This window comes from Epinephelus fuscoguttatus, linkage group LG14 (genome assembly GCF_011397635.1).
Source record: "Epinephelus fuscoguttatus linkage group LG14, E.fuscoguttatus.final_Chr_v1".
NCBI classification, from domain to species: Eukaryota; Metazoa; Chordata; class Actinopteri; order Perciformes; family Serranidae; genus Epinephelus; species Epinephelus fuscoguttatus.
The window spans coordinates 31,142,875-31,212,987 of NC_064765.1; the positions used below are offsets into that span (position 1 = coordinate 31,142,875).

The 70,113-nt window shown below is 40.4% G+C and overlaps 7 protein-coding genes across 9 annotated transcripts in view; 5 read left to right on the top strand and 2 right to left on the bottom strand.

Annotated features, from left to right (window-relative positions):
• The first annotated feature begins 8,829 nt into the window (after positions 1–8,829).
• Positions 8,830–16,478, top strand: syf2 (SYF2 pre-mRNA-splicing factor). Its single transcript, XM_049595566.1, has 7 exons — positions 8,830–8,881; positions 9,211–9,309; positions 9,585–9,710; positions 10,607–10,724; positions 12,966–13,056; positions 13,640–13,738; positions 16,025–16,478. The coding sequence occupies exons 1-7, from the start codon at positions 8,864–8,866 to the stop codon at positions 16,188–16,190; spliced, it is 717 nt and encodes a 238-aa protein (XP_049451523.1). The 5' UTR covers positions 8,830–8,863; the 3' UTR covers positions 16,191–16,478.
• A 2,606-nt stretch (positions 16,479–19,084) lies between these two features.
• On the bottom strand, positions 19,085–22,600 carry rsrp1 (arginine/serine-rich protein 1). The gene is made up of 5 exons (XM_049595567.1): positions 22,388–22,600; positions 21,240–21,858; positions 20,930–21,096; positions 19,549–19,626; positions 19,085–19,421 (listed from the first exon to the last, which is right to left on the bottom strand). Exons 2-5 carry the CDS (start codon positions 21,835–21,837, stop codon positions 19,266–19,268), a joined length of 999 nt encoding a protein of 332 aa, XP_049451524.1. The 5' UTR covers positions 21,838–21,858; positions 22,388–22,600; the 3' UTR covers positions 19,085–19,265.
• A 1,162-nt stretch (positions 22,601–23,762) lies between these two features.
• Positions 23,763–25,645, top strand: mgst3b (microsomal glutathione S-transferase 3b). The gene is made up of 4 exons (XM_049597069.1): positions 23,763–24,014; positions 24,159–24,281; positions 24,545–24,617; positions 25,323–25,645. The coding sequence occupies exons 1-4, from the start codon at positions 23,889–23,891 to the stop codon at positions 25,421–25,423; spliced, it is 423 nt and encodes a 140-aa protein (XP_049453026.1). The 5' UTR covers positions 23,763–23,888; the 3' UTR covers positions 25,424–25,645.
• A 1,046-nt stretch (positions 25,646–26,691) lies between these two features.
• On the top strand, positions 26,692–31,329 carry tmem50a (transmembrane protein 50A). Its single transcript, XM_049596201.1, has 7 exons — positions 26,692–26,771; positions 27,317–27,422; positions 27,685–27,797; positions 28,487–28,554; positions 30,042–30,134; positions 30,386–30,446; positions 30,554–31,329. Exons 2-7 carry the CDS (start codon positions 27,321–27,323, stop codon positions 30,597–30,599), a joined length of 483 nt encoding a protein of 160 aa, XP_049452158.1. The 5' UTR covers positions 26,692–26,771; positions 27,317–27,320; the 3' UTR covers positions 30,600–31,329.
• rhd (Rh blood group, D antigen) lies at positions 31,145–35,178 on the bottom strand. 2 transcript variants are annotated; one of them, XM_049596198.1, is made up of 10 exons: positions 34,958–35,178; positions 34,440–34,626; positions 34,077–34,227; positions 33,843–33,990; positions 33,499–33,671; positions 33,195–33,332; positions 32,993–33,120; positions 32,834–32,913; positions 32,453–32,526; positions 31,145–31,488 (listed from the first exon to the last, which is right to left on the bottom strand). In XM_049596198.1, the coding sequence occupies exons 1-10, from the start codon at positions 35,106–35,108 to the stop codon at positions 31,462–31,464; spliced, it is 1,257 nt and encodes a 418-aa protein (XP_049452155.1). In that variant the 5' UTR covers positions 35,109–35,178; the 3' UTR covers positions 31,145–31,461. The 2 variants fall into 2 exon arrangements, with proteins under 2 accessions (XP_049452155.1, XP_049452156.1); XM_049596199.1 differs by lacking the exon at positions 34,958–35,178 and adding an exon at positions 34,706–34,750.
• Positions 35,179–36,096: 918 nt separating this feature from the next.
• maco1b (macoilin 1b) lies at positions 36,097–49,032 on the top strand. Its single transcript, XM_049595309.1, has 11 exons — positions 36,097–36,541; positions 37,940–38,081; positions 39,612–39,738; positions 42,011–42,134; positions 42,997–43,175; positions 44,739–45,303; positions 46,788–46,946; positions 47,340–47,522; positions 47,645–47,765; positions 48,384–48,558; positions 48,687–49,032. Exons 1-11 carry the CDS (start codon positions 36,462–36,464, stop codon positions 48,887–48,889), a joined length of 2,058 nt encoding a protein of 685 aa, XP_049451266.1. The 5' UTR covers positions 36,097–36,461; the 3' UTR covers positions 48,890–49,032.
• Positions 49,033–55,480: 6,448 nt separating this feature from the next.
• Positions 55,481–70,113, top strand: part of ldlrap1b (low density lipoprotein receptor adaptor protein 1b) — a 44,908-nt gene continuing 30,275 nt past the window's right edge. The window contains exon 1 of one of the 2 annotated variants that reach the window (XM_049595311.1): positions 55,481–55,834. In XM_049595311.1, coding sequence (XP_049451268.1) covers positions 55,750–55,834 — 85 coding nt within the window. In that variant the 5' untranslated portion in view covers positions 55,481–55,749. The remainder of the gene's footprint in view (positions 55,835–70,113) is intronic. The other variant, XM_049595310.1, reaches the window with a different exon arrangement.

Here is a 70,113-nt window from a genome sequence, read left to right on the forward strand (position 1 = left end):
TGAAACCATGCAGATTGTGATTATAGACATTATAATAACATTGTAATAGAGCAAAACATCAACAGTAAAGTAAATCTTTGAAGAACAAATAAAAGAACATACAGTATAAATCTTGCCACATTAAAGTAGCTAATAGACATAAACTAAGGCTGTTTAACATGAAGTGTCTATAGGGTGTCCCAAAGGCCTCATGGTTAAGATACATACAGCATAGCCCAAATGTCCTCGGGGACCTTTATTGCATGTCTCACCCTTTCTCTCTCCCCATATTTCATATCTAAAAAAAGCATATTTAAAAATAAAAAACACAACAACAATACAAAACACAATGACGTTGCATTTTCAAAGCAAAAATAGCAGAAATATTCTTAGTTATATAAATTAATGAATTTCCAAATTTCCCCACTGTGGGACTAATAAAGGATTATCTTAACTTATTTCTTGTATATTCTTCTGATAATTTTCAATCCTTGCAATAAGTGATTCAGTGATTCGAAAGAGGAAATTAATTTTAACCTTTAAGAAGAAATTGGACATTTTTCAAGTTTAAAGAATTTATAATATTATCCTATGTATGATTTTATAGTGTTCACCAAAGCTGAGCTCTACATGTAAACACTGAACAGATTAACTAATCCATTCATATCGATGATATCTATTAGAGTGAATTATTTTGGTTCAAACCATAGCTGTTGCCGATGTAACCTTGATCATCTGAGTTTGTTGCCCACTCTTGTTGGAGGATGTTAGTCTGGCTTTTAAAGGAATACTTCACCCCTCAAATGACCCTTTGTATACCAGTTGCTCACTCTGTATTACACTGAATCTGTGAAGAAAACTTTGTGTTCCTTGCTTGCTTCCACGGTGAACAAAGAATCCAAAAATGGAGAAAATTCTTGATGAATTTAAGTAAAAGGGGTCCACATTAAAAACAGCAAAACCATATCAACATGTCTGTTTGCAAACTCTCACACAACTTGTGCAGTATAATCCAAGTCTTGTTTATCCAGTTCCACTAAAAGCTTACTATTTAAAACTAAACTGATAGTGAAACTTAACTATGCTCTCTTCATAGCCAGACAAAAGATGTTCAAAGTTTTTAACAATAGACTCAACTAAGCTGTTAATTCAAGCATTTATACTCTCTCATGTGGATTATCGCCCAGCAGTTTGGTCAAGTGTGACAATGGATAAAATAAATAAATTGCAATTGGTACAGAACAGAGCAACATGTCTTGCACTTGGTTGTGGATACAGGTCAAATGTGGTTGCAATGAATAATAATTTGGCTTGGTTACATGTCATGAACAGATTACTGTACTCATTTCTCGTATTCATAAGAAATGTCTCAGTTACAAATCCGTTCGTTTTATTTTAAAAATTATCTTTTAGTTCCCTACAAGACATGCTAAAAGAGGAAAATTTACATTACCAACAGTAAGGAAAAACCCAATCAAACATACAGTAATGTACAAAGGTATTATAAGAAAAGGTAACCTATATAATATGATTCATACACTGTAATGAACTTTATGCATGGTAAAAAATATTGTTTTCCTGTAATGTGTGTATGGAAACATACAAATGTGAATGTATAGTATTATGTAAATACTTGGTCTAATATTACAATAATAGAGCATCATCAGGTAATTGGAGCAAAATTTTAGCAAACTGGCAGTTACTTGACAAATGTAATCATGAAAAAGTATATCTTATTTATTGTATTACCAGGAGCTGTCTTGTTTGTCTGTGTCAGTGTTTTGTTTAGTCCTGTCATTTTATTCAGTGTTATATGTGAGTTGATTTTGTGCACTGTCACAGATGTAAAGTTGTTGTGGACCTCAGGAAGAATAGCTGCTACAATGCAGTAGCTAATGAGGATCCTAATAAATTAAACTAAACCCCATGAACAAAAACAGTTTTTTTTACCTGCTTCAATCAGTTAGTTTGTTTCTGTTAATGTGTGACTTTGGTTTAAAAAAATAATTAGTTATGATTCACCAAAGTCACACAATAACACAAACAAACTACTGATTGGGGCAGCCACAGAACTGCAGCTCCTGTGTTTAGTGAGTCTGGCTCTGAAGAGAGCAAAGATAAGTTTCACTTTCAGCTGAGTTAGGGTATTATAGTTAGGTTTTAGCAAAAGTGCATGCGTTTGGGAAGTACCGAGCATGAGACTTGGATTATACTGTATGAATTGTGTGAGAGCTTGTAAACAGATATTTTGATAAAGTTTTTCTGTTGTTAAATGCGGTTGCGTATGACTTCAATTCATCAAGCATTTTTTCCGCGTTTGTAATTTTTGCTCACTGGAGGCATTCAAGACAAAGTTTTTTTTCTTCCACAGACTCAGTGTAACATGGGGTGTGTAGTTAATATACAAATGGTCATTTGGGGTGAAATGTTCCTCTAACCATAAACATTTAACATTATAAAACATAGTTTATCTCCTGAATCACCCTTGATGTGGACCAGTGCTCAGTATATATATATATATATCAAGAGATTTATTTAGTAACTATTCAGGAGCTTTGATGTGATTTTCATCTTGTTCATAGTGTTTGCCCAGTTTTCAGGGAATTTCCATTTTTCCACAGCACTCTGTATGAATTATATTTATAAACTGTCTTTGTGTATAAATTAAAGCTCTAGAACAGCAACTAAATGTAGCCTTTGATGAGTTTTTTTGTTTCGACTGCTGTTTGTAATGCCAAGAATTAACTTTGAACATTAATTTAAGATTTAGTTATGTTTTCAAAATTTGTTCAAAAAAGGCTGTAAAATAAAAATCTGCATCAGTGTATTTCATTATCTCATACTGCAAATTCTACATTGACATTATTCCCAGGGGAAAATACTCTCCACCTTGAAAATGACTAAATTAAAATGTTCTGCCTCACAAAATAACTTGAGTTTGTTCATGAATATAAAAGCCCTCTTTAAGCCCTAAAGAGTTCAGAGAATAAACCATGCTGACCACGAAGAAAGGGCTCATTTATCACTCAGCGGTTCACAGTGGTGTTGTTGTTGACACTTGTTTTTAGATATTTGGCACTGGTTCGTTCATCATCAGATTTGGAATTAGATCCATTGCCTTGAACTCGAGATGAAAGGAGCCACTGCAGTTTGTGCACTAAACAGATTATTGGTTCTCAGAGCACAAAATTGTGTGGGAATGGGATTTGTGTGTGTGTGTGTGTGTGTGTGTGTGAGAGAGAGAGAGAGAGAGAGAGAGAGAGAGAGACTGTGCGTCCCCACATGCATTTTGACACGTGTGTGTCTGTGTGAGGTTATTTGATCTGGCAACTGATTTTGCGTGTCAGGCCGGGGACAGATAGAGAAGACTGTTCGCCTACACAGCTGCATGTCCAGAGGCTGTTTGACTGGCCACCTCTTATCGCAGCTCTCTACAACAGCGTATTGTTTGGCCAAGTGAGAACTTAACTCTCTCATTAAGGTCACTGGGTAAGATGATGGGAACTCAGAAGCGGAAACCCATGATGCTTTTGGGCCCCGCTCAAGGGAAGACACTTGTGTTGAACTTGTGTGTGGGTATGGTGGTGAAGGGACGCTTCACAGCAGATATGGAGCTCGGTGCTTTCATCTGTGGTGAGAACTCAAATCTATTGGTGATTGTGGCTGTTGGATTCAGACACAATTGCATAAGTGAGACTAAACATGAAAATGTGGCCTTTTTATTTAATATTCTCTCTTTGATTTAATAGGACTGTCTTTTTTAGTAAAATATCAGGGAAATGCCTCCCTCTTGTGGTAAATGGGAGTTTAATGGGCTGCAGGAGAGAGTGGCTTCAGTCACTGCTCATCATCACTTCAGTATACTACACTTCAAGCTGAATGTCTCACAAACACTTCCCTCTGATAGTCCCACTTGGCCCGTTTTACCGGAATCATTCAAACTTTTTTTATTGCATCCTCTGAGTTTATATTGTTGTTGCACTTTAATTTTGATCAGTAATTATGATCATAAAGTTTGCGGATCGGTCTGAGTTCCTTTGGATGACAACACAGGAGACATCTGTGTGCCCGCAATGTACGGCCCGTGGAGCTGCTCTCCCTGTGGTTGCTGCTAGTGGAAAACCCATAATGGCCTTTAATTGGGACTTTAATTGTGTGTGGTGGAGCAAAAGCATTGACTACAAAACTGGTGGTATTTGAGTGCATACATGCGTCTTTTGTGTAAGTATATGTGTCGCTCACCAAATCCTCTTCCTCTTTTGGCCTGTGAATAGCTTCAGAGCAGCTAGTATCGCGTCAAATCATATACTTCATGATGTACATTATATCAGCATTGCTTTGCCTACAGGAGGAGATGGTATTCAAGATCTACAAGGACACACACACACTGGCAGTTGTGTTGACACAAAGATGCTTTTGGCATCAGCCATTTTACAAGGAATCCATCCAAATAGCTCTATGTTGACTCCATTCATTCATGCCCTTTGGATATGTCTAACAGCATCAGCAAATCAATGGGAAGCATTTTGACAAGGGGCGACTGCTAATGACGAACTGCAAGGAATTTTGCAGATGAAAATTATCCTCATGACAGAATGACCATTGGAGAGATTGCAATTTATCACTCAGAACATGAACAGCTGCAGTAAATATTCTGGCATCATTACATAGGCTCTCTTAATATGTCTTGTCATCACCCTGTATGTGTCATCAACACGCCTGCTATCCAACATAGACTATTTATTTTATTTGTTTATTTGGATCCCCATTAGTTGATGCCAAGGCAGCAACTACTCTTCCTGGGGTCCATGTACAAAAATGTCCAGACTACAAAATTAAAAACATGCAATGCAATACAACAACAAAAAACTACACAAGATCACATCACCATCCCCACCCCACCCCCATACATATACACATTTATATACATATAATTTATATAGATACACACACACGCCTACACATAAGCATTAAAACCATTAATAGCCAGTTATACAATATTCACTCGAAGCAACCCATTTTTTGAGACATTTTTTGAACCTTACTTTGTTAGGGATGTTTTTTTAGTGAATCGGGTAGTGAGTTCCACTGAGTGGAGGCTCTGTAAAAAACAGTTTTCTAGATTGCACTGGTTTTGGGTGTTGGAACTACTACATGACGTTGTGTTGCTTGTCTTGTGGTATAAGTGTGTCTGTCATTGATATACAAAATCTTAGCATGAAATTCCTTAGGCCTTAGACTAGATAGCATGTCAGATAGAAACACCGAGTTAGAGAATGGATGTCGGGGAACAGTAGTATAAATGGGATGGAGAAAAGGGTGGCGGGTCATGTGTTGGAACACACATAGATGTAGCAAAAGAACAAGAGCAGGAGTGCAGAGGGGGGGAGGAAGACGAGGGATGAAACAGGACGGGTTGTGCTAGTCATGGTTATACTGGCACCAGCGGAAACACTTGGATGAGATGGAAAACAAGACGCCATCTTGTGTTCCATTCATGTCTGCAGCGCCTTGGCCTGTGCTCCCTATACATACACACACTCACGTTTATACACTTCACACAAATACACACTGGCAGAACGAGGCAGGAGCTTGTGGTTCCAGTCCAGTGACAGCGGCCTGTAGTCAGAGTGGCGACGCTTCAGGAGTAGCTCCTCGCACTGGAGAAGCATGTTTGTGTTGGCGCTGAATTAATAACTTTTCATTTAGTGCGGAAATGACAGGAATAGTAATTAAGGAAATGGAATGATTTTATTGGCCATGATGTTTATATTAAGTTCCAGATGTGAAGCAGCTGCTCGCACAGCAAGAGGCCCTGCCCCCCATGTGCTATCTAGAGGAACTCTTATTAAGAGCAAGATAACAGTGGCAGTTAAATGAATGTCTGTGTGTACAAAAACATAGTATCTCATTCACAGCATGTAGCAAACTGAACTAATATCATGTCCAGTTTGATTAATGGTTATGAAGGACCACGAGGTCTGCTGTGTATTTATAAATGTGCCCCTAAAGTGCAATTTATTTGCAGATATAATGTTACTCTATTTCAGGCCTGATTTGCCTGACTGGAAAAGTTAATATTGAGGAGTGGCTGTTCAGCATTTTTGGGTGGCCTCAGCGCATGTGAGATCCACGTCGTACTGCACTTAAGTTTGGTATCCCTTAAATGGCAATGACAGCATTGCATATCCTTACAATGTCTGTCACAAAGCCAGTCTACATTTCAGATGTAGATCAAACCAATCTCTACTGTAACATATGAAGTTGTTGTCAGGCCCATGACAAGCACTGGCACAGGACTGACGACTCCTTTTCCTTTGCCTTAACCACACCGAAACTGTTGTCATAATATGAACCAAAACCTACAGTAATTCACACATACTGTAAATACTGATGTTCCTGTATTGTGCAAATATTTTATATGCTAATGATTAATATCAACAATAATATAAATTCCCTGCAGCAGCTCCCCAAACACTGTTTAATTATTTGAATCCTCATTAAATGTTGTTAAAGTGGAAGCTACTTTACTGTCCCTTTTGGTTTATACATGATATGAACTTTAAAATGAAGCTACAATTGTAACTTCACAAGTTCTTGCCAAACACTTCCTCGTCCAAGCCAAACATGTTGGAGCCTCCAGCACAGTGAGTGAATGCACCCTGAGGAGAGTTTGGTTAACATATGAGAACACTTGAGAACTGTAAAGGATGTGTGGACGACATTAACAAAGAGATTAACAGCTATTGAAGACAAAGAACACACCCGTACGGCATAATGTAAACTCTCACGCTCATTTTGTCTTGATGTCTGAAAATTTAAAAGTCATACACGCAACTTTATTCCTGTTGTTTCGCAACTATTCTGCACACCGTCATAGAAGTGAATTCAGCACAGAGGAAATGCTCATTTTGCTTCATTCTTTTTTTCCCCCTGTTACTTTACTGTTTCTCTCTCTGTTCATTTGAGAGTCATTTATTATGAAGATGTTTTCTTTTTTTTGCATGGCAATAGTAAAACCCTGCCCATTACTGTAGCCGATGATGTTTTGTTCTGTTGTGATGTGCTCCCATCTGGTTTCCAGTGAAAATGCATCACTCCATTAACATTGCCTGTGATCTAGAGGATGCTTTAATCTAAGACTATAAACTCCACTTAATTACATCCTCCAAAAGGGTTCTATTAGTATAATGCAATCAAACAGGGAGCACATCCATTTTGGCAAGTCAAACATGTTCAAATGACTCCTGAAAGTGTTTACTTTTGTCTTCGGTTCAGAATCATATTTTGGAGGTCCCAGGTTATGTTCCAAGGCCCTGATTGATACTCACTTCTTTTTGTGGGTAAAAATAATATGCTAATGCATATGAGAATCCATCTCTCTGCAGCAAAAACAACCATAACAATTGAGTTTAGGGGAGTTTGAACAGACTCTCTGTGTGGCACACTGATGACTTTATGCTTGACCTTTCATGCCTGTCACTGTATAACCTCCAGTCATATTCATAATTGCTGTCTGTGTGCATCGTTCTAGTTTCCATTAGTCTAGCAGTATTTTTGCTAAGAATTTAAACTTCAAAAGGAAGCAGCATGGTCTAGTTTAAATTATACACAAAGACATTACTGTAAAATACAAGATGCCTGGCGGTCACGTTTGCCACGGTGCCATGATAAACAGATCTTACATTACAGCAAATTATTAAAGTTAGCATTTTTTATGGTGACGTAACAGGTTTGACATTGAATTTATGTCTAATATCTTGACTCCGATAAATATAAACTACTGCAGGGTTTCCAATTTTCAGATAGCTCCAGACAAGACTTTCTAAACATCAGCTGCTGTTCTGTGTCTAATTCTGGAAAGTCTGATTAAAATAAGATCAATTTTATGTGGTAAATTACAAAATACCATCTGTTCAACAGGGAAAAGCCTCCAGCTCTTTTAGAGAGGGATGATGTAAAAACCTCCTTCACATGACAGAATTTGCAGAAAGGTTCATCATGACTGGGGAGGCCATGGGTATGCTTAGTTAAACCAGTAAATTTCATGTTTGTGATAGACTAATGTAGATAAACCACTGTTGCCTCTTTGGTACTATTATGGGAGGTTCTCCATTTTAATTTGTAAATCTTAAATGGATTATGTTCATCTTCTGAAAAAGCTGAAACATTCAAATTGTTGTCTTACTTCACATAAGTTAAAAGTGTAGCTTGCTATGTATGTATGTATGTATGTATGTATGTAGTGATACTTCTACTTTATCCACTAAATCAGTTTTCCTCTAAATTTTCTAAAGGAGGTTATGTAAAAGCTCAACTTGTTTATCTGGTACAAAATAAAATGATTTTACATGTAGGTTTTGTCTTTATCTGGTAAAAATAAAACATTTGTATATAATTTTTATTGGACAAAAAAAATGAAATATTTATATATTTAGGGTTGTTTTTTTTAAGTAAAAATATCTATCTATCTATCTAGATAAATTAAGATTTTGTCTATTTTGTTATATTTCGCTTATGTCTTATATCAGGAAGAATATGATGCAAATAAATGAAAATGATAGGGATGTATTTTTAAAAGTAAAAGAGGAAAAATATTGGAGCAAAAACGTTAGGTGATCTTACTGTGTTTAAAACAGTCTGTATTTAAAAAAAATCCACAGAGGTTGTACAAATAAGTTTTTGTTGTTGTGTATATCAGTTTGCTTTGCGGAAAACTGTTTCAAATGAATCTATTCAGTCGAGTTTTGAGAAAGATATTGACCTCTCTCCTACACCATCTTACTATGAGAAAAAAAAACAGCAAAATCTTTATGTTTTTCGTAATATCCGGGATTAACGTCACACTTCCTGTCTTCTTCCTCCGTGTAACAGTAGCGCAGCAATGGCATCCTGTAGTGAGGTTAGTGGTTTCTCCTTTTAAATGTCAAATTACCCACTTCTTTTCATGTTGTGGCAGATTATAGTTTATTAATATACTTACATGGATATCGATGTATAATATTGCAGGGAGAGACTCTGTTTCTGTTCGAAACTAGTTGTTTACTATCTCGTGTTGTTGTGCTAAGCTAACCGATGTTAGCGAGTGCTAACGCTAGCTTTTCTCTTCCATTCGCTGTCGACTTCTGCGTGGTATTTATATTGTCTGGAACAGACTACACTTCCCCACAGAACAGTCTCGTTTTATTTTGTACTATCCAAAGATAGTGGTGACGTTGTCGTTATTTTCAGGAGTCTGCTACAGCCCCTGAAGAGGAGCAGACTGAAACTCTTGCATCCCAGAAAAGAGAAGCGAGACTTCGGAAATTTAGAGAGTTGCATTTCAAACGGGTGAGTTGTTTACCTTTACCTGGTTAAAGCACATTATCGTTATAGAGACAAGATTTTCTCTCCGAGAGTTCCTCTAAGCTGTTTGCTCTGCGGCAGTACCAAACTGAACTGACTGTCAGTTTTTAAAAACACCTCTACCAATAAGAAATAAACATGTTTAGGTAACGTTACACATTGTCCTAAGTCTTGAGCTGCTTGGATGGGCATTTCAAATGGATCCCACTTGCATATAGCTGCTTGTAAAACATTTCTTCGTGTGTTATTTCCAACTGCAGAATGAAGCCCGTAAGCTTAATCACCAGGAGGTCGTGGAGGAGGACAAGAGACTGAAACTCCCTGCTAACTGGGAGGCTAAGAAAGCCAGACTGGAGTGGGAGCTTGCTGAAGATGAAAAGAAAAAGGTATTCAAGTCTCATATTTACAAACCCCATAGTATTCTGCTCACTCAGTAATGTCACTGACCAGAATGTCAAAATGTATGGTGAAATGAAGCACAGATAAGACAGGGTTGCAGTGTTAGCATCTAATGGACAGCTCTTAAAGTCATCTGTTTATATATGTGTCAGATGGCATATCTCTCTCCACATTGACATACTTGTGCTGAAGCCAAAGTAAAATTACTGTTTTTGCCAACAGAGTCTAGTGGCTTTGATAAAAACATAGATGGGGAACTGAGGCCCTTAATGGCCCTCCCATCGGAAATCAATGTCTGCAGCAAAACAAAGTGGTGAAAATATTCTCTATAGCATACACTGAAACTGCAAGTGATTTTCTTTAGGTGACTAAAATGGGGTTTGCTGCTGCCCCACACTCAAAGCAGTACATTGCTTAGCTTGTGTTGTAGTACTCCCATTTGCTTTTCCAAACTGGGGGCGCACTGACTGACATGTGCTGTACAAGATTCACTGACTGTGGATAACTGCCTTTTACAGTCCCACTTTTAAAGATCCAAATTATCCCCTCAATCTCTGTGCAAAATATTTTGTTCACATTTTGTTTACTTTAATCCACAGGTGGAGGACCACTACTTGTTTGACTTCTCCTTAAATGCCTGATTTCCCAGTACATGGCTCTCTGGTTTCTGCATCGCCATTTACATGCATACATTAAGAACATAGACTTTATACTGGTGCTTCCTCTAAGAGAATAATAATGGTTCACCTGGTGCCTCATGGACAACCAAAAAACCTCCACCAGTAAAATTTGAAATATTGCCACAAACTCAAGCTAGGGGCTCTTTGCTCATGGAATGTCAAAAATCAAAGATTCATGTTATATATTAATACTTGGCTTTCAGGAATGTGCAGCCAGAGGGGAGGACTATCACAGAGTCAAACTGCTTGAAATCACTGCTGATGATGCAGAGCGGTGGGAGAGGAAGAAGAAGAAGAAGAATCCAGACACAGGATTTGCAGGTTGGTGGCAGGATTTCCAGTTAAGACAGACAGTTTGCAGTGAACTCTGTTGTTGCACTTGTTTCCTAGACCATGAGACATGTCAAAGTTTGAATGAATTCACTGGTAAATAACTCTTGTCAGAGTTGTCAGTCTGGTCAGTGTTAGTTTTTCTTTGTTCATTTGTTTTTTAAATTTATCTTCTAAATATAAAATCACAGGTGTGCTGTTGTCAGATGAACCTGACCAAGGCTGCATTTAGGCTGACTTGAGCCCTTATGTGAAAAAAATGTAGTTTATTTATTCATTTAAATGGATCCAGTCTACAGACGTAGCAGGGATGCCGACGCACAGGGCTCCAGCAAAAAAAAGTTGAACCTTGCTTATCTTCTAGCAAAGCGCTGTGTTAGCCAATCAAATACACACAAGTGCACTTTCCTGGCGGATTGCTCTGTAATATGAACGGTGTGTTTTACTGTTAACTTTTTGATCGTCATGATGAATGATGAAAAAGTTAGCACTCTGATTAAGTTGTACAATCCTGTGTGAGTTTGGGCGTCTGATGTGCTTAAAATGGACTTCCTGGATAGGCCTGTCACGATTCCTACTTTTGTTGAACAATATTTTTTTCCAGAAATAATTGCGTTAAATGAAATTGTTGTCATTTTAAGACCATTTAATGCCACTGATATAATGATAATGTGACAATCCTATAGTAATCCATGCACACCCTTTCAGAGAGCAACTTTCAACTTTTAATTCTTGAGAAAATTCAGACACACTTCTGATGTAAAGAGCACGCGAGCTCTACCAAAAACGACAGCTAAAACTTGTCCCGGCATGGTTTTTCTGTTTATTCAGCTTCAACACTGCGAAAAATTCTTAGGTGATGCGCCCCAGTCTTACAGTGGTCAGGAAAACTCCCCTCTCACGTAACCAACCATACATGCAAACACAGGAGCGATATCGTCAGAATTTTTCTGACCTTGGTAAGTTGATAACAATTATTGTGACAGGTCTATTCCTGAATCATATTTCATGTCTCCCTGGTAACTTAAACACCACATGTTTGGAGTATAATGACACAGTCTTCTGCATTTAAAGGCCAGGTGTTAAGGATTTAGGGACATCTGTTAGCAGTAATTGTATGCAATATTAATTTTGTTTTAATTAGTTTATAAATCTGAAACTAGGAATCACTGTGTTTTCGTTGCCTTAGAATGAGCTGTTTATATCTACATACAGAGTCCACTGTTGTTCTACGGTAGCCCAGAACAGACAAATCAAACATAGGCTCTACGTAGGTCCGTTCACGTTTTTGCATTGGCTGCCGTAGTTTTCTTACACGTTTGGCACATGGGAGAAGTTTCCTTTAAAATTATTTTGTGTTTTGGCTTTTCAGCCGACTTGTGTCAGTGTGAGGAACCAAAAGGATGCCATCTTTTGATGACTCAACAGATGCTTGATGCCAGCCTCATGTTTACCTTGCAAGCTAAAAGCTCAAAGCACAGACTAAAGATTGCTGTCTTACTTAGCTTTACTTTTGAAAAGAAATCGAAACTAATCATACCTTTCTCCATCAGTTAAAAGGACATGTCTGTCTCCTTGATAATATGATCAAGGTTGGCATTTATGGTCACTCACTTATTGTATTGATTCTCCACTTTTAAAGTTGCGTCATGAAGTACCATGGAAGCAACTTGCCATTGGATCAAACTGCTATATTTTTGGCATGTGTGACGTGTCACACCACAGAACCTCAGTCTGTTAATTTAGTGATTTGTAATTTTACACAGTTCACGCTTGAGGAAACAAGTGGTACAATGTGCTTCTGGTCTACTGTTCTGTTCTGCTGTATCTGGCATGTGACCTTCTTCTTCTTCACCACACAGGGAAATGTTGCTGCCTAAATTTTACATAGCAGCAGTGTATCGACCAATACTGGTTGCATGTAAGGTCCCCTTGGGATGTTAATCATCTCAAACTGCTCCCAATTTAATGTCCTGAAAAAAAAAGAGTTGCCGTGTCTCCTAAATATGGCTACCATCTGTTGCATCAAAACCTCCTCTGAATTAAAACCTCTGGGGAGAAAATTATCACCAGAGCGGCTTCAAGAGAGGAGAGAGAGGAGAGTTGTCTCTTCACCCCCCCCTTAACCAGCCGCAGGTTGTGTTGCTGAGCCTCGTGCCTGCTTGCTGTTTGTTCCGGTAATTATAACTCAGTCAATTTTTATTTCTCTCCGTCTCACACAATGAACTGCAGGTTATGCCGAGGCCCAATTTCGACAGTACCAGAGGCTCACCAAGCAAATCAGACCAGACATGGAAAGCTATGAGAAGCAGAGGGAAGAATGGTGAGTTAAGCTTTCTTTTGCTGTGACAGTGCTGTATCTGTGTCTATTAATACGTTATCCATATAGACAGACAGCTCACCATGGGAACAAATATGGCATTACTAGATTTTTGTGCAAACAGGGCCATAAAAATGATGACATGAGGACGTCTCTGCTATTAAGACCGTAACTGTGAAATTTCTAGTCAAGTAAAATGAATTGTAACATTTTGCTTTGCGTAATCATCTAAGAATCCACCCGTCACATGTGCACAAAGCATTTTCTATATGTTAAGTTATGCGCCCCCCCATTTGCCTTGGGGTTAGTGTTGACATTACCCCTGAAGTAATTCTAAGATTTAAAAGTGCATTTCATGCACGCAAAGATTGAAGAAGAACTGGTGCCTGCAGGTTTTTCCCCCTTATAGGCTGATCTTCATGCAGAACTGTGAAGGATGCACACACACTTGTATTCCCTTATTATATCCTCTCATTAGGATGACCATGATCACAGTGATGGAATAGAAAGGTTCAGTTTTTATATATGTTAAAACTGTGATTATCTATAGTTATGCTTTTCTAATTCCTTTGCTGGTGCTCCACAGTGGTGAGGACTTCCACCCCACCTCCAATAGCCTGATCCACGGCACCCATGTCCCCTCTAAGGAGGGCATCGACCGCATGGTGGAAGACGTTGAAAAACAGTAAGTCACACTCAAAAGCAGATGCTAAAAGGGAGATGCCATATCCTCTCCTGACCTGCCATTAATTCCATCAAACTCTTAGCTTGCCCATTTAGTATCAACCTGACTCAGTGGGCAGCCAACTCAGATGAACCATCGTACTTACCAACTGTTGTTTGATTTCTGCTTTCTGTGGTTTCTGCCAGTGAGAAATAACTAGAAGTGCTCGACAGGACCAACAAACTGAACAATAATGATGGAAAATATGACAAAATAACGAACAGTACAAAAGGCAGGTCATTAGTCATATGTAAAATATTTCTCAATAGAATTCCCCCTGTGATGTTATTTAAAAACAGGTTTGGGTCTGACCTTGCTAAGTATGATCGGCTTAAGCAATTCTTACAACCCTAGAGGGTTATTTTTTTCATGTATCTCAGAAAGACAGTGAGTTCATTCAGACCTTTTTCCGGCCCTGGTATACCACAAACGTAGTGTGGAGTCTGGAAATATGAGACTATCTCAGTTGCAATAAATTTGCGGATGGATTAAGTTTGTGACCTTTGTGCCAGTTTGAAAGAGGGGGATGTTTTGTGTGAACTGGGGCCTGTCTGATAATCAGAAATCAGCCCTGGAGTGGAAATCCTGGTGCGAGCAGCTGATGGGAGGCAGTTTATTATTAGCTGTCTGCACAAGGTAATGAGGGGTGGCAACTTTCCTAAGTGGTCTACATTAAAGGGACCTATTAGGAGTTTTCCTGTTGTCTGTCATGTATTTAATGTTACAATGTCAGATGTTCATAATAAACATGCCCAAAGTTGCAAAACAATGACGTTAACATATGAAAAAGTAATCTCTGTGAGCCATAACTCAAGCTGCAGACCATTCTAAATACTCTAACATTTTCCCTACTTTGGCTACAAGCTGATGTAAGATCATGAAGGATATATTTATGTGGTCAATTGCTCCAGGTACACTACTGCAACTGCTTACATTACGTAGCCTACATTGCTACATGATGCTACATGCTAATGTCAGGGAAACATGTAAACTTTGTCGACGTTGTTAATTTTTCACGATTTCGGATCGGCTGTCTGCTGGAACATGTCTGGTTGTGTGTAGAAGCTTTTATCAGATTTTTGATCATATAAGTTGCTGCTATATTCAGGTAGACTCATTCTGCGCCTGCAATAAAGGTGCACAAACACTGAAATGCGTAAGACATGGAAATGCTGACGACTTGGAGCAGACAAGAGGGTGAATACAAGTGTTTGAGCATACAGTATGAGGATAATAAAGTGTTGTTTAAACTTTAAAGCATGTAAACATGTTTTAGTACAGGGGTCAGGAACATGTGGAACAGGGGTCAGTGTGGAGTTAGTCTTGAGTTTAACCAGGCTAGCTGCAGATTCCAAATCCAAAAAAATAAGTCTTGGAGGAAAATAGAGAATTTTACAGTTCGTGGACAGATTTGTTTGCTTTCAACATCAACCCTGCAAAGTTTAAGTACCAAACAATCATAAAAAGCCCACTCGAGAGTAGCTACCTGGTGGTAAAACATGTTCATGAATTTTCATTTCGACCTATAAGTAGTGTTCATAGTTTTATTTAGTGGCTCTTTTGATAGTAAAGGCTGCTTACCCCAGTTCTAGTAGAAACCCAAAATACAAGTATAGGTCTGAAAATGAGCGTAATAGATCATCTTAAAACAGAATATAGTCAGGACACAGCTTCTGGTCAGAGCATGCCAGACTATATACATGACCTTATGTCAAACAAGTGGGTGTGGGTAGATGGTTTGGTAAACCTTTATAAAAGCTACAATTAAGTCAGAACACAGGGATCACAGTACCATCGGCACCCCTCAAATTTAACTAAGTGCTGCTTCAAAGACTTTAGCTTCTCCACTGGGTCTTTTAAGTTTTTGTTTTTGCTGCAGAAGTCCCTTTCACCTTTGATTACCCTGGTCTCTCCCTGAGCTGTTCTATATTTGAGACAGTCTAGGGCTTGTGTTAGGGATGCGACTGTGGGGCATTAGACAAGGATTCAGTTGCCAGCGTGTGACGCACAACAATGCTTTGAAGACACAGTGAATCAAGACTGGGAGCTCACAAATTGACAGTATTTTCCTCTGAGTATGTATGCAATGTGTGTGTTAGGTTTTCCATTGCCACTCTCCTTGCCAAATTTAAATGCACACCCCCAGATTATTGCCTGTAGCCAATTATTGTTATTGGATACGCCATGGATAGTGGCCATGCTGGTTTATGAAATCCTCTCTAAGCTGCTTTTATTTGTCATCCTCAGGATAGAGAAGCGGGCCAAGTACAGCCGACGCAGAGCCTACAACGACGATGCAGACATCGACTACATCAACGAGAGGAACGCCAAGTTCAACAAGAAGGCAGAGCGTTTCTACGGCAAATACACAGCAGAGATCAAACAGAACTTAGAGAGAGGCACAGCTGTCTAGTAGGTCCGGTCACAGTTTTGTCTTCATTAAGGAGACTTTGGTGCATCTTGTTCTTGTCAAGACTTGCTGCATACATAGAATACAAATGCTAAAATGGACTCTGTAATTTGAGGGTGTTGTGTAACATTTTTATATCATGCTGAGGTTATTTTGAGCTGAAAGATGATTCAGTTATCTGTAAAATACATGATCTGTGGTGTTCCTTTGTACAGTATTAGAAGTTAAAACAACTGTTATGATTATCGCGTCCTTTATTTTTAAATAAACCACTTCCAGTTATCTTACACACTTGTTTGTTTTTCTGTGGCTTTTCTGTGTGCGGTCTCATGATTTAGTCATTTTGAGCGTGAGAATGAACTACCATCAAACCTCGGGGCATATTTAGCCCAAGATGCCAGCCAAAAGAATGTTTCAGTGGAGGTACACATAGAGATAAGGGCCAACAACTGAGCAATTCAATTTAGTCATTATCATCTACATCTCAGTCTAACTAACTCGCCCCAAGCTGCGACATGAGCAGGAAAACCTTGTGACCGGAGAGGAGATAAAAGACAACAGGTTCTCATGCAAGTCTCTCACTCCTCAACTCCTGTCTGTGAGCAGGGCATTGCACCCTCTTCAGGCAGTCTGTGTCATCATACCAGCACTGAATTGAATCAAACTTGTGTATATAAATTACTACAGTTAGATTTAATCTGGATGAATCAATCCTCCTCAGACAAAAAATGATGGGATGCCCCCAAATGATCACTTTCAAAGATGCCATGACGCAAGTTGTTTATGTCTTACTGGTGAAGAGTAGGTGAGGGCTTCAAATAATGTCTTTGATATCTGACTCTGCTGTAGAGCTGTTAGGGAGTGGATTAAGTGTTGAGGTTCACGTTTGTGATATTTTTGTAGTCTTATCTGATTAGCCCGAGGATGTTGGCCAGGAATCTTATGAGGAACAACAGTGCATAAATTCACTGTTGTGTCTCACAAATAATTTGACACCTTTGATTCTTTCAAGGCCAACTGCCACTTAAAGTGTTCCCTGTAAAGCAAAATGGGTTTGATTTAAGCCTCGTAAACATGGGGAAATTACTGGATAAATAACAGTGAGTGTTGATGACTGAGTTTTTCCATAGACACAAAAGCCTGGAAGTGATTAAATTGCACCAGTTTTTATTTTTTTAAAAACAATAAGCAACACATAAGTCATATGAGGATAATAACATTACAAGACTAACCTGTCTGTCTTCTCTACTTTGTCTGGTAAAACTTCAAACTACTATGACCTGTTTGTGTGCTAATCAGTGATCTTGCTGTATATCAAGTAAACTGCCTGCTCCCTGCTCCAGTATCCCCTTTGTCCCACTAAGTCTTACTGTGTTATGTATTTGCACGTCTTATCTTCTACTACAGTAATTAATCACAACTACAGGTCTGTTTACAGCAGGAGACACGCAGTCTGGCTGTCAGACATAATCAAAACTGTGTGATTTTACCTTTTTATTACAACAGATTGTGACATGTATCTTAATATCACCCTTGAAATCTTCGGAGCATTAAATTTATTACTCACTTAATAGATATTTTACCCAATAGATAGGTTACCTCCTGGCAGTGATACACTAGTATCTTTAACATGTGCCAATGCTTTAGGGTAAGTAGCAGCCGCAACAGCAGGATATATCGAGTCACTCAAGAAGGAACATGTCCAGATCACGTGGGGGCATAAAGATGATCTGTTCTGAGTGTGTAGCGGTGATTTTTGGATAGTGACTGGTACATTTCAACAGGTGTTACTCACAGTAGAGGTAGTAGGAAAAGCACAGGTGTTACTGACTATGGCTTTCTGTTCATGTGTCTCAGTGAGCACACATTATAGACTATAGCAGGACTCTAAATCTTAACAGAATTCAGCCATCATCAAGTTTGTTATTTAAAAGCTTTGCTTTTCCTACTTTGCATAAATGTCTTCCATGAAAAAAGCTGCTGTACAGTTTGATGCAGAGCAGAGTTGACTGCAGATTACAAGGATCCTTGTTGCACTACTGTGGAATTGTTTGAATCTTTTTTTTTTTAAAACAAATCAGTACTGAAAGAGTACTTGATTAACTTGGAATCATTTTTATGTACCTTCAGAGCCACTGCACCAACTAACCTGATATGCAGAGTGCATTGGCGTTTCGTATTCATTCACATTTTCTAATCAAACAAGTCAGAGATTGTGGCGGTGATTCAGCGGTCTGGAATCAGGGTACTCCATCAGCCACAGTCTTTTAAAAATCTCACAATAAAAACATCACCCATAACAAAAACAAAGTCACAGACAAAACATCTGAAAATAAGATAATACTGACACCATGTGGTCATCATATAAATTGCAGCTAACTTTAATCTACTGATTAGCTCTCTGGCTGCAACCTTGACAAGGCAAAGTGGCTTCAGAAAACTAGGACACAAATCCTGTGTATCATCTGGTTGTCTTTTCGTAACTCTACCTGTTTGTATATACACTCACTATTTTGACTATTCATTCCCAGGCTATTGTGATAAAGTCCTTCTTGAATATTGAATACTTTTTTTCTAATTAACTGCATCATAAAGATACTGGCACAACGCTGGCATATCCCACCGTATTCTAGCATAAATATGTCATACATTCAGCAGCACAGCATGGCTTATGTACCCAGTATTATTTTATCCCACTGGAATATCTAACTGCACCATAACTTACTCTAGTAACTGAGAAGTAAAGAACATTCCTGTATGGCTTTATGAAGCTGGTGACAACTGGTCAACCTAATTCCTCTACATGCATGACTTTAGTCAGTGTTGAAACCTCGCTCCTAATTCAAGCTTTTTTTCTCAACAATTCATTGTTTTGTGACTTATTACAAAAAACACAGTTTTTATCAAATAAATATCTTTATTGAATCACAATATACAACAACTGCAAAAAAATAATCCCACCTGAGCGGATTCTTCACTTCTTCCAACTTAACTCTTTTACATCTGAAAGAAAACGCCAGCCGAAAAATTATGAAACATATGTACAAAATATTTAAAGTGTCCATGCACTCTGCCACACTACTGTGAAGTGGCAAGTGTGTGTTTGCGTGCGTTGGATTGGCCTGATTTGACTCGAACCCAGTGGCCATAGGGCTTCCTGCTTTCATAGCTGTCCATTCTAGATGTTACCTTAGCAGAAGATGGAGCTGCCACTGATGGTTTGACCACAGAATTCTAATGGGACAGGGTGAGAAGAGAAAAGATATAAGCACACATTAATTTATGCTCAGGGTAATGTCAAGCAGTGTTTCGTTTTAATCATTTGGAAAAACAGAGAGCTGCTGCAATTTCAGCCACTTACATTAATGCTGAAAGAGATAATTTTCCTTTTTGGAGACATCTTTGGACTGGACATGTCGTCAGGCTCCACCTCACTGCTCTGTTTCAAAAAGACAAGAAAGACATGCTTAGTTAGATGTGTGTACGCTGATGGTAGAGTGAGCTTTGACAGGTTAAGTTTCCATTGCTAATATTGTAAAGCACTTCTACTGTATATTTAATTATTTAAGTGTTAGCTTCAACACTTAACACCCTCCCCCCCATCCCCATGCTGTCAAAGGCTTGGCTCAACCATTAAATGAATCCTACAAGCACAGACCTTTAAACACAATAAATCAATAAAATGCAAACAACAAATCTCAGAGTAAAAAGGATGTCTTCTCTGTCTACAGTGGCGATGATGGTGACGTAGGTTTCCCAGCCCTCAGCACACAGCTGGTGAACCAACTTATCTTTGGCATATGGAGAGGAGTTCTTCATCTGTTTTTAGCTCTCTTGACAGGGATAGTCACTATTATTCGGTCCACACGCCTGTGCTCCATCAGCGAGTGGAGGATTCTGCTAAATAACAACGACCCATTTCAACTGCAAGCATAAATACATTTGAAGTGTAAAAATTGTACTGCCTATCTATCCATGTGAAGTAGAGTTAGTGCAATAGAATATCTGAATTGCTTGTGCATCATCTATGAATCTATGTGTATCATTAGCATTTGTATGGTGTGTATCCATGTGTTTGTGAGGTAATCTTTTGTGTTTGTTAAACTGCAAACCTCTAGTTGATAAACTTACACATTGTGAACTTTATAAGAGTTAACAGATAACCTTTCACGCAAACACATATTGTTGTCACCCAAGTCACATGACAGCCCTTTAATCCCAGGTGCCGATGAGTGAAGGAGACCACTGTCATGTTATCTATGAAGACAGGAATAAATACAGAGAGCATGTGTATTCCCTCAGGGGTCCAAAGGTTAACACAAGACACAGGAAATTCAACACAACATAGACCTCAAGATAATCAGTTAATATCTGTGGACATTGCACTCTGCTTTATATACTTTATCCTTGTTGACAGTTTGATAAAATGGTGACACCTAGGATCAGATTACATTGTACAGTTATAAAAAAAATTAATAATTCATCCTGTGCCGCCATTGACCCGTGAGTGCATTATCCTTCTGGTAAAATGTTATTAATGATCGGTGCACTATTATGCACAAGTGCAAAGAAAAACTTTTGGCTATCCATAACATTCTCAACATTCTTACCTCGTATTTATATGTAGTCCAAGCTGGGAGAAAAAAAACGTCTATACCTTTAATAAGAATCTGTGACAAGGCCTTATTTTTACTGTGGTATTTTGTTCAATGTGAAGCTGACATTTACTCTCAGACACCCACCTGTGATGGAGTCTTTTCAGGGTCTTCTTGTCTCACCCATGTCTCTGGCAAAACCTGTTTGGACTCCTCTGACAGGATTGGTTTCACACTCTCAGGAAGTTTCAACTTCTCCACTCCTAGAATCGTCGCAGCATTGGCCACTGCTACTTTAAGGAGTTCTCTTTTGTCTAGGGAATACAGATAAAAAGTTTTAATTAAACATTTTTTGTGCAAGGTAATATTTTTGCCAACTTCAAAATCTGCCTCTCTGGGAAGTAGATACAAACACCCAGAATAATGACTATTCCCTCATATTATCTGAACAACTTACCATCCAAAGTCAAGCTGATGGAATGCCCTGAAGGTCCGGACCTTGAGTCACTTCTATATGTTTTAGGTGGGGAAACCCGACTTGAAGCCCTCCTGTACCGGCTCCAACGGCTGGAAGACCTGGAGCGGGACCTGTAGCGTCTGTTGCGGGAGTACCTGTCTGGTGAGGGCGTGCGGCTGAAAGAACGAGAGCGGGCCCTGTAGCGTCGTGGTGGGGATCTGCGGCCACGGCCATATCTGTGATGGTTCTCACAGCGACAGCGTGAGAAAGGTCTGTGGCAACGAGGGTGAGAGCGGGACCTGCCGCGAGAGGAGGACCTGCTGCGAGAAGAGGACCTGCTGCTGGATGAAGATGATGATGACCTGTAACGTCCCCTGTTGTAACCACGTCCCCTGTAGTGGTCTGAGCCATGGGAGCGACCTGATCCATGGGAGCGACCTGAGCCATGGGAGCGTCTGCTGTCACAGCTGCTGCTGCTGGATCTGGATCTGGATCTGGAGCGAGTTGAAGCGGGGCTTTTCTCGTCAAAGATGACGTTAATGCCATCACTTTGGCGAGCATGGGCCATGTCAGAGTGGGAGTCTTCTCTCTTGGCCATTGTTTTGTTTTCTGCCACAAGCTGTAATAAGACGTACAGAGATATGTATAAACACTTGGAAAGAGATAACATTTAATGGTGATGAATCAGTAAACCTTGAATGACCTGGCCCCTTTGTAGTCAATGTAGCAAAAGACTGCGTCAGATCTTAATGTGATAAGGTACCTTGATAATATCAGCTTCAGTCTGTGTACGAGTCTATGACTACTGTTACACAACACTTGTTCTCTCAGTGCTGCCTATAGCGGCAGAGCAGCGTAGTTGCAATGGCCGCCTGGAGAGGACTGGAAATTTCGGGAGTGACGCAAGCTAAAGCTAGTTTGGGCTAACAGCTAGCTTGAACTGCTAGCTTGAGCTAACAGCTGTTGGCCCTCCGAAAGACATCAAATCCAACTTCTTCCATTTTAATTAAAAAACATTTAACATAAACCTTAAATTACATGGACAACATATATACAGTTACAAAAGCCGACTGTTTGCAACCGTTTGCACGTAACTTTAGTGTGGCGAAAACAACGTTAGCTATGCTAGCCGCCATTGTATGTCTTACCTTGGCGAGTGTAGCTTGAAACCTTTTGTTCCGATAACGTTGATATAATCGATGGATGTCGCCTTCAAATATGGTATAACGAGATGATAATTTTGCAATATAACTCAACAGGGCTTAAATATGTTAGTTTGAAGCCAAACGTGCGACTTTGTCTTCCCTAAGAAGTTGATCCGTCTGCCGTCGTCACGCGAATGAGGGCGAAGCTGGTTGAGTAACAGTACAAGGCAGAAGCCTCTGGAAATTTCCAGTCACGTGTTCATCCAAATTACGTGATCCCTTTGATCGACTCACTGTGTCAACGGCTCTGTGTAGTACTAACGAAAGGAGTCGATTCACTTTGGGCGAAAGAAAAGATGTTGTTTTTAACTTCTACAATATGCTTTCACCAAAAGTGACAATGCCGCATGTGCCCTTTTTTATTTGACAATATTTCAACTTGACAGACAAATCTTTATATCCACTGAGCACATGCTGAATTTGCGCAACAGCGTGTTTGCTTGAGCATAAATTTTTCGACATTGTCTATGAATATCCTTATCATCGGAGAGATCATTTGTCACGTAGTGACCGAGATATTTCACCTCATCACACTCTGTGAGGGCTGAGTCTCACAGAAAAAAATCAGGAAAGATTGATTGTCTGTCTTCCCTACTACGGACAATCATCACATTGCTTTTCTTTGCATTATACTTAATGTCAAATTCAGTACCATACTGTGAATATATCTTCAGCAGATGCTGGAGACCAGCACTATATGGACAAAAGATAACAAGATCATCAGCATACATTATGTGATTGATGAGAGTATCTCCTACCATGCATCCTGTGCCACAATTATTTAACTGGACAGAAAAGTCCTCCATATAGATGTTAAACAGGACTGGTGATAAAATCGCCCCTGCCGAACACCATTGGTTACATGGAATGGGGCAGATATAGAGTTTCCCCACTTTACTCTCATAGTCTGTTTCGCATACCAGCACACCAGGATTCTACCTAGGTATCCAGGAACACCTCTCTGACACAGTTTATTAAATAACTTTTCATGGTTTATGGTTTATGCGATCAAATGCTTTTGATGCATCAAATAATAACCAGTAACCAATAATTTGCAGAAGTGTTTGGATCCACAGTCAAAAGTGGGAAGTGAAAATAGGGTAAAGTGCAGAATGCAGTGATTGCAAAAAAATAAAATAAATAAATAAAAGCTAAAAAACAAACCATAAGCAAGTTATTATTATTATTGTTATTATCATTATTATTATCAGTAGTAGTAGTAGTAACGTTAGTATAAAGGGGAAAGATTTTAATGGTACACCGTTGAAATATAACCTCGTCAGACACGAGATCTCGCGGTATTTTATGTAACCTCGACTCTGTTTACTTTGTTACTTCCTGCGTCTTCTCTTGGCTCCCGCTACATATTCGCTTGCCGTGTGGTTTGATTTGCACGCCTCCGTGTTCTGAAAACTTGAAACGCAGGCTGACACACCGAGCAAAGATGGACATCCTGACTGTACTGCCGTCCAGCTTTGGATATGCCATATTTACCTATCTCTATAGCTGGATCATGCTGGGGTATTTAGCAGTCAAGGTTGGGGCTGCCAGGAAGAAATACGACGTGAAGGTATTTAAAATTTGACTTTTAGTGGAACATAATGGCAACAAATTAAAGAAAAGTCAATGCTGGATATGTGTAATTGCATTGGATCGTTTTTAATGTGTGTTTCTAGGTATTTATATTATGTTTAATCTTCATTTTTCTTTGCAGTACCCCACTATGTACAGTGACAAGGAGCAGGTGTTCAACTGTATCCAGAGGGCACATCAGAACACTCTAGAAGTGTACCCTCAGTGGCTTGTTTTCCAGACCATTGCAGCTCTTGTCTACCCGGTATGTATCATTTTTACACATCTAAACATACATAGCCACAAATTACTTTGTGTGTGTGTTTTCTATATTCTTTTGTCATACTAGTAGGGCAACTACATCAGGTGTGTGGGAAGGGCAAGCAACTGTCATGATCTTTGGCATGGATTCTCCAGATAACAGAGTAGTCAAGCAGAAAGACAGTGTCATAGTGACAAAGCATTTTTTCATCACCCCTGTAGTTTCCAGATGTTTGTAATTCTTTTTTTCTTTGTTTCCAATCATAGTTATCAGCATCTGTGCTGGGGGCAATCTGGGTGACCAGCAGGTTTTCTTATGCCTGGGGCTACTATACAGGAGGTAAGACTTTGTGTTAATGTAATGTGTAAGGATTTATTTAAGAGCAAAAGCACCTAAACTCAGTCTGCCCACTCTTTCTTGACATAATGCATTTAAAATACAGATGTCAATGTTATTTTTATCTATGTGTTGATTGCAATATAGCACATAGTCCAAAGTTTTATAGAGGCCCTTAAGAAATAAAACACAATCTACCACTGCACTGCTAATAAGGTAGGCAATAAAATTACTCCAATACAGAGCGGTGTAATTTCATCCTGTCATTCTTGTAAGAGATTTAACTGGCCATAAGTCATTTTTAATTTCCTGAAAATAATACTCATAATATTATAGGATTAGCAGTGTAAAGGTTGCAGTCCAGGTGTTGCAGAGGTTACAGTACAGTGATTGGTAGACCACTTTTGTCACTCTTCATCTAGTTTTGTTCAATCATTTACAGAAGATAGCATTGAGCAAATGGTAGTAAAAAAAATAAAACATGCATCAGTGGGGTCTAACTCATTGTAACTGCTTAAATTAAATGGTTTCAAACAAGAAATTAAATGTGTAATTTGCAAAATAGTAGGTGTGAATTCTAAAATCAGACCAAAAGGGTGAATCCCTATGAACAATGTTAGCATTTCTTTTAGTGTATTGTGTGAATTGTATTAGTTGATACCTCATATAGTTCTGTTTTGGTGAAATCTGTTTCATGTTTTATTCCAGATCCAGCCAAGAGGATGAATGGGGCCTATGGCTACATTGGATACTTTGGCGTCATCATTCTGTCCATATCTGTAGCCTTGCAATTGCTTGGAGTCTTTTAAGACAATTGTCATCGTGTTTACTCATTAGCCTGGCTTTGCATGGCATTTTTGAAATTTGTAAACTATAAAGTAGCTGTACAGTTCTTTATATACTAATTTCAAATCATGATGATCAACATATTTTTAGGGACCACTAACTTTATATCTTTCAATTACAGTTTTTGTTGTGAATGTCTTCTCAATGTGATCACTGAAAATAAAGTAGATGCTGACTGAGCCCCAGATATGTTGTCTGAAGTAATCTTTTCACAGTTGCAGGAATAACGGTCTGTGAATAATGAAAGGCCCCCATGTGACTCACACATGATGTGTGAGGCACAAATCTCCCCCTAGAGTGTAAAGCAAATGGCTTCAGGAACATTTACAGGTCATTTTCACAAATAATAATAAATCTTAGAAAATGTTATGTTTGGTTATTTGAGAAGAAACAACTTTCTAACATGAAGGTTAGATTTTACCTCTTTTGTGTCAATAAATAGCAGGTTTTAAACAATTTTTAGCTGCTCTGCACCCACATATTAAACCACAAATTAAGCAGTCAAACACAAATTGGCCTATATACAAGTAACTAAAATACACATAAATCCCTTGTTTATCATTGTCTCTTTCATATATATGTATTTTTTCATTAGTCAGTTCTTATTGTAATCGTATTTAAGTATTTATTGTTTGTATTATTGCTTATATGTTAAATTAGTTACAAAGGAACTCGTGTATTATTTTCAGGATGGAGGCCAGCATGTGTTGCAGTCTGCAAGAGGTTCACAAATAAATGTGAAAAGTCACTACAAAAGGCTCATCCACGGCGTTACGTTCACGAACTAGTACTAAGCTCGTACTTCCAGCATAAAAACCATAAGTAACGTGTGTGCAGCAATTTTCTTTGGAAATGACCAAGAAAATTGCTACGGTGTCGGCTTTGTATAGTTTGGTGATTGTCTGTAACATAGGTAGCACATATTTTCAGTGTTTGTTTTACTGCGCTGTTGTATTACACTGAAGAAAGTGCGCATGTAGTACGTTGTTCAATATTTCACCATTGCTAGTAAAAAATAGTTATACGGTGATCCTATCCACTACCATGCGCTCATTTATTGGTCACATCTTTTCCCTAATCCAAGTCATTTAACGTAGATTATAAGATTTTTGGTTGGTTCATTTCATATGTTTTTAATATGGCACAAATTCCCATTTTCTCCACTAACCCTGAAGGCACCAATAGCAACAGCGTCTTAGAGGCTTCCTCATCAAATGGGTGTGTAGGAACTGCGCATGTGCACGACCGAGCTCTATCGGAAGCAAAGTCGGGCTTATCCGGGGGGTTCACATCAAAAACCGAAAATAAAAGGTAAGAATCCCTTTGAAAATGTCACAAGAACCCAGTATTGCTGTTGGGGTGTGTGTTTTAGCTCGACACTACCGCTGTCGTTATGCTCTTATTTCTACCAACTTCGTAGCTAGGAGAAACCTTCAAGGAAATGTTTGCTCGTGCCAAAGCGATGAACAAAAGGAACCGACGACACAGCCCTGTTTTTAGCTAACGTTACTGCATGAACACACACACGTTATGGATTTACAACTATAAAGTAGCTACCTCGACAGCCTTGTTGTCGAACAGATGTAACCGAGCTTTATTGTAAAAATAGTTGGTGATCGTTGGTGCTTGGTATATAAGCTAGGGAGTTAAGCATCATCCCTACTGAACAGCGATTGCGCACAAACATATACAAAACAATTATAGTTGATCTCAGTTATGGTATTAGTTTTGGGTGAGATTGAATGTGATACTTAAATGTGGTGTATATTTGTGAAGTCGACATGGCTGGTTATTCCTATTACGTTATTTAATGTTGTTTTCACTTCTGCATTGTTGGACACAACGCCTTCTCCCAGAGTCATGTCAGGTTTTCTGGACGGTATCCGGTGCGGAGACTGCGAGTGCAATGTGGACTGGGGAGAAAGAAGAAACACCATCGCATCTGTAGCTGCTGGAGTTCTGGTATTTCGTTGTTTTCCTAATTAATAGCAGGTAGACTGTAGCTACAGAGTCCCCCACTGTAGCTACAGTCTACCTGCCCTATAGATGCTACTCTGACTTGTTCCCCTGATCTATGTCTGCCTTTAGGTACTCATGATAAGTGTAAGCAAAGCTGTGGATTCCTTTGTTAAAAGACTGGGATACATATTAATTACACATTTGCTGACTTTCATGTTCAGTCTTGTTATTGAAGTCCTCGGGACAACTGTGGATCTCGTTTCAGTTCTTCACTGGTTGGTGGATCATCATCGACGCAGCAGTGAAATATCCTGATGAAGGGGAGTTTCATCATGCGTATCACACTTGTGGAGTCATTGCTACTGTGGCCTTTCTCATGTAAGACATATTCTGCTAGTTTCTTCAGTTTGACAAAACATTTTCATCACAAGGTTCAATAATTTGGTGTTTCTTAAGCTTAAAGCCCCATTGTCAGGCCTCCCTCCACACATGGATTTGCTCATTTGTCATGGTGATTATGTAGTTGTCACCCTGTCTCTATTTAAAAATAGTCTGTGGTGTCAAATGTGGATGGCCTCCTTAATTTTTCACCAACTAAACCATCAACTGAGCAACTCCAGAGCCATGGCAAGGCAGAAGAAGAAGAATTACTGTATTAATACCTGGAGGGGAAATTACATTTTTAGGCACAAGCAAAGGCCTGAAACACATACACACAGGACCCATAGACGTGGAGTTTGAAAGAGATCCAAGAGTGATGGGGCTGCTCCCAAGCAGTTGTGGCTTGTTGCCTTGCTCTAGGGCGCCTTGGCAGTGCTCAGGGGGGTAATCGGCACCTCTCAAGCCACCCACACTCTGTACTTCCCAAGCCAGGTCCCTGACAGAGCTACAGAGACTTAGATGCTTCAGTTTGGGAGTTTCATACTGCCTATACATCTCACAATCTAAGGGACAGACATATCCAATAATTACCATGGGGTCTGTCAAGATAAGCAATCAGGTAAAAATAACTTACTAAATGGATTCTAATATATTTGTAATTTTTTTGTCTCATTTGACCCATCTAGGATAAATGCTGTTTCAAACGGCCAAGTGAGAGGAGACAGCTACAGTGAGGGCTGCATTGGACAGACAGGTGTGTATGATGGGATGCAATGAACTTCTCTATAATCTTAGTACATTTCCCCACAAACACTTAAAGGGGACCTATTGTGCTAATTTTCAGGTTCATACTTGTATTTTGGGTTTACATGCTGAAACGTTTAAAGAATAATCTATTTTCCTCATACTGTCTGTGGTAGAACACCTGTATTCATCCTCATTCTGAGACACTATGTTTTTAGTGCCTTTAGTGTCTCTGTAATGCCAAAAAGGCCCAGTCTGCTCTGATTGTTCAGTGTTTTCAGGTCTTCTGCATCTGCACTCTTGGTGTCATGCACCAGAGAGCCGGGGAATGACGGTAATGAGGAACAGCGGCACTTTCTACACTGAAAAATCACAAATAAAAGCTTCTAAACACAACCGGAGCAGGAATATAATCAGAAATCAGGGAGAAATTAACAACACTGGCGACCAAGATCACATATTTCTCTGATGTTAGCATGTAGCTTTATGTAGCAGTGTAGGCTACATAATGTAAACACTTGCAACAACATACCTGTTGCAGATGATCATATAAAGAATTCTGTCAAGATCTGATGTCAGCTTGTCTTGAAAGTAGAAAGAACATTGGAAACATAGTATTCAGAATGTTCTGAAGCTTGACATACGTTTACCTTATTATTTGAAAGTTTGGCCATGTTTAAGGGAACAGTTTATCCATAAAATTATCATTTGTATATCGGCTAGTCATGCTATGTTACCTTGACTTTGTGAATAAAACTTTGTTTTTCTCACATGCCTCCACATAAAACAGCAAACATATTGATTTATTGATTGATTGGGGACCATGCTTAAAAACATAACTATATCAAAACATCCACTTACAAGCTTTCACACAATTTATTAAGTATAATCCAAGTGTCATTTATCCAGTCATATGCTCAGGACTTCCTAAACACATGGATTTCCAATAGAAGGGTACTAATTAAAACTGAATTGAAAATGAAAGTTATCTTTGCTCTCTTCAAAGCCAGACTTCACTTAATTTTGTGAAAATGTGTGTGTTTGGGAAGTACTGAGCATACAACTTGATAAATGAGTAATTGCTGTTTCAGTATAGTTTTTGTTGTTGTTAAACATGTTCCCCAATCAACCAATAAATCAATATGTTCACTGTTTTCCATGGAGACATGCAAAATATACAAAGTTCTTTCATGAATTCAAGGTAGCACGGCATGACTTACTGATATACAAATTGCAATTTTGTAGAAGTATAGCTTTAAAATGCACACCCCACATTGTAACATTCTATATGACCAAAAATAAGGAGAAGCATAGGTTCCCTTTAATTCACTGGATATTTTAATACTGTCACATCTGGTTTCTACAGTAGTCGTGCCCTAATTTAAGACTATCTCCTCGTATTACTATTACAGCATACATGCAGTAAAACACAAACCCATAACGACGCGTTGTTGTGGCATCACCCAGTAACGTACCCTTTCTTATCTCTGTTTGCAGGCGCCAGAGTCTGGCTCTTCATTGGCTTCATGCTAGCCTTTGGCTCCCTCATCGCCTCAATGTGGATTCTGTTTGGAGGATTTGTAGTGCCTCGTAAGGCCTGTTTTTTGACTTACTGTTCAGTAATAAGTTTTTGGGTGAGAAAGTGAGACACTTTTTACAGTATTAAGCAACTTTGCAGTTCTTTGAAATTGGATTGCAGAGATGAAAGGGAAGCCAGTGTGATTTAGTAACTAATTATACACATGCTGTATGAAGTGAGCAAAATGTTGTACAGTACAATCATGAGCAACTCTTTATTGCAGCCTTATTTTGTAATCCCTTAAATCTGTTGTCTCTTGCAGAAAAGCCCATCGTGTACCCTGGTATCGCCATTTTCTTCCAAAATGCGTTCATCTTCTTTGGGTAAGTAAATGTCCCTCAGCAGTGTCTTACTTCAAACCCATGCTCACACTTCAACAGTTACTTTGTGGAAATCTTTTTCTTACATTATCTTCCTATCTCCTATTCAGGGGTTTGGTCTTCAAGTTCGGACGTACAGAGGATCTGTGGCAGTAGTGGAGTCTGTGTGTCTTCATGTTCACTGTTTATACACTCTGCTTTCAATATTGTACAACACAATATGCTTTAGTGGTTATTTACTTTATATATAATACTTTTTTTAGCTTTCAAATTAACATGTTTAATTTATATTGTGTGCTGTATAATGGCTAAATCATAACTAAGCACAAGTTTTCCTTTAAAGTTTTGACTATTTTCAAATGTGGCACATCTCTAAATGTGTCTATTTGCACTCAGACAGTGTAGCCATGTTGTTGTAATGGATTACAACTTGTGTTTAACGAAATGTGTATTTTGGGAGCTTTACTTCTCCAAACTGTCCACATTTACTTATTTTTATGACACCCTTTAATTTGAACAGTCTGTTAAGTGGGAACAACATAAATTATTGTGGTACAAAATATCATTGAGGGCAATATATCATATTACTGTACACATTAACTGAATGTATCCATATGGGGTTGTTTGTATTTTAATGAAAGAACTCTATGTCAGCTCTGAAACTTTGCAGTCAATCACATTTATTGGTAAAGGTTAAAAAGCTCACACTGCTCACATGATGTCAACAAAGGTTTCACAACTATATGGTATTATATGTGTACTGGAGGTTTGTATTTGACTGCAACGCTTATCAACCATGGCAGCATTAAACAGAAACATACTGGGCACTAAATGAGTCTGTATTCATGCTTTCACAGTTCAATGTTGATTTTTTTTTTTTTTTTTTAATCCTAGTCTTGCACACATAAAAAACATCTAATAACTTGTATGAAATTATATACATTGATATGAATGCACACACAAAAAAAATAGTTTGTACTTCCAGGATCAGACTTGATCTATTTCTTTTCCTGTCTTCTTATTTGTGCACAGCAAGATTGGGAAACTGCAAAACATGAAAACATTTTGTTCAGTTTTATGAAGTTACCTTTCTTCACATAATAGCACAACACAACATAATAAGTCAATTTCTGTGCAGTATCATTATAGATAAGTAGATGAAGGCCCAATCCCAATGTCCCCCTTGTAAGGCCTTAAACCCTGAACCCTCAGGGACCTAACGCACATCATCTGGTAAATGTTTGAGTGCGAAAGGCTGCAAGGGTGTGAAATGTTACGGATAGGAATCGGACAGCTCTATGGCATGACATATCATGTTACCTTGGTAATACCAAAACATGTTATAATTGGTTTAACTGTGGATTTGGGACTTTTTATTTTATGGTTTTTACCTTCTTTACAGCTAAGGCACCTCATTGGTCAGTACCTGATTTGAATGTCTCCCAGGCTCTTGCCTTACAGAGTGGACAGGAGCCAATTGTCAGATAATCAAATTAGTCATTTTTGTCAAAACAGCATCATTAGGCGAAATCAAAAGAAATGCTTGATGAATAAACTAGGTATGTAACACAGCATTCCTCTGATTTCATGTGTTTTTTATGGGCCATCTGAAATCTCAATGTAGTGTTTCTGTGTAAATTTAATATGCCAGGCTTAACACCTATGTGCCAGTCTGCCTTCTTTACCATATATATATATATATATATATATATATAAATATTGTTCCTTTTTTTTTTTTTTTTTTTTTTAATACTTCTTGGCTTTCCCTGGTAACCCTGTGTTATACTGTCGTAACGCAATGAATTGTGGGTTATTCTCTCAAGCAAAGCCTGCAGAAATGTGGGCTTTCGTAAAGTGCCTACAGGCCTCAACATGACGATGGGAGTGTCCTCACGCACTTCAAGATTTATCAGTGGGACAGCCCTAAACCCTCACACACTCTTGCAGGAATGTGCATCGATGTCTTTAAGTGTGGAGATTGGAACTGGGCCAAAGTCTTGACTGCCTACCTCCCAGAAAGCCTGATCATCAAAACATTTCTTGTTTTGGGGCGTTCTCCAAAAGTTCCACTTCAGTAGGAGTCCTTGAAACAACGACATAAAAGTCATTTGGAAAGCTTATAAATGGTGAGCATACTTCATAATATGGTGACGATATAAATCTGTGGTTGTCAACCTCTATATTGTTGCACACTACAAAATGAGGTGACACGAGGTGCCCTCTGGATTTCAGTAAAATACTAAAAAACCTAAAGTAAGATATGTGTAGGGTCAAATTTCACTGATGATGGCATCCTGTTCCAACTAAATAATTCAAACTGGACCTTCTGTCTTCTAGTATGATTGTGCCAGACTGTTGATAATAGAAACATTACTGAAGAGACAATTTACCTGTAACGATTCCCATGGACAGACTCAGAGTGATGGTGATGAGGAGAGTACAAATGTGAAATACAGCAAACCGGATTGCCCTACGAAACAAAGGACAAATTACACAGACCGTCGCTACTTTTGTGTGTTCCAACACAATCACACAATTAACGTTCTTACGTTGTGTGATCGTCACAGTCTTTAATCTGTAGAAAGAGATGTGCCAGCCATCCCAGTAGACCAGGTAGTCCATGTGTGCTCAGGACAGCACAGGTGTCATGGCACTCAAATGCAAGCAGCATGTGGATCTGGAAAATAAGAACTTATGATGAGATGTGATATATAGATTAAGGGGTACATGCGTCCATGTGGTGATCCAAACCTTGAGGTATCGGAATCCAATGGTCGATACAAGAGCAGCAGTGAATCCGATTGTCATGGCTTCCCATGGCTGATGAATCGCAGACATGGAAACCCCAACAGCAACACCGCCAGCAAAGATGCATGACTGCATATGGATCTGACAAATGAGTGACAATATATGCTACATTATCAATGAGATCTCATTACGTGAACTGATTGAGTTTTGTAGTGGCTCCTCTGGTACTTAAACAGGTACTCTTCAGCCAATAGTGACTCTGTTCCTGAAAGGGCATAATGTTGTCTTAACATATCAAGTGTCATACCGGGTTTAGTTTTCCCTTGGGGCTGGAGAGCACAGACACACCAGCTGCTGTTACAGCACTGACAGCCAGGGCCAGGTAGGTGCTGAGAACGGCTCCTAGCTTCTTCCCAGGACCATGACTGTCCACAAGGACTGAATTAAAACTGGGCCAAAACATCCAGAGAAACACGATCCCTGGAGGACAGAGAATTCAGATTCTGCTTTAATAAGGTAGATGTTTTCTAATGCAGGGTTTAAACTTAACTCTCCAGTTGTTAGCAGTCTCCATTAGCTATCCCACTTACTGCACCATCCTACAAAAGCATATCTAGCAGTTACATCAGAAAACCATAGCCTAAACCTCACCCAACATGGAGAATAATCCTGTTTTGCGGTCAAATTTCTCTTTTTCAAATCGCTGCTCGGATCCTTTCCGATACAGGATCCAGGTCAGCATGAGTCCAAAGAAGGCCCCAAAGATGTGAAGCAGCATGATGCTGTTCAGAGGCTGGGCCTTAGAGGTAGAAAACAGCATTATAAGCATATGCCTGGCCTGAGGTACTAATGTAAATGTGAAACACAGGATTTAAAGTTGCTTACACTCAGCAGAGTCTGGAGGAGCCATTCATTCAGGATAAACCCTGACACCTCCAGTAGGGCGATGAGGATGAGGTGGACAGGGTTAGTCTTCCCCAGCACAGCTCCAATTGAAATGAGGGCAGAGGCTGCACACATCTCAGCAACTATTAAGCTATATTCAGACATTATAACCACTGACTTATATATGTGAAATATGTATTTTAGATTTGTGATATGTTTACAGTTTTGTTGATGTTTAATATTTTTATTTGCAATATATGCTATAGGACTGTATAAGGACAAATAGAGATCATTTGTGCAAACAAATGTGTGAAACCAGTTTAAAAAAATTGAAAAAAATGGCTGCTTCAACAGATGACCTACCTTCTCAAGTTTATCCTGATTTTTCCTCTGTAATACCAGGATTCAATTCCATTGAGTATTACTGCCCACTGGGTGGCCACGACAGCCACAAGGAGGTTGAATCCAGCGCCACTGAAACCATACCGCACTAGAAAAGTGCATAAGAAGCCAAAACCTAGAATCACCATCACATTCACATCCTGGAACTCTGCAAGAGAAAAGAAGTAGGTGTCAAAAAGCGTCAAACACTTGAATCACAATACAATATACGAAACAGATACTTTTACTGTGTCTCTGCATGCTTGCAGCCTAATTTTCAGGAAACAACCCAGGTCATCTGCTACTAAAGAACCAGTTGCATGAGCTTATCACTGACCAACAGCAATAACTGCAGCCCCTCCCCATGCTATTAGATCCTGGTATTATATTAATCTTTTTTTAAAGAACCTATATGCAGTATAGCTTAATTTTTTCACTGGTGAGTTATTCACCTGACCTTTCAACCCCAACTGCCCCCCCTCCCTTCCCAAACTACTTACCAGAGTAAACGCTCCTGAAGGTAATTGCATCTACTTTTACATTGCTTTCGATCTCAGTGCAAAACGCATATATGACAATGAACCCTGTCTGCAGAAACAGCAGTAAAGGTGCCAGACGAAAGCGTAAACTCGGTGCGTATTGAGGAGCCATTGGAGATGTTCTTTGCGCAGAGTGTACTTAACTTCCAACTGACGCATGTGTGGCCCAGGCGCTTTGAACAGGGTGCAACATCCTTTCGCTTTTATCAGCTGCTGGGCATGAACAGGTCTGTCGAGACCAGCAGGTCTAGCGGGATAAGCCGCCCCCCCCCAAAAAACAGGCCACTGTCGATTGGCACGAGACACAAGTTACAGTAGAGTAGAAATGGCAGAGCCTGTAACTTTTTTTTTCATTACATCACAATTCATAATTAATCTGGAATACATACAACTGTTATTGATGTACACATTTCAATTTTTCACTAATTAAGACATGACTAGTTATCATGGGCTCATGACAAAACCAAATACAGCATCATAAGCCTATCATCTAGACTGTTAGCGTTAATAGGTTAATTGGCATCCTTAGAATACGTATGCCATAAAATACAATCACAAATTGCACCGCAAATGTGTATCATATCGATTTGTATCGTTGCTACAAACACTAAGGTCACTTTAGTTTTGTCCATACATCTTTGAAACAAAATCTCATACGCTTTTATTTTTTATCATGCTTCTTTGTTATGGTCCTAAGGCAATGATTAACAAAAAGCCATGTAAAATTCATCATATTATAAGCAACAACTGCAACCCACACTTTTTAGTCAAACACGCACACGCGCGTACACTATGCACACATTTTAACCTGGCAACAAAACATAGATGGCATACAAGGCCTTGGGGCATGTCTGTCAAAGACCCACACACAAAGGACCTGATATAAATAACCTCCGTATGTCGGAATGACTGTTCTTGTGTCACGCACAAAGGGAATTTTGTCCCAAAGACCGCATTTTCTGCTCATAATAAACCAAAGCTAAAACCTCTGACCCCGCCTCCATGATCAGCTCATTGGTCAATCGCTTCTGCCCGATTTGTCCACAAAGATCTGATTGGTTTAACGGCGAGACGTTGCACACACAACGTCCCTCGCCTCCTCGCTCTCCCCTGTTGTCTTTGGCGGAGGAGGACTGAGCGACCGGCCACGGTGCAACGTAAATGGCTCTTCTCTGTATCCGTCAAAGAGAGAGGCCTCGGCGGATAGATTGATTGGATATACTAGCCGTCTGACAAGTGGACGTACGTAAAATACAGCGCGGTTTGGGCTTATTGAGTCTGCGCTAACAGAAAAAGAGGAGGTTCCCGAATAGAGTCCTTTATTTATTTCTTTGTTTCCAGTGAGGGAAAAATAATAACAGCGACATATACCACAGGCACTTCATTTATTATCTTTGTCCGTATACACAAGAAAACTGGATAAGATTACAGTGGTTACTCGAAGGCCAAAGCCAAGGGGAGGAGGATGAAGCGGCGCAATGCGGACTGCAGCAAACTCCGACGGCCGTTAAAACGGAACCGAATCACTGAGGGTATATACGGCAGGTAACTTATATGGAGCCTGACGAAGGGGTCTTCTTCACGACAATAATGGGGGGCACTCAGTGGGGATGCTGGCGGCTTGATAGCTGCAGAATGTGAAACTTCCTGACGCTACCATTGATGTCAATGAACTGCCACTGCTAGCTAGCTTATTAACCTAGCTAACTGCTAGTGATAGCGTAGTGTATGCTAGCGGTATGTTTTCGTTGTACATTAGCAGGTAACGTTAGCTGTTAAGCTAGCCATAGCGCTAGGCCCCAAAACAGCCTGTTTTGAACCTTGTCATAAGGTCTCTGTTACAACAACGCTACTGTTTGAAATACGTTGTAGTGGATTTTTGGGCACTAATTAAATAACCCTGACTAGCCGCCTTTGCCCACTTTAGTCATTTACTCGCTTCCCTGTTAACTAAGGTAACTTCTGTTAGCTAGCACAACAGCAGCTTTGCTGGTCGTTTCTAACTTCACCACATGCGCCTGTTTATCCAGTAATAGCTTAACACATGTTAACATTAACTGTAGACATGGGTTGATAAGATTGTAGTCTGTTTGTTTGACTTCTGAAGACCTTGTGTGGCATTACCCAGATAACTTACAGTTACTTAATTTTCCTTCACAGTCACACCTGACAGGTTCCACTTCTATGTGACTTCCTACATATCTGATAAACCAAACGTTAAAGGCCACTAGTTACACACGTGGCACCTAGACATAGAGATGTGGGGCAGTTCTTGAATTATTGAACAGCTTGCCCATCACAACACAACAGTCATGCTTTGAGATCAAAGAACACCCCTACTGTGTTACTTTGAGGTCTAAGTACTGTAAGACAAAAATGTCAGCTGCGATCATATACATCTATTTTATTAAACTGACATGAATTGTGGCTCCAGGAAAGAACCAGCAACGAATTGCAACATTCTGTGTTTATGTGTGATCTCCACAACCCTTGAGAAATTCACACGCTGTAGTTTGGCACCATTGCTATGTGCAAATGTTTAATGCAGCACCACATAAGAACATGTCAAAGTGCAGACATAGACGTCTCCAGAATGTTTTCACAAGTCTCATAAATTTTGGTGTACTTGTTCTGTTTGAGGAGTTGCATTTTACAACGTCAGCTGCTTAGAGTAAGTGCAGTGTGCACAGGCATTTCATCTGTCAAGCAGCAGCAATAGGCTCCAGACATGCATCTTACACTTGATTCACACACACCCACGCATACACTTAGATTAAAGCTGAATCTCTTTTGAAGTATGATGATTTGCAATATATACTCACTGTAAGGGGCACCATTCTTAATAACACAAATCACATCATTATTATAAAAAAACACTGTGTAATGCTGTGTTTAATTTGTTTTCCAGAACATCTTATGTAATCCAATTTTTCTAATTTTTAGTACCTTCCTGTACCTGAAGTTCCTGGTGGTGTGGGCGCTGGTGCTACTGGCAGACTTTGTTCTGGAGTTCAGATTTGAGTACCTCTGGCCATTCTGGCTCTTCATCCGGAGCGTGTACGACTCCTTTAGATACCAGGGGCTGGTGAGTGGCAATGTCTTTGTATTTATAATGATTTATAAGTGAATAAAGAATATAGCCCTTTTCAACCTTTTATTTTTCTCTGTTCACCAATCAACGTGCAGAGGTTGCACTAAATAAACAATACAGGCGCGCTTTAATTATGGATTTAATTTATCATCCTGTTAAGATTTTTCCAGTGAGATGCCTTCAGCACAGTAACGCTGCTGTGACACTTGCTGTATTGACATGTGAAATTAAGAAACCAGGTTATTACTTCCTTTCTGTGGTAGCTTTATCTCTTAAATGTCTTGTGAACAAGAAGTTAACAGTAGCTAGACCGCAGTGTGATGCAGTAAAATGAAAGATTTGTACACGTAGTGGTGCATCTTTGTATCCTAAGTAATTAAATCCAAAATTAGACTAAATTTGAAAAGTAAAAATTCTAAATATTGTTATTTATTTGCCTTAGACGAACTGTTAATGGTTATTTGTAAAATATGGACACATGCATACAGTAAGACAAAAGTGTTTCTCACACTAGAGCACCTGTATTATCACTGCATCGTCAGTCCACGTGTTGTGACCTAAATGTAAACAGCTTAATGCAGTGGCATTATTTGTCAGTTATAAACTAGAGATATGTAAGCTTTGATTCAAAGATGTGATTTCTTGTCTCACCTGATTCCTCCTATTAATCAGATTTCTTGTATGCATGTTAATGTAATCAGTTACGTAGTTAGGAAGATGAACAGTGATACTAAAGAATAAAAGTCAGATGATATCCTTTCAGAATCACAGAATAACTGACAAGATAGTAACATTGATTCTGAGATAGCCAAACCCAAACAAAATGAGAAGAATCTTTTGAGGGACTTGGGAGGTGACCAGGGATGATAAACTGGAGAGAGCAGCTCTAAATATCAGAGAGTGCTGCTGCAGGTGTACAAAGGATAATGCATTTCAGATAAAACAAATCTGATCCTTCAGTCAGTTTGCTGTTAGTTCAGTTGAGTTCTACTGCGTTCTCAAAACTGACAAATTGTTTTTCATCGTTATCTTGTTTGCTGCCTCCTAGGATCACAACTCTAATCTGACATAGTATGCAAACTACAGATCTGATCAGGCTTGCGAGTCATTCATTTTCTTGTCGATCTAAATTTTGTATGCTTTTCATAGTTTTATTTTGCTCTGAGTCCATTATTGAAGCCGTGCAGCCCGTTCTTGAAATGCATTGTGTAGGTGTGTGTTTGTTGGTATGTCTGTCTCTCACAGAGATGCAAAAAAAGGGAGAACCAAAAATGTAATATTTGCATAACCTTTCGTGATAGAATTCATCAATGAAATATAAAGCAAAATCGGGACAAAAAAGGCACTATATGGCAGCTAACCCTTCTGTGAACATCTCAGGCTGGTTGTTAGCCTGTAAATATTTCCCTTTTGAGGTAATGCTTTAGGTTTGAGCATGAAATACTAATGTGTAAAAACAACCTACATCTTTCCTTGCTGCACATGATGCTGGTGTATCATAACCACCTCTCCTCTCCCCACCAGGCCTTTTCAGTATTCTTTGTGTGTGTGGCGTTTACCTCGGACATCATTTGCCTCCTCTTCATCCCAGTGCAATGGCTATTCTTCGCTGCCAGTACCTATGTGTGGGTGCAGTATGTTTGGCACACAGGTAAGGCCCCTCCAATGTATTATAGGTGTTTTGATATTTGTTAGTATAAATGCTGCATATGAGAAATTGGAAAAGGCCAGTGATGAACTTGGCTCCTGCTGTAACATTAGTCATATTTGTCTCTACATTAGTTCTGTTTAACAATGCAAACAAAAGAAAGAAGGAAGAGGTTTTCTGTGTATTCCCGCGATACACGGATAAATAATTCTTATAAGTCGTAGGCCACACTGATTCTTAGAACTTGCACTATTTTATGTCGCTCATCTACTTAGTGCTTCAGGGAAAAGCAGGTGTGAAAAGCGTTGTGCAATACCCATGCGTATTGTGTTATCTTATTTACAAATAATTGGCTTGCTTCGTAGAATTTTGCATGCTGAGTGTAAGTGAGCTGCACTCTGCGGATTAGTTGTCAGTCTGATTTAGCGGCATCCCCCTGCGTTGACCAAAGGCCAGGTGTCAGATGGAAATCTTAGTGCCAGCTGGGGGAGGGAGAAACACGGAGTGGTCCCCAGTTGCTTTTTGAGCCTTCCAACTTCACTCACCAGTGACATTCACTGTAAGAGTATTAATATCACTTACCACTCCACAACCTGCTAGTGACAGTGTCTTGCAGTTTATTGCAGCCAAGGAGACAATGGGTAGCGGCTGTATCCTGACCGACCCGTGTGTTTGGTGATAATGCTGTATCAATGAAGATTCATGTAGAGTGTAGAGAAGTTTAAGGTTTGTGTAGAATGATGGTCTACCTGTTGTAACTGTGTGTGAGAGGGAGGAGGACAGGTATGCATGTATGCATCAAGTGCTCACTCTCATGGCAAAATTTTGGGCAGGTGCTGTTTCATCAGATGAAATTTGACATTCCCTGATGAATTTCAGTACAATGGAGAGAGTGGTATTTTGGAAGGCTGGACCAGTTACAATTAAGCTGCAGACAAAAATATAAATATAAAACATATTTGATAACAAGCAGGATGTGTGAGATAAGATCAGGAGCACAGTAGTGACTCTAACAGCAGGGGGAGGATGGAATCCTTAAAGACTTTGCCAATATTTGTACTCTCAAAAGTTTGTTTGGGAAAGTCACATCGGTTGCTACACTGTTTAGTGGGCACCAGGGCCAAGTCAGCAATGCTTGGCATCCATTCCTCAAAATATTATTCTGTGGTAAAGATAAGCTTAGGCACATTGTTGTTACACAGACAGACAAGTAAGAACTTTCCCTGAACATAGAAAAAAATAAAAAGTAAGTAAAACATAAATATAACAAATGAATATATTTAGGTAGTACCGTGTGAAAGATTAAGTCAGATAGTTTATTGACCTTTCAGCATTATCACGGGTTCATTAAGACATTTAAAAACACTAAATTATTTTGCTGTTATAATATGACATCAATACAAAATAGACCATGAAATTTAAAATAGACTAAAAATTTACTGTTACTATAAATCATCAATACTAAGTACACTGCAACTTTACAAATAGACCCAAATTTAAAAATTGCTATTACCTAAGCTAAAAACTAACAACTGTCATCACAAATCTAAAATTTGCTGTCATTTAGGAGTACGTATTGGGGACTGGTGATCTTCTGTCTCTCTCAGTTCGATATCTTGGGATAGTCAGTTTGTTTGAGTTCCTTTTCTGATGACCTGTGAGCTCCCTGAGGGGAGGTAGCCAGTCACTGAAGTTGGACATAAGCAGTTTTCTGGTTAAGTCAAGACACAGTTGAGTGTGTCTCTCTGCTAAAGTACACAGTCTGAGAGTGCAGAGAGCCTCCGAGGACCCCGAGTATCTCTGGCCAAGTCTGATTTTACAAGCACGTTTCTGTGTACTTTCCAGCTTTGTAGTCTGGTCTACAGTCAAAGAACTGTGCCAGAGAGTGACTGCATACTCAGGCATTGAACGCATGCAGTCTGTGTAGATGGCAACTAGCTCAGGGTTTTTAACACCAGTTTTCTTCAGGCAACGCAGAGAAAAATGCTCGCTGTTGGCTGAGGTCAGCATGGGACACACCTGACTGTCCAATCACAAGTGAAGCTGGATGGTTACCCCCAGGACTTTGATTTTGTGACAGGCCTCCAGTATGTTCTGGTCAGTGGAGAGAATCGACAAGGCTGGCGTGCATCTCATGCCGGTGACATGAGTGAACAATGACCAACCATCCTGTGCCAACTTTGACAGTTTTGGGTACTCGTTGCTATGGATACAGTTCAGGCAGTAGTGATGTTCAATTCCCTATCTATAACATATTTTTCCTCCTTTTTTTCAGAGAGAGGTGTCTGTCTGCCCACTGTGTCTCTGTGGATACTCTTTGTGTACATAGAGGCAGCCATCAGATTCAAAGACCTGAAGAACTTCCATGTGGACTTGTGTCGTCCTTTTGCTGCACACTGGTGAGCCACTGTTCTGTTTTTACCAGGTGGAAAGCTCCACTTGAGAGACCTGCTTTGACTGAGAGGCATGTCTAGGTTTGGTGCTGAATATATCAGCATGGTAGAGAGATACGATGAAGACAGCATTGTATTGACTAATCTAAATCTTTACACAGCTTAATTCATTACTGCACAACATCAGCAATGTCACATGATTAGTTATGTGGTGGGCCACATGCCTCTTTTTTTCTCATTTTCATGATAAATCAGTTTAAAGCTGGATTCCCTGAATGCTCTAAAGAATACATGCACTTCAGTGTGCCTTACTGTATAAATGGGAACTGTATGAAGACCTTTATATTTGCCCCTGTATATTTGCACTCTTCCCACTTTTATTGCAACTGCTGCACAGCTCTTTTCCTCTGGATAAATAAAGCTTTATCGCTTATCTTTCAGGAAGTATAGAGATATTTACTGTGCCATGATCAAATGCAGTGCGCCACAGAAGACTTTATGTTTGCATATTGGTTTCTGAGTTTATTTTAAAAAAAACCCAAAACAATAAAAAAAACAGGTCTGAGGTTCCTGTTGGATTCTCCCCAGGACTCAATTTGCATTTTTATGAAAAGTCCTGAAAGTGGTTTAAAGTAGCACCTTAACAGTGTAAAGTCATAAATTGTGTAACGCTAAGAGAGGTCTGCAATTTTAAATCTAAGAAGTTCCTTAGAGAAGGATTTGGATGTGTTAACCTGAATTACATTCAAATAAAGAATTCTAAATAATTGATAACCTAAGTGCATTTTTGTAGCAGTGAACTTGATCGATGAGTTGTTTTGACCCAAGAGAAGACTTATGAGTGTGCTTCTTGTGTCTGTCTCTGTAGCATTGGCTACCCAGTGGTCACGCTGGGCTTCGGCTTCAAGAGTTATGTAAGCTATAAGATGCGCCTTCGGAAGCAGAAGGAGGTGCAGAAGGAGAACGAGTTTTACATGCAGCTCCTGCAGCAGGCTCTGCCTCCAGAGCAACAGATGCTTCAGAGGCAAGAGCGAGAAGCAGAAGAAGGTAAGATTCAAACACACACATACATACTGTATGCACATGTGAAGCACACGGTTCTGGAAAGTCAAGGCTCACGCACACTATCTACTAAGACTGAATAACAAAATCATATTATTTGATAAATTACACATGTAAGAATCACGAAATTAAACTTTCTTCAAATAGGTATTGTGTTATCTTGTCTAACTGTTTGGTTAGCTAGCTCACTGCCTTGAGTCAGTAGGTGTTTTTGGACAGGAGAAACTTTTTCATAGTCCTAAGAACCCCTTGTTTTATTGTGTCTGCACCGCAGGAACTAGGAACACTTATAGTTCTTGGAATGGCATTTTCAGGGACTTTTTGTGGTTCCTGTTTCAGAGTAGGTACTCTACCAGCACAAGAGGAACCAAGGGTGTTGTGAGTGTATCAGATGTAAATGTACATTTTTGGGTGCACACAGCCAATGCAGCATCTGCAACCACCATTTTTAAAAAAACCCATTTGCCATGTAAACAACACAAAACACAAACAACAGCTTGTAATGAAAAAGAAATCATCAAGTAGAACAACAGAAGTGAATATATATACACTCAGTGAAGTCCAGACCTCACTGAGTATATATGCGATGGTGGAAATACAATATCATTTTGACACGTCAAAGCGAAAAGTAGTGTTGCCATACCAACTGCCTGCTGGCTTACAGAATGCCACTTCAGCGTTCCTATTGGTGGTGCAAATGCAAATAGAGAAAGTTGAAGTTGTGTAGTTCTTGGGAGAGCTCTTGAGTGGGCAGTTCCTTACATGGAGTTCCCAAAACTGCTTGGTCCAAAAATGGCTAGTGATGATGCATTTCTGGATTTAGTAGTTGAATGATCTGCCAGTCATTTTGTGTCAGTCAGGACTGTTGACAAAGATGGCAGGTAGCCATCAGACAGTTCTAAGCAAAGGCATTAATGCCCATGGATATGGTTAGGTTTTGTGTTGGGCCCAGGAGAAACAGTTCCCAAAAAGGTAGACCCTGGAAACAGAACAATATTTGAAATCACGACCAGGCTTAGTCTGTCATGAATCTGTCCTGTCAAACAGCTCAACATTACTCCAATGCACATTTGCAGAATTTCCCTCCCTATCCAAAGTCTGTGGTTGCAGGTGTCCCTGCCTCACAGGGTAAGTAAACACAACATGCACATAATGATCATAAGAGGATCTGGTCATTGGGTGTGATTTTGAAAGGAGCTCACAGAGCAAAGAAGTTAGTGGAAAATTGCAACCAGCAAAGGAGTTTTCACCAGTCAAACAATAAGAAAAGGATGACTTGAAATGCAACACAGCTGTGTGGTTTGTTGTGCAGTGTCAGACAAAGACTGTCCATTTCACACAAGTAACACTTAAGGAACACGTGAATCCTCAGTCAGTGCTCACACTGATTACATAACATCATGTTTCAGATATTGAGAATTACACACTTGTCAAGAGAGGATAGAGAATGTTAGGAGTATCTTTAAGATGTAGTGTCATGGTGGTTTTATATATATATATATATATATAGTTCATATGTATTCCCTTCATTTCTCTTTATTAATACAGCGGCGGCAGCAGCTAAAGGAATATCAGAAGTGGACACACCTCCAGTGTCACAGAATGGCGCCCCAGCCAATAAAAAGACATCGGCACCACTGCCGGAGTTAGAGTATAGAGAAAAAGGGAAAGAGGGAAGGGGTGGCGGGGAGGCTAAAAAGCAACACAACAGCAACAGCATCCTGCCATCATCAGTGGACTCTAAACTCCAAGAGATGGAGTATATGGAGAACCATATGAATAACAAGAGACTGACCACAGAGCTGGGCAGCACAGAGAACCTGTTGCTTAAAGAGGACAACAATTCCTCCTGCAGCTCCTCATCCTCCTCCTCCTCCAAAAACTACAAAAATGCTAGCAGCAATGCCGCGACGCTTAACTCCTCGCCCCGCGGCCATAGTGCCACCAACGGCAGCGTGCCCTCCTCTGCACCATCATCCTCCTCTTCCATGGGGAAGAATGAGAAGAAGCACAAATTAGCAGTGGGGAAGGGGACGTCGGGCGGCTCCCACAGGGATCCTACGGACAACTGTATCCCCAACAACCAGCTGAGCAAGCCAGAAGCACTTGTTAGGTAAGAAACTCATGCTCAGACACAGATGATTATATTAAGATGCCATACTAACAAACTATGACACTAGTTGTCACATTAGATAGACTACTAGGAAAGTAGTCTATCTAAATGTTTGATAATGAAGGAGCGCTGCATTACGAGAAAAGCCTGCATCAGAGCTGACCTTTGATGGTTTCCTGTGATATTCTGTCGTGTCCTGTAGCCCTGTGGTATTTTGTATAATATCTCTGGTCAGCAGAGTAGTGTCAGGGTGGATCTGATGAGGCATAGAGGTTTGAACAGGATTCAGACAACCTCTCACCTCCAGCATGAACAGAATACTTAAGTTCAGAGCCTTTCATCTCATGGTAGTACTTTCAAAGCATGATGTGTGTTTTTTTGCTTGCTTTTTCTTGCATCGCTTGCTGCTTCACTTGCGTATCATTAACTGAAACTCTTTTGCAGGCTGCTGTTTATTTTATGGTTTGTTTGTTTAATGCTTCGCAGAACCAAGTGATTCCAATGTTTTTATGGAGCACCAGTTACATTTTGACAGCTTGTGCACCTGGAGCAAACAAACAAGGATCAGAAATTGATGGTGCTTTATATAACCCAAACAGGTCCATCCAAAAAAAAAAGCCTGCATAAGGCCTTATTCTGATAACCTTGTGACATCCTTAGTTGTGAAACCACATATTGCAAACAGATGGTCATTAAGATTGTCTCTTGCTGGTGTGATTAAATTGGGCTGAGAGTGTTGAAAAATGTAATGTCACTCTTTAGATGTTTGCTGTCTTTTGCACACAACATGGTAGAATGCTGATGATTTTTTTTTTGTTTGTTTTTAAGGGAGTCATCTCTCAGGTGTAAAAATGGGTTTACTGTTGGGTTGATGCTGACAGATAATCAGCAAAGTACTTTTGTTACCAATTTTTCTCGTTGACTGTCTCAGATGACAGCGATAAATCAACATAAATTCACACTCTTATCTAACATCGAATTCCACGTTAAGGTCTTGGTACGTTTTTATCATAAATCTTCGACTCAAAGAAATAATGCTGAATCCTTGAAGAGGACTGATGATATTCTATCCTGCGAGTAGCACATAGAAATGGTTCTAAAGATTCCTTCACCTACTTTCAATTCAGAATGAAGGCCATCGTCATTTCTGCAACACTTAAAAGCTTAAAGTAAACCTGTAGTTTTCTTGGTTGACTCATGTCACACTTTATTTAATTTATGAGTCTGTAAAGATTGAAAATGAACATGCTTTAACCATAATAGTAATTAAATTATTGCTTTTCTGTGGCACCTGTTTGCGACAATGGTCCCCATAACCACTTAAATTGCGACGAGTATCGCAATCACAATATTTGTCAATATAATCACAATGTCTAACAGCATACATGTATCAATGTATATGATGTATGTATTAATCATGCTGAATGTTATGTAAGCAACATGTAATTGTGTCTCTCCTCTGTTCACTCTCTCACCCGGGACAGATTGGAGCAGGATGTTAAGAAGTTGAAGGCAGACCTGCAGGCCAGCCGGCAGGTTGAGCAGGACCTGCGCAGCCAGATTGGCTCACTGGGCAGCGCTGAGCGCTCCATACGCACTGAGCTGGGCCAGCTGCGCCAGGAGAACGAGCTGCTGCAAAACAAGTAAGTGGAGCTAGTATCAGTCGGATGAAACAGAGTCACACAAGTGATCGTATTTTTTAAAGGATCACTACTAACTAGGGAATTGCAGTTGCTGTTATAGTATAAAATTAACACTGGCAAAAGAGCAGTTGTGAGCAGATAAATCATTTCAGTTTTACATTCACAAGCTAGCTTCTAACAGGACAATGTTTGTTAGAGGGTCCCTCAGATTGGGGCAGACTTTTCAATTAAATCACAAAAACAAACACTTAACATGGGCTGCTCAGGTATATTCAATACATGTGAAACAGTGATGGTTACGTAAAGCACCGGTAAGACATACTGATCCTGCCACTCTGTATATCCTGCTTGTTCATGTGCTCTTCAATGATACGTGTGTCTGTGCACTTGTAGGCTCCATAATGCCGTACAGGCAAAGCAAAAGGACAAACAGGCAGTGGGCCAACTGGAGAAGAGGCTGAAAGTAGAGCAGGAGGCTCGAGCCACCGCCGAGAAACAGCTCGCAGACGAAAAGAAACGAAAGAAGTTAGAGGAGGCCACAGCAGCCAGAGCAGTAGCACTAGCAGCAGCATCCAGGTAGGTGCACATCTGACATTTGACATCTAGTTTTCAATGAATAATTTACGCGTTGCTAGTTTCTATCAAGTTATCATCTGTTGTTATCATAAATTTACTACTTCTGAACCAACATTTTTCAGAGGGGAGTGCACAGACACGCTGCGGCGGCGGATCACTGAATTAGAAACAGAGTGTAAGAAACTAACAATGGATATCAAGCTAAAGGAGGACCAGATCAGAGAGCTTGAATTGAAAGTTCAGGTAAGGATTTTTTATTCATTAGAATATTTGTATGAATTGTTACTATCAAGTACAAAGTTTTACAAATATTATTGTGTTTTAATGCATTTGTCTCTTTGTTCATTTGGTCGTATGTAATGCCTTATGTCAGGAACAGTTGAAGAGTTACAGTGTGTGGTTTCAAACATACAATTTATCGGCAAGCTTTTTTGATTCTGCTCAGTGATTCATAAAATCTTTGATTCCCTGAAATGTAACCTGTTGCAGTCTTGAGTAAATTGCCAGTTCTGCTTTTGTCAGTGCACACATATAGCTTTTGCAATGTTGAGAAAGCTTCACAAAAGACAGAAGTGATGCAGCAAAATGTAACATGCCCGTGTCAATATCATGACCAAGCATTTCCTGGACTTCTGTCTGATTTCAGGCAGTTAGTGTGCAGTGTACTTTTAAGGACATTTTTCATCCCCAGACATAGCTGCATAGTGAGCACTCCTCACTTTCACACTGCTCTCTTTAATAACATTTTTACACTACGTCAAGTCATCCCGTTTGCTTGGTGAAGGTGTCCAAAAGCATCCAGTCACAGACAGTACTCTCCTGACTTGACCCTAACTGTATCTCTTCTCCTCCACCTGTCAGGAGCTTCATAAATATAAGGAGAATGAAAAAGACACAGAGGTGCTGATGTCGGCGCTGTCAGCCATGCAGGACAAGACCCAGCACCTTGAGAACAGTCTGAGTGCAGAGACCAGGATCAAACTGGACCTCTTCTCTGCACTGGGAGACGCCAAGAGACAGCTGGAGATTGCACAAGGTCAGTCTGATTTCCATGAACAACATATTCATTCACACATGATTACTGTGGGCACACCTACAAATATTTGGCACCATATTCTCAAAGTTAATTTGTTTTTGGACTAACCTGTTGATGTCTGCCTTCAGGTCAAATCCTGCAGAAGGACCAGGAGATAAAAGATCTGAAGCAGAAGATAGCCGAAGTGATGGCCGTCATGCCCAGCATCTCCTACACAGCCGACACCAGCAGCATGACCCCCGTGGCCCCGCACTACTCCTCCAAGTTCATGGACACCAATCCCTCCGGCCTAGACCCCAACGCCTCCGTTTACCAGCCACTCAAAAAGTGAACGCTTCGTCCCGCCCCGGCCCGCCCTGCCTCCGCCTCTGCCTCCATCTTCCCATCATTTTTATTTTTCCTGCAGGCCCACCACTTTCCAATCTGCTCGGCATGTCTGCGGCTGAGAACATTGTTTTTCTTGGGTTTTTATTTCTCTCCTTGCCAGGTCAGAAGGATGTTGTATCGTGTGACTGTATTTGTTGTAGTTAAAACAAAAGACAAAAAAAACTTAAAACGGACATCACATGTCAACTAGGAAGTCCCAGGTTTTTTTTTCTCTTAAGTGTCTAGTGAAACCTCACAGAATCGGGTATGTATCTTCATCTCAAGGGTGTTGCTCCCCCAATCTCACCATCACTGCAACCACCTGCAACCAGTTACCTGCTCTCTGGTCCTGGGGAATAGCTGCTTCATTATTTTAGGTTGATTTTCTCCTAAAACTTGGAAAACACAGTTCTCCTTTGTCATACAGTCATACAGCCGGACTTGTATCTCAGTTTTCTTTGACGGATTGTTTTCTCCCAAGGTAGTTGGCAACATCTGTACAACCAGAGGAATGTAGTGCAAAGCTGGCACAGACGCTCTCCCTTGTTTTTGTTTAACTTATTTTTTAAGACACCGAATGAACCATGCTCTCGGCTGCTTTGGAGTTTGGTGGTAAATAGTTTTTAAAGTGTATTGTGTGGTTCTATTTGTTCACTCTTTAAGATTCAAGTGTTGATTTCAACAGGCTGGAAGTGTTGATTGCAACAAGTTGGAAAAGATCTTGTGTTATAAGCAGAAAACATAGACCTTAAAATTAAATGAACCCCAAGCAGCTCCTAATGTTCAGCATCAGTGATAATGGCAGTTTGGTTTTTCCCCCAGCTCTATTTTCTGACTGAGTTTTTAAGTTGAAGACAGAGTGTAGTAACAGAAGTCTTTGTGGCTTCTCAGTACTCTGCATAGTCTTTCATCTGTTATCAAAATCACAGTGCCTTGAGTTGAGGACATAGGATGAGTTTAATAATGAGATACAGCCCCAGCCCTTCTGAATTAGTGTGAAGCATCTGGCTAAGCTGTTCAGGATAAGAATTTGACCTCGCCTGGTGAAGTGGGACAAAGTTGCCTTCAGATGCTGATTTGGCTTTTGGACTCCCTACTGATTTCCCAACTGGTCGGGAAGCTGATCCACCGTGTCAACTCGAGGGCAGCTTTGTCCCTCACGTAAATCGCATTTAATAGATACATCAGACAGCACCAAATTCATTATGCTCCTATTTTCCTAATGTTGACACGATGTTAGCCACCAGAGTCTACTGCTCACAGGTCTCCGGCTCGTCACGTCCACTCGCAGAAGCTCATCTCTACTGCTGTTAAACCCCAAATCCTTTGGTTTAGCTGCTGCCGCCTCTGTTCTTTTTGATTTCCAATTTAAAGTTGCACTGTAGGAAGCTCCTGCTGTTTTGAAAGGGAAAACTGTAAAGATGGATTGTGCAATGTAAACAAAGCTTTGGAAATGCCAACTTTAACATAGCAGTGAAAAGAATTTTATTTAATGAATCCTCCACTTCAGTTCGTGTGCCAAGACTGGGAATGCTCGTTTCTCTATTAACGTGTTCAAGAATGTACCGCAAAAACATTGGCTGACGTGTTTGTCGAATATCCAGCTGAATATCACTTAATGGAAGTTTTCTGTTAAGCAGGTAGAGAAAGTGGTCACCTGTTTGTAGTAGACTGTGTAGTTAAAAGTAAGGGACTAGAAAGTCACATTTCTTTTTGTGAATGTTACAGTATTTGCAACTGTTGGGGAAGTAAGCAGTTTTCCGTACTCCCTATTTCTGGTATTATTGTTCTTTTCCTGCAGGGAAAAATTTGCTTGAGTCTGATGTGGTTTCACCATCATCTGAAATGGTCATTGTTGTGCGTGTGGTTTTCACCTACTGTATATGGAGACGCTTTTTTTTTTTTTTCTTTTTTCTTTTTTTTTTTTTTCTTCCCGCTCAGATTGCTGTCATTGGCTCCTGGAAAAAAAATTGTTGTGAAAATTACAGTTTAGTCAGTTGTTGGGTCAACTGATTGTTGGAAGTTTAGAGAAGTGTTTTGTTTGTTTTTTGTTTTCTATGCCCACAGTCACTGCTCTGTTCTCCCCAGGTCTGACCTTGGCTGTGCTCTCGCTCTGTGAGGTTTACAAGGAATAAACATTTTTTTCTTGCAAATTGTCTTTTCTCTGTTTGTTGCTATTGCTCCGATAATATGTCTGGATATTTCAAAACAACTTGTCAGTTTTATTTTGTTAAAGCGGCACCATACAGATTTTACACATTAAGTTCAGTTCATTTGTTTCCAGACTTTGTTATCAGGGTTAGTCCAGTGTTGGCCTGAGACTGCTTTACAAAATAAAGTTGTGGGTTTTAAAAGAAGTGGGAATTTAGGAGCCAGAGAATCTTATAAAAGAAACTGTTAAGTTGCTTTGTGGGAAAAGTAGGATCCAGTGTTTATGGAGCTTGACACACTAGAGCAGTGATACTCTACTTAAGTCCCACAGGATAGATCGGCCCACAGTAGGGTGTGGGGTGGCCTGCCGACCGTTTTCTAATTCACATCAAAAATAAATTGGGTGGTGTGAATAAGGTACCAGAGTGCATAGAAATGTATCAAAGTAGAGCTTGTTTAACCAAAAAAAAGTGCCAGAGAAGATCCCTAGACCCCCCAGTAGAGGTCCAGGCTAAGCCCCCAATGTCCTCAAATCCTAGGATATCTCAGCCTCTGTTGTTTTAATTTTGACCTTCTTTTATTCTGTTATTAATCTGCCTCTTGTAAGTCCCTAAACTATATGGAAGTGCAATACGAAAATGCTGAGTTCCCAAAAAACATAATTTATGTTTGGCATTGCAAACACTATCAGCCCATCAATTTCTTTTAGTTGTGATGCCATCTTTGAGGGAAAATACCAGTTTTCCTAGTTAATTTTATTGAGTGATTTCGCCATAATTAATGACTTTGCAACATTAGTATAGTTAAAGTAAAACAATGCATTAAATGTGGGTTATATTATAACCTGTGATTTGAAATTTGCCCAAAGAAAAGTGCATGAAACTTTTTATCTGACTGCTGTATTCTGGTATTGTGCACCAGATGCACTATTGCATTTTCGCCACTGGGAGGCAATGTCCATCCATATAATGTGGGTTAAAGGAGCTCATCTCTGTCCTCACAGACTCTGGTTATTAACTCTGTCAAGAACTGTTAATTCCCTCTTTTCAAGCCCAGAAAATCCCATTTAGCTCAGACAGAAGCAACTTATAAATAATTTGTTCATGCTAGCCACTACACACCGCTTGTCAAAGCATGGTGACCAGTAGTGCTCCCACAAAGCTATCTGGCAGCACTGGGCTGGTAGGTAAATGAAATTAGGGGTGTGCACCATGTGAATCATGCCAGAGGGGAATGCTAGTCTTTGATGCTTGATGCTCAAACTGGGTATTTCAGCAAATCTTTCTACATCCTCCCACGTGTCTATGTTTCAAATTCAGACATAATCATCATCAGGGAGTTTCTGTGCCCTGCTGACCTCTGGGTTTGAGATTTCATTCACTGATGGAACCTTAAATGGGAGCAAATTATGAGCTGCCACACATTTTGATTGGAGTGATAATTCATTCATCTAATGCACTTGGAAATTTTGGGAGGGGAGATCCAGAATCCCTGTGCCAAGGACAGTGGATTTCAATGCATGAACGAAGCCCTCTGCTCAGCATTCTGTCACATGCCCGGCTTCCCCAAAAACGCTTGATTAACCTGTGCAGTGAGACGAATGTGGGGTAAAGCTCCTCACTCATTTTCTCAGCATTAACCGGTGCCTAGGTTGAGCATAAATTTGTTTTACGCTCTATCTTCAGTATTTTATTGCTCTCCTTGTTCCAATTTGGCACCACGCTGTTTGGCAGAGTCAAGCATGTGGAATTAACAGATTATAATAGGTCTTTTCGAGCAGTCTGCATTTGGCACAGCTGCACTCACGATGCCATTAGACCTCACTAATCTACAGTAAATCCAGCTGTTTGTAGAGGAGAAGCCATAAATGAGAAATCCCAGGTATAGTCCTCCTGTTTCTCTTGACCTGCTCAATTAACATAAAGTCCATGAGCAATTTTCTGGGCGGAAATAGACTTTCTGCCACCCTGCCTCTGTACCCGTCCCTCTGGAAAAAAGGAATATGCTGCAACAGATTAAATTGCTTTTCTCAGATGATCACTAAAGACAGTGTATTTGGAGCGTGGGTGAATCGATGTGTGTATAGATACACTCTCAGGGCTGATGCTATGAGGCTACTGACTTGTGTTTGTCCTCATGTATAAATAAATCATGCTGCCTTTCATACTCACCTTCAGATTGAAGAATCCTCTCTGTTGAATTTTGGGAAACCTGCTCACGCGGCCTCCCTCTACGAGCAGTTGGACTCGTCTTCTCTCCTTCAGCAGAAACTCATTGATTTTTTTTTCTTCCCAAATACACCTACTGTAACTATGTTGCTGCTTTAAAAGTCAAGATATGTCTCACATGCTTCACTAACTGGCAGATTTACTAGCAGAAGAGTGCAATCTTCTGTCTCAAGCCTCTTAGGGAGGCATTGTTGTCGCTGCCAACAGTGATTTAAAAGGAATGCACCCACCTGAGTACAGCGGGGTGGTTTGGTTTACAGTGCTACACTGATGCAATGATAACTCTCCCTTGGGAGCATTTTTTGTGCAGAGCAACCTCAGTACTATGGCACTACTACCTGGGCTTCAGATTGAAGATAGTGGTGGTGTTGACTAATGTGTCCTTGGGGATGTTAAACCTGTTGCACTTTATCTAAGCTTGTCATCTCCTATGAAATCTGGTATTGCAAGATTTTTGAAAGACATTCTCCTGAGTGATTTATTTAGTGGGTGCTGATGTAAGTTCAGCAAAACCCAGTACAGAAATTGGGCTTGGAGAGGTCATTGTAAATAATGTAAGAACTGACATAATTTAATACAAAGGTTTCAAAGCTAACCTCCAATTAATATTTTTTTTTTATATCTTAGTTTGAGGACAATTTTCATTTAACAAAATGCTTACTGTTGTCTCAACACAAGAACAACTCTACTGAAAAACAGTCAAGACACAACAGCAACATGACAATATAAATCAGGATGTTACTATTCAAGACTTAAGTTATTCATAATATTGAGGTTTTACCCAAGCATAAATAGAAAATATTATTTATTGGGACTGTGCTTGCTAAACTGCTTTGCCTATCGCATTACATGTATTTAATCTTAACTGTTTCCTTGCATCGTCTTAACAGTCTTAACACCACAGAAAGTGAAGCTATAAACGATGACAAAGGGTCGTCTTGATCTCTGAGAGATTTCAGCCATCAGAATTGTTTGTTTGTTGACTGAATCTCACCCTTTCCGCCATTAAACATGTATTTTTAATCATGCACAAAGGATGTCAGTGTGACATAAATTGCTCTTGGCTGGCCAGCAGGGTTTCCCTCCTCAGGACTGTGAAATGAGGCATCTTTGTCTGCAGCCTACAACTCCCTGACTTCATATTTTTTTCATCAGGAGACCCCTTTTCCCCCAGATGTCCAGCAGGGACTCCCTGGCTTTCAATTTTGAACAATGACTCACTGATGTAGTGGGTCCTTTCCAAGAAAGAACCCCCATAGCCTTCCTCCCCTGCAGCTGTTCACTTGTATGATGGGCTATCAGAGCACTGCTGTAGAATATGGAGGCTAGGGTTACACACAGGATGGAAGTGGTCAGAAATAACATTATATTAAGTGAGTATGTAACAAAATCAGAATGCTGTGTTGACTTTTAGGCTGTATCCTAACAAATAAATTCACTGTAATAAAAGTGATTTCTTGCTAGGATGCGAGGACGTAGGGTTCACCTTCCGTTCACACCCTCACGAATTTTTGAGCATTAAAAACCCTGTTGCTCACAGTCTGGTGTGTTTATACACTAATGTGTGTCTTACTTTCTTTTTATCAATGTATGGTGGAAATGTCTTTATTTATGTAAAGGAAAACACAGAATTCTGGTGCAAGGTGACAATTCAAAATATAAAAATATAGTGGTATATCACAGGATATAATGTTGTAGGGTTCGCAGGCATTCTGTATGGCTCTAAAATATTTATTCTCCTGTAGATCAGCTGTTCTTATTTAAATTTATCTTGTTATTTCATGTTAATTTGAGCATATTTGATTATTAGGGTGGACACAACCCCCCAATATTCAGTATATTATAATTAGAGGTTTGCTAGGATGCACACTATGAATGCTGCTTTACAGTGCCACATCAACCTGAAAAGGTGAGTCAACTGAATTGAAGTAGTCCCAGTCTATCTCGGGTCATGACATTACTGACATTTCCACTGAAAAGACGATGAATTTAGAAGCTTAATAAAGGAGAGGCCATGTGGCTGAATTAAACATGAGGGGTCTAACCACAGCCCGTGATGTGACTACCAAATCATTTGTCACAAAAGGCACTGGGTGGGAGTAAAACTGTAACGGTGCATTGACAGGAACAACAGCAGCAGCAGCAGCAGAGGCAGCAGCAGCACCGCCCGCTCGGAATGCGAGCACTGCTGCCTGCAACAACCTCACTCGCGTGATTCCACAAACGGGCGTCACGCGCATTATCCGGTTAATTTACATACAAAACACCGCCCAGGGGGACGAACATGATAATCTACCATCGACTGAAAGCAAACCTTGTGGAGGGGAGAAAAAAACAGCTGAGAAAAAGTTTGGACGGGAGAGGGCTGTTTTAAACCAAGCGGAGTGTTTCGACACAAACGAACAGACGCTTGTCGGGCTCTTTGCCCCACTTTTGGATTACGGATATGGACGCTTTGAAATCCGCTGGAAGGGCAATTATACGGAGCCCCAGTATCGCCAAACAGTCGTGGGCTGGGGGCAGACATAAAAGTGAGTATTCAGTTGTTCTGTACATTACCATGAAGGCGTTAGCTGGTGCTAATTTGGCTAAATCAAAGCTAACTTGGCTAAACCAAGCTAGCCTCGACATGGAGCTAACATTACAACCGGCGTTTACTTAGCGCTACTTTACAACTCGTCTGTGGACGTCAGCTACAGTTGTCGGGGACAAACTAGCTGTCACTGTAGGGGGATGTTTGGTGGACTAAGCCTCTCTAAAAACGTCCAGTTTAACATAAGAGCGAGTATTAAGTGTCGGAAATGTTTAAGCTTTTGAACTTGACACTTAAACTGACAGTAGCTCCCCGCAGCTCGTAAACTGACTCCTGTTGAGGCTCTCGCGCACACAGACACAAGTTAAGCTCCCAAACTGAGTCTGCGTATCTAACAAGTCAAACGAGCTGCTCGTCTCTACCCACTCAGACCTAAAGCGGACCATGTCATAATGAAAAGTTTTTGAAATCCTACCTGCCACGTCACTCAACCGACTGACAGACATGGTTGTGAAATTTACAACAGAGGCTCAGCGGGCAGCTAAAATGCTTTGATGTGGACTGCTGAGCGACGGCAGAGGGAAGTGGGGGAGTCACCGGAGTGAAAAGGCATGAAAACACGAGTGGTCGTCTTCCTGGCAAGGCTGTACAATCCTAGCAACGCACTGTTGCTAGGCGATACACTATACAAAAATGAGAGGCTGTATAAGGAGTGGTTGCAGAGACTAAATCTTACAGGGGAGTCAAGTTCATCCTATAGTGCCAGGCTCGAATTATGGGGTTAATTATCAGGAGAGCCACATTAGGTTTTGCTATATGATGCCTGGCTTCAATTGCTGCTGCTTTGTGCCCTCCAATGTGTACATCACCCAGGCGGCTGTGCATGATCACTATGCTAGCATGGCTTTCACATGCAGGCTGAGCTGCCTGGACCCTTTTATGTTTGCCTACACAAAGGGGGAATGTCCCTTGCTCCCATGCCCCCTCCCCTTTTTTATTTCATAGACAATAGAGCAGTTGGCAGTAAGATGTCACACGTGCCAGACAGTGCAATCGATGCTTTGTTTTGGTCCACTCCTCTCTGGGGGGGGGGGCTGATTCACTATCAGCATGGTCCCTCCACATCTGACCAGCCAGTGGTCACAGAGGGCTAACGACCAATCAATGGATGCTCTGGCTGATGGTGAGCTTTGTCATGACTCCACATTCAACCCCTGGCAAATAGTCACATCCTCACCTCTCTTGCTACTACCACAGACAAACACACAGACAGAAGCCGGTCATGTCAATCATTTAATAACCATGTCATTTCTTCACCCACATTGCTTATTCAGAGGAGCTTCCTGTTCTGTGTGCGATGGAGTAACTGTTCATCTTCCTCTTTTTTTCAATCTGTTTAGATAATTATAGGCTTAACTGTGTTTCAGTAGGCACTCGTGAACTGCAGAGTCATGAATAAGAAGGCAACTAGTTTCATCTTGTAGTCTCAGTTGAGCTTTTGCTCCTTGGTGGAGCCTGTTTTCTGCATGACATGTATCCAGTTACTGTTGTAATTTAGACCACAGAATACAAATTGTAGTAATTCTTTTAATTGTGTGCCTTCTGGCTTAGGTTGTATTCTAGATTTAGACAGGTCCTTAATTTAAGGTAAAGTTTTGCCACATGTCTCCAGTAAGATTTACTCCCGCCTGTGTCAAGGCTTGGTCCTGTCAAAGCAGCCTGTTCACTTCTTTGGCATCTATCGGCACTGCATTCCTTTTCTCCCACTGTCAGTGTTGGATCATTACAGGTTTCAATGTTGTTTTCAGAAAACTGGCCTGCGTTATTTAATGATCACCATATGTCAATCTGTAAAGTAGGTTGACACTAGTGACTGCTTGGCCCTGTTTTCTTTGCTTTTGCATTCTTGTGCCTCTGCACGGGCAAGAACGTGTCGGCTATGTCATTTCCTGCGTGGTTTCAACAGCTCAGTTGCTTTTTGGCAGTGTGTTGAGCTGACAAGATGTTTCTGCCCTGCCCTCCTATTACATCCAAATAGTCCAATTTTGAGGGGAAAAAATGGTATGTAACACCAGCCGTCTTTTTTAGGTCATGAAGGACCCTTTTTTTGCCATTCTGAAAAGTGTGGGAGGCAGAAAATCCCTGTCTGCATTGAAGAGAGACAGCTCCCTCCCACGTCCATGGTCAAGGAGCTGTCTTCTGTGGGGTTGTCAATATTGAAGCAGCTACATATCGGGATGTCGGTGGACCCATGCAGATGGCTAATAGGGAGTGCGTAAAACCATTTGGACTGCATCGTTTTAACACCTAGATGTGTGAGCCAATGTTGTTGATGATACTGCCACTGGAGATGGTAGCTGGTGTAGCTGTTGGCTAATTTGCATTTTGTACATTATTCAGATAGTGTCATCGCAGTGACAGAAGTTGGGGTTGGTGTTAAATTATAGATCTGTAGCTATAATTTAAATTGCATAACGGATAATGATAGACACAGTAGGCCTTTAATTACCTTTTCACTGTAAGTATCTTCTTTTCTACAGCAGATCATGTGTGTGGTCTGCACTGGCTGTTCCCCTTTGCACCTCTGGCCCCTCCGTGGCCAGTCAGTGCTCTGTCCCCTGCACAAAGTCACCCAAACAGGGCCGCCAGGCTGTAATGGAGATTGCTTCCTGTAGGATTCCTTTATGGAGTTGTAAAGCCCTTCCTGATTTATAGCCCTGTTAGATCTTCTGTATCTGTAAGCTTCTGTGTGTAGAGTCACGTGTGAATATGTGAGGATGGGACTGCACAATCATGCTCTGTCACTGTTTCTCCTAGAGGACAATTTTTAATCCTGCGGAGAAATGGATGTTTGACTTTCTCTTCTTTCAGCTGACGCAGCAGGAAAAAAATAGGATACTTTAAACATCAGAATTGTTATCATTACACCAGTAACTGGCACAGGCTAAGTTGAGCAGTAAATTGCAGTATGATGAATTTGTGAGGCAATCTCTTTTCATCTGTTATTCACTGCACTGTATTGCATTCAGTTGCCTGTAATTAGAGAAATGTACATCTATTCCCATGTGTTATTATTTCAGAGTAAACAGTATTTCTCTTTCTGTGTAAACTGAAAAAGACATCTTATAATTAAAAAAACCTCCACAAAATTAGAAACCCGAGCCTCTAAGATTGTTTGTTTTTCCTTTTCAAGGAAATAGACAGAATGTCTCATACTTTATACTTACTTCTTATTTGCCCCACATTTTTCACAGTAGAAAAAGACTAAGTCATTCTGTGAAATAAGAAGGGAAGTCTGGGCAGGAAGCACAGTGGCTAACCAGTTCACCTTCCTGGTAAGAAATAATTCATGTAATCTCCTTCAGCCATATGTGTAGACATATGGTCATCGTGCTAGTTCACAGTCCTTTAGCTTCATTGTCAGTATGAGAGCTTGGTGACTAAATAAATGCTATCTGAGACTGTTACAGCAAGGGGAAGGCCCACAAATCCCAATTAAGTATATTTAGACAGCTCTCTTAGCCTGGAAACAGTTACGTTCTTGGTCAGTCGGTGTCCTCAGCAATTACAACTCCTTACTGTTTTTAATCTCTTCTGAGTAAGTGAGTTAATAATAATACTGCTGCATGATACCACTGCAGGCATGATAAGAGCATTGCTCTACAGCTCCTAAAGCATGAGCAAGGAAATTGCTGGGCACCTCCAGCAGTAATAGTCTCCCTTTTTTCTAACTTGTCAGTCAAGCTGTTGAGGTTTGTGGATGTCTTATGGGTGTGTGGTCAGTTGACAGGAGTGAAACTCAAAGTAATTGGTGCAGCTTCCCCATCCCCCACTTTGGTGAGCATGTAATTCAGGTAAGACGTCCTCCTTTTTAAGGACCAACACTTCCAAATATTGCTGTTGTGTTCTACCAGTGCTACTGAAATCTTATGAAACCTCACGACACACCCTGTACCTTAAACTCATTGTATATGAAATCCCTGGGAATGCATTAACTTTATGAATGGGAGAGATTCCTTTACTGCTCATTAACCCATCATTCTTCCCTCCACCTGTATGTCTGCCACTACTGCCAAAGTTACAAGTTGAAACATGTCTCTGCAAAAAAAGCACATTAAAATAGTGGCAGTAACGATGCAGAGGAGCTGATAGACACACCTCCAAAATCACATGGACACATTATGCAAATATGTGGTACTGTGTATGTCCAACTGGTTAAACAAGAAGGATATTCATCAGCCCTTTGAGCAATATGTGACTGAACGAAGAACTGAACAGTCAAAGCAGAGGAATGGTTTATTCATTTTTCATTTCATGCTGTGTTTATTATACTGGTTTGGTGTCGCAGTCTTAATGGGTCCTCTCTGTTCTTAGTAACGGAGACTTTATCCTGGCCCAGAGTCCCGCCAGGTCCAAATTATATTCACTTTAATTAGGTCCAGGTAGGGTGCCATTGTGTTTCTGCAGGTGTCAGGTTTGTGTGTCAGTATGTCTAATACCTGAATGGACTCACTATCAGCTCTGTTGTGTCTGCTGACTAATAATTTTGGTTCTACTTTTTTCACCTTCAGTTACGTACTAATCAGAAATTGGTGGCACATCATGCTGCTTACTGTGTTGGTTTTCCATCTCTCTTTTAGTCCTTTCGGGTCAACCACAGATTTCAGATATAGATAGGCCTTCTGCGGGTCTCTTTCAGATCAGCTCCAGGGTTTTTGACCTGTGAAGGCATCTAGTTAGGTGTGTATATATTATACATAACACCACCCCCCAGTTAATGTTATGTGCAGATATGTTGCTCATGTTCATAGACTTGAAGATGCAACCAGCCTATGTGCATCCCTGTTTGCTGTTGCAATAGAAACTAACTGCACCTGGTTGGCGTGGCTGTGCGCAGGGTGCTTTAAAGATCAGTTTCATAACCCTGCTTCTTGTTGAGAGTACATTCTGGCCTCAGCTGGTCATCAGCTGTAATCCCTGACTGGCACGATCACTCATTTCTCCTCCCTCCCTCTCTCCTCACTTTCCTTCTTTGAGTGGATTTATCCAGCACTCAAAGACACGTGTCTCAGTGTTATGATTTAAACCATGACTTAAAGACTCTTATCCTCTGCAAATCCTTTCTATCACCCAACTGGAATTGTTTTGGATGGTCCTAAAATTAAATACCGATAGTTACACAGTCATGCAGCACTTCCTCTGTATTATTGGGAATGCTATTTAAGAATCTCATAAACCTGCTGGGGTAGAAGATGAAATAAGAGGAGCACCATGGTGCCCAAGGACGGAGAGAAAAGAGGTCACAGGCTCCTGGACATAAAGGATCCCCACAGACTGTTCATCTTACTTACTTTGTATCGATTGCTCCTTTAGTGAACTGGCCTGTAGTTTATGTCTCTGTGGACATTTGTATGTAATGCAGTTGGTGTATTTGTGTACGTCACGCAGAGAGACTTTGACGTGGGTTTCTGATAATATGTAAAACATTTCCTGTATCCTTTCCACAGAGGCTGAAGTTAAGAAGGGAAACAATGGTACTGGATCAGTCTTTGTACCAGGCGGGGACAGACAGTGACAATTGCCCCATGTGGAGTAACACACTTTTTCCCTTTGACTAACACTCAGTCTTTCTCTTTTCAACAATGCTGTATCTCAGATTTTTCCTATAATGGCTGTTTCTTCTGAGGAAGTGGTAATGATGGCGCTCATCTCTGACCTGCACTGACATCCACAGCCTGTACAGAACATCGTGTAACATATACATGCAGTACATAGCACGGGTACACGAGACTCAACACACAAAGATAGTCTGCAATAGAAATGTAGGACTTAACTTTTTGTTGGCACAGTTAGAGGTTTTCCAAGGCTCTCTCTCTCAACAAGCTTTGCGCTGTGTCTCTGTGTATCCCTGCAGGCATCCTTCCTCATCTGAGTCGGCAGTTTCTAAATTAGCCCAAAGTGTCCTGATTGGAATCTAATAATGCTGGAATAGGTCTTTTCTGCACGTGTCTTGTCGCTTTGAGATAAGAGGAGGTCATCCCACCACAGGCCTGGGTCAGCTGAGGCCTTAAACAGCTGAAGATACATGAGAAAATTTTGCTTTGGTGACTGGTTGCAGTTGGGTTATACTATGGTAATTGGGAACTATTGATCTTTTAGACACCCCCTTTGTTTCCAAAGGCTGTTTGTGATTTGTCTTAAAGCATAAGTGGTAGTATTCTATATTTTTCTTTTTGTTAACAAATTCCATGAAAAGACCTAAACAAACAAATGGATTAATCCTACTTAGTATTGTGCAGGTATTCAAAGCCTGATATATCTTCTTTATTTGTTCCACTGTTGTCCAAAACTATTAGAAATGTATATGTGAGCCACATCTTTGCACTGGGTCAGGCTGTTCCCATGCACTGTTTGTACGGTTTTCTACAAAAATAATGCACCAAAATTCATACATATCCCACCTAATCACAGGCCAGTAATTTGTATGTGATGCTGCCATCACATGACTGATGCGCTGACGAAAGATTAAAGAGGTAAGCGCTCTTGTAAGGAAGCAGGTTGGGCTGGTGGCTGGATTACAAAACATGGGACTTTCCCCCCGGGACTTTCCTCAGGAGACTGTTGGTCTAATCCAGGTCATTTTAAGATACTCATCACCATGTTTCTTTTCCTAGACCTAAACATAGTTACTAGTGCATAACGTCATTCATGGGGCACAAATTCATAGGATATCATACAAACATTTGTGTGTGTCATACGAACCATTGTTTATATGTTGACTGGGTGACATGCTCCTCCATTAAGATGAACACAACAGTTAATCAGATTTAGTGTTACTGGCTTCTGGAAACACGCGTTCACCAAATGTAAACCCAAAAAATAGGGATGCACCGAATATTTGGTAACCGAATATATTTGGCCGAATATTGCAAAAAAACACACATTAGGTATTCGGTGGAATAAGTTAAAAGCAAGGCCGAATAATAGCGGTGTGTTTTGATAACGCAATCAAACAGCGTGCCGTGACGGGTGGAATAAAATGTCGGCAGTGTGGCGATCCGCCCGTCACCGCACTCGCATTTGCGACTTAAAATAGTTTTGAGTGAGCAAAATAGGCTTAAATCATTCAGCACGCTGTGCAAGCAGACTATACATTTCAACCACCAGCAGAAACGAAAGGCGGGGGTCACAGACACAGACAGTAATGTATTCCTGTCAAATACGGCGGCCATCAGTTTACCGGCGACAGATAAGTCGGCTCCAGTAATATCCTCTTCTTGGCGTGCGGACTGCCCAGAAGTACCTGAACAGCCGAGCCAGCCGAACACAGGTATGTGACGTGTCAGAGGAGAAACGAGCCGTTCATGGCCCACAAACCTCACCGCACTTTAGGGACTGTTCTTTACTTATGAAGGGGAGGAGGGTGGCTGGTTGATTCTTATTTTATTTATTTATTTCATTTTCATCCCCCCCTATGTTCATCACTCATTGATGCTGTTTTTAAAGTATGAATAAGTCAATAAGTAATTTATTCCATTGAAATATCATTGATGTAGCCTATAATAGAAAAGTGATTTATCTTTTTATAAATGACAAAAGGTACATCTGCCTCATTTTCGCTGTGGTATCGGGATACTACTCAGAACCATGATATTTTCATTGGTACCGTACAGTGGGATCCAATTTTGGTACCGTCACAACGCTAATCTGGAGGGGGTTCATCTGCAAAAACGAATGAAAAACTAAACAACGATATTCGGTATTTGGTACTTGGTATTCGGCTAAGCGTTTAATATTATTCGGCTTTGGCCACAAATTTTCATTTCGGTGCATCCTTACCAAAAAACTAACAGTGCCAAGCTGTTTGTGAAAATTCCTAAGAATTTCAGAGATCGATGATCTGCTGTTTTCACCCAAACATAAAGAGCTTGTCTTTTATATTAGATGGTTTCCTCCCATTCCAGTTTGCTTGGGTTGAGAATTGCACATTACTTGCGTATGGACACACAAAGCATCTCTCTGGAGAACAGATATTGTTACCTCTGTCCATAGCTAAACACTGATCCTCTGAGAGGACCACATGAAAGGCCGCCAGCGTACACACCTTTTCCCAATATCCCAGGGTGACGCACATCTCCAACTAAACAAGAATTGAGACCCTGTTGTTTGCCAGGTTTCTGTGGTTATTCCCCTGTGAAAAATGTGTTCTTGGAAAACAGTGAAGTGAAGATGTATTTATTAATCCTGTTGGGGAGAAGGTATATGGGTGGGGAGGAGTGTGTCCAGCCAGTGGAGTTGTCACAATGCTGGAGTTACTAACTTTGATATAATACTTTAAAAAATACCTATTTGATGACATTTTTTATACTCCAGGGAAAATCTGATATTAGGGGCAAGATAAGATAAATATAACAAGGCCATAACATGACAATGACAACTTAATAACTTATATTTATCTTACTTTTCTGTGTTAGGACTCATTCACACTGGCACTATTTGGTCCGCTTTAAACGAACCCTGGTCCGCCTCCATGGATACTGTAGTTCGGTTCGTTTGGAGTGGTGTGAACGCTCAATCGAACTCTGATGCGGACCAAAAGAGTGAATCCTGGTCCACTTGAAAACTGTGGGCTCGGTTCACTTGAAAATGAACCTTGGTGCAGTTCGCTTACAGTAGGAAATGCAAACGGACTATCCAGCGAACCAAAGAGAGGAAGTGAACCAAAGAAAGGAAGCGACGTAGAGGGCAGTGCATTTTGAATAGAAAAAAACAAAAACAAAGCCAACAGCACGAACTGGGAGAAGCAGAGGTAAAAAAAGAAAATGTCTCATGGGCAGATGTGGAGTATTGAGGAGGTGCATGCGCTTATTGACTATTGCTCCATTGTTTCTGTGGTTACCAAGCCAGCTGAAGGGGATAGATTTCTGTTTTTTGGTCCTGGCCACTCGATGAGCTGGGTTTTCTTCATCCTCATATTTTTTTTTCTTCCTGGTCAGTGTTCGTTTCGGGCAATACCACCCCCAAACAAGCAGCTGTTGTAACTGCGTGATATAATCCAGGCGGTTTGGTCCACTTTAAAAAGTGCAGTGTGAAAGTGAACCAAACCAAATGAAGATGTGAAATTCTTCAGCATTCCCCGCCCAATCGAACCGAGTCCCCCAGACTGTCCTGGTGTGAATGCGCCCTTAGTAGCAAAGGACAGCAGAATTACTGTAGTAAACAGAAACACTAAGAGAGTGCGAGAAAATGCAGCTGGTACCAGTGTATCAATACTGCGGATGATGAACAGAATCAATATGGTATCAATAAATTGGTATTTTTGTCAGTTCTACCAGCCACACATTCACGGTTTGGGATCCAGAGGGCTCCGATGAATGCGCTGGGATTCTCTCACTTATTCACTGACTCCAATGTGACACCACGCGGAGAGCTCTCAATGCTCAGAAGCTCCTTTCAAACCTCGACAAAGGGGGAATTGTTGATGCAGCAGGCTCAACTTGTGGAGCCTGCTGGAGCTGTGGAGTGGTGGTTGGGCTCTGACTGTTGACCTGAGAGTCTGCTGCTTTGTTCCCCTTCTTTAGAATCCTAAAATAATCATTTATGACAGACTGGGTTGAATATATAACCTAGTGTTTCAACACTTCAGTGGCTTACTCATGTACTCACAACTTCACTGACAAAATCTGGTATCACTTGTAGAATGATGTCAGTAACAAGGATGTGAAAGGATTTTCCCAGATACTGCTAGAACATTAACTCTGCTGTTTGATGTGATCGTTAATCACTGCGCAGCTCTGACTTAGTCGCAACAAACTCATGTCACCTGCTCAGCTGTGGTTGAGAAATGTGTGACTGACTATGAGGAAGAGTGGGCATTTTCATCTTTAATTCATCCTTGTCCTCAATCATAGCTCGTATTTAGAGAGACATTTTCATCCATTTTCAAGCAGTGAAATACTATTAATGTTGGCTGGAAGCAGGCGAGATTGCAGCGATAAAATGTCTAAGTTGTCAGGATGGCACTGTGGTGATTTGTGTTTTTATGCCTGTATTGCTGCATGCACATCTCCCTCTGTGCCAGCCCCAGAGTATTAACTACATTATTTAGCCTGCACTCACAGCATAGCAGAGCGCTCCTGCTGTTTCCACGGTGATTAAACTGTTGCATCTCCCTAATTGTCCATTACATTTGTTGTGTGTGTACATATGTGAATTTATGGTGGGAACGTTGACTCGCTGCCTTCATTTGCATATTCCTGGTATTTGACTTCACGATTACCTCACTTCCCTTTTCTCTTTTATCAGCTTTTTCTTCATTTATGAACGTCTCGCTGCCTCTCTCCCGTCTTGTCTCCCTCTCTCCACCTCTGACTGGCTGTCTGTCGTCTTCCCTTCTTAAAGCAGAGGCAAGGCCAGGAAGGATTCTTCTCCCCTCATTACTGTCACTGTTGCTGGCTGTTGACAGGGAGAGCGATAGTGATCCTCTCTGACCCTCCCGTGTCCAAATAGCCTGTTTCATTTCCTCTGTGTTAGCTTTGACCAAAATACCAACCACCACCACATCCACCAGCCCTTCTCGTGCTTTAATGCTGCACAGGCTGAGCCCTCAAATCCCTTTCATTATAATTCCCGAGACCTCTGTGCTTTGCTTCTCCAGATCTCTTGTTGCATCAAAAGGGCCTAGCTGCCTCTGTAGTTTTAGCTTCATTAAAACTTCATGACAAGTCCCGGCTTATGCATAGACTCAAATGATTGCATCTTAAAGAGGAGGCCAAGGCCTTTTCTAGAGCGTTTTCTTCCACAACAGTCTTGTGTAACCACCAGAGGAGTCTGATGACGAGAGCCTGGTCTGACACTCGGAGCTCTCCGAAAACAGACAAGCGGCCTGTCTGCTCTCAGGTTCATTGAACCCCACAGCTCCAATAACCTGCCTGGATTTTGGCTGCTGTTGGTAGTACACAGTAAAGCCTGCAATAACTGTTTAATGCTGGTGTCTCTTTTCACATTAGAGCAAAGTCTTGCAGAGCAGAGATAATGAAAAAAGATTAGATGATATGGTGTAGGCCTTTCTTGAATAATTCTTTTAGTTTTTTTGTTTTTTTTTGTTTGTTTTTTTTGACGTGCAGACTACTTCCTCAAAATGATTATGAAATCTAAATACCACAGATTTTAGGAACTAGAAATGTCTTAAACATACTCTGATTCTCTTAGGCAGTCTAAAATGCCATCAGACACATTCTTGGCAAGGAAACCTTATTGCTTTAATGACCTCTTACTGCACTCATTTACAGGAACATTTGATCCAGAAGCCAGATGTTCGTGTATTATTAAACCTGTTACACTTTACTCCATGTAATATAGAGATATTAAAGGTTTTTAGATTTGCACAACAGTTGAACTGCAGAGCGAGGAAATAGCTGCATGTATTTTCTTTGTTCCTCTCATATTCTCCTGGCTGAGCCTTGCCGGTGGAGTGTTGGGACTTGTCTGAAGCAGGAGCAGACAGAGGGGATGGGAGCAGGTTTCCATCTGACTGGCAGAGTGGACACAGAGTTTACACAGGCTGTGTGATTACAGGCTGATTATGCTTCAATGAGTGGCTGCCAGTGTTTGTTTTTTTTTTTTGTTTTTTTTGTCAAGGGTTATGAGTATGGCACTCTGCTACGCTTACTGTTGTCACTTCACAAAATTGTTAAACTTAAAACTGGTTAGCCAAAAGGTAAGGTAAAGGCTTTTCATCTAGTGTTTTTAGAGTTATGTGTTTTTGCAGACCTGTAAAGAATTCTTAATATAACATCTTGGTAATGAGAGTTTGCAGTTTTAATTTCGACCAGGAGTAAGATGGAAAATAATCTTGAGGAATCTAATAGTGGTCTTGCAAATGGCGACCCCGCAAGATCCCCAGTCTTAGCAAAATCTTATCATCTTTAGATGTGAGAGGGTGTCAGACTTTTAAAAGTCTTGTCAAAGTCTTTATTTAAAATAAAAACATAATTTCTTAGGTATGAAACATTACAGCGACATAATACCATCAAAGAAATACCAAATGATGATGGAAGTTTGTCAACCAATCATCTTGGAAGTGGCTTGCTCACTGCCAAGACCGACTGGAGCAAATTTTCAACCAGGCAAAATGCATGTGGGGATAGTTCATAGTTACTCATAGTTCAGACAAGTCATCTTTCCAACTTCTTTGAAAAGACAGGCAGAGTAAGAACACTTTGGTACATTTGGACTGTACTTGGCTGGATGTGGACTTAATTGTAACAGACTGTGACTGATGACATTTCACAAGTCCATGAGAGCACAAGTGCAGACAAGAACAGGTCTGGTGTCTGTGATGGAGCCATTGTCTCACAGGGTGAATATTATTCATGTCAGGGTTCCCTCAGTTTTTTTACCATCATGTACATTTCTTCATTTTTCCCTGCGTTCCATCTCCTCCGCCATGTATGCCAGCTTGCTGCAGTTATGTTTGAATATAGTTTGAATCTGATATGGCAAGAAAACATTTTCTTTTATTATGGGTCCTTGAAAAGTCATGGAAGGGTTTTGACATTTTGTTCATTAAAATGTGGGGGAACCCTGACAAGTTCATGAATATTGATATTTTGTATGTCCATGGTTACCTGAAAAGCTTGTATATAAATAATGTTTTAGGGTAGGTTTTTGTTCTTTTTTCCCCACACTGAAGCCCAACAGCAGAGCAAAGGCGATTGTCACTGTTCTGTTTTGAGGGGCTTTGTTGTAACACATTCTTTATTTAGACTAGTTTTTTCCCCCAGATAACATCAGTCTCATCTGGGACCTAATCCAATGTTGACAGATGCTGGGAGTTGTAAATTCTTATTTTTCAATCCCCCATCATTTGGCGGTCAACCAGCAGATATTTGTTTTGTTCCTGTTCACTGAGCCTTCTTCCATAACACATATTTCTCTCGTCTGGCATGAGCGTCTCTGTTGTAGTGTGGTTAATATTTATGTAGTGCTTTGTGTGTTTAGAGGTGGTGCACAGGGCAGCTGTAAAAAAAAAAAAAAAATGTGTTCCAGACAATTTCTGGGCAGGCACCTGGCCCGGTGATGACTTGCAGAGCACTAGCCAGAACAAGACTGAATTATACTGATACATCATACTTTTGAGAGAATTTGCTAAACACGCCTTCACATGTCTTACATTCACTGATGCCATTGCTGCCCTCTACCTGCCTCCCCCAATCCTATCCCCTTCCACAAACATCAGTGCTCCCTTGCCGGCTCTCTCTGGCTTATTTACAGGCGGTGTCGCTCAGGCAAGCAGCGCTCACTGACCAGCCACAGCTCCAGCGTAGCCAAGAAGCCTTTGAAGTTTGCTCTAATCAGCACCGCAGCTGCAGAGAGCTGCTGTGGAGGGGGCTGGTGCTGATGGTGGTGTTGGGTTGGGGGTTGGTTGTGTGAATGCAAATGTGACCAATATGAAAATGGATTATTATTCCATACAAAGCAGCACTGTGGGTATATATGCACAAGCCTAAAAATAGATTTGGTTTATGAGTTGCTCATTGTGTCAGTTTTTGAAAAAGGCTGTTGTTTCATTGCTTACTGAAACTGCACAGTTTTTTATTAATTTTTGCAGAATATTCATCTACTCATGCATTTCAGACGGGCTGAAGATTTCCCATCATCTCTTTAGTCTAGTCTCACAGTAGCTTTCTCTTGGGATGAGAGATTTCTGACACTCTGCAGTGAGGGTGAACTGCTGGTCATCCCCAGAGACTCGCCTCCTGTAAGCATTAGTATGGGCAGTTGGAGTATAGAGGCTTGCTGCTGATATCTCTGCTGGTCCAGCGCAAGCCTGCAGTTGCAGCTGAGTGTATTATGACATGACATTGTGACATCTCTCCTAAGCTTTGAATCACTCAGAGCATTTTCAAAATACTTCTGACAGATAGTTGAAATTCAGTGAAGCAGACCTGTCAGCACTGTTACCTTCTGTAAACACTGAAAATCTCTGGACTCAGGTTTATCGTTGCTTTTACAAACACTAGCACTAGAGGTGAGAGATGTCATATTAGCTGAGGTTAAGCCTGCGTTATCCCCATCATATCTGTGTTTCTGTAAATGTCCTAAGTGGCTACATCTCGTAATGGACACTTCTAGTCCACTTGGACCACTTAGTAGCTTGATTTAGGTCGTGAATAGGAGCTAATGATTCCTCACCACAGGTTATATTACAGCGAGGCAGCTTTTTATCCAGGCACTAATGTAACCACAGGATCAACAGAAGACGACAGCCTGATC

Bases quoted from the DNA above. Each gene is read 5' to 3' on its own strand.
- rhd (XM_049596198.1), bottom strand. From the start codon at position 35,108: ATGGCTCCTCAATACGCACCGAGTTTACGCTTTCGTCTGGCACCTTTA. The intron at 33,121-33,194 runs GTTTGGATCACC...CTTATTTTCCAG, and splicing joins TTGGATTCCGATACCTCAAG to ATCCACATGCTGCTTGCATT. The intron at 32,914-32,992 runs GTAAGAACGTTA...TTTGTTTCGTAG, and splicing joins GACTGTGACGATCACACAAC to GGCAATCCGGTTTGCTGTAT.
- rsrp1 (XM_049595567.1), bottom strand. From the start codon at position 21,837: ATGGCCAAGAGAGAAGACTCCCACTCTGACATGGCCCATGCTCGCCAA. The intron at 21,097-21,239 runs GTAAGTTGTTCA...TGTATTCCCTAG, and splicing joins CATCAGCTTGACTTTGGATG to ACAAAAGAGAACTCCTTAAA. The intron at 19,627-20,929 runs GTGGGTGTCTGA...TTTTTGAAACAG, and splicing joins CTGAAAAGACTCCATCACAG to AGCAGTGAGGTGGAGCCTGA.
- syf2 (XM_049595566.1), top strand. The intron at 9,711-10,606 runs GTATTCAAGTCT...CTTGGCTTTCAG, and splicing joins CTGAAGATGAAAAGAAAAAG to GAATGTGCAGCCAGAGGGGA. The intron at 10,725-12,965 runs GTTGGTGGCAGG...AATGAACTGCAG, and splicing joins TCCAGACACAGGATTTGCAG to GTTATGCCGAGGCCCAATTT.
- maco1b (XM_049595309.1), top strand. From the start codon at position 36,462: ATGAAGCGGCGCAATGCGGACTGCAGCAAACTCCGACGGCCGTTAAAA. The intron at 43,176-44,738 runs GTAAGATTCAAA...TTATTAATACAG, and splicing joins AGAGCGAGAAGCAGAAGAAG to CGGCGGCAGCAGCTAAAGGA. The intron at 47,523-47,644 runs GTAGGTGCACAT...AACATTTTTCAG, and splicing joins GCACTAGCAGCAGCATCCAG to AGGGGAGTGCACAGACACGC.
- mgst3b (XM_049597069.1), top strand. From the start codon at position 23,889: ATGGACATCCTGACTGTACTGCCGTCCAGCTTTGGATATGCCATATTT. The intron at 24,015-24,158 runs GTATTTAAAATT...TTTTCTTTGCAG, and splicing joins GGAAGAAATACGACGTGAAG to TACCCCACTATGTACAGTGA. The intron at 24,618-25,322 runs GTAAGACTTTGT...GTTTTATTCCAG, and splicing joins CTGGGGCTACTATACAGGAG to ATCCAGCCAAGAGGATGAAT.
- tmem50a (XM_049596201.1), top strand. From the start codon at position 27,321: ATGTCAGGTTTTCTGGACGGTATCCGGTGCGGAGACTGCGAGTGCAAT. The intron at 27,798-28,486 runs GTAAGACATATT...TGACCCATCTAG, and splicing joins GCTACTGTGGCCTTTCTCAT to GATAAATGCTGTTTCAAACG. The intron at 28,555-30,041 runs GTGTGTATGATG...CTCTGTTTGCAG, and splicing joins GGGCTGCATTGGACAGACAG to GCGCCAGAGTCTGGCTCTTC.